The 72,089-nt window shown below is 38.9% G+C and overlaps 2 protein-coding genes across 2 annotated transcripts; one reads left to right on the top strand and one right to left on the bottom strand.

Annotated features, from left to right (window-relative positions):
• Window positions 1–1,644: 1,644 nt before the first annotated feature.
• Window positions 1,645–11,565, top strand: LOC140234210 (denticleless protein homolog B-like). Its single transcript, XM_072314275.1, has 9 exons — window positions 1,645–1,690; window positions 1,977–2,189; window positions 2,886–3,134; window positions 3,791–3,977; window positions 4,633–4,736; window positions 6,026–6,246; window positions 6,687–6,776; window positions 9,608–9,743; window positions 10,124–11,565. Exons 1-9 carry the CDS (start codon window positions 1,645–1,647, stop codon window positions 11,038–11,040), a joined length of 2,163 nt encoding a protein of 720 aa, XP_072170376.1. The 3' UTR covers window positions 11,041–11,565.
• Window positions 11,566–20,745: 9,180 nt separating this feature from the next.
• Window positions 20,746–69,360, bottom strand: LOC140226309 (WD repeat-containing protein 26-like). Its single transcript, XM_072306807.1, has 13 exons — window positions 68,880–69,360; window positions 56,222–56,321; window positions 35,025–35,081; window positions 31,286–31,422; window positions 30,848–30,945; window positions 29,312–29,471; window positions 27,843–27,981; window positions 26,533–26,673; window positions 25,537–25,656; window positions 24,417–24,562; window positions 23,193–23,401; window positions 22,252–22,419; window positions 20,746–21,417 (listed from the first exon to the last, which is right to left on the bottom strand). Exons 1-13 carry the CDS (start codon window positions 69,113–69,115, stop codon window positions 21,392–21,394), a joined length of 1,737 nt encoding a protein of 578 aa, XP_072162908.1. The 5' UTR covers window positions 69,116–69,360; the 3' UTR covers window positions 20,746–21,391.
• Between the last annotated feature and the right edge of the window lie 2,729 nt (window positions 69,361–72,089).

Genomic DNA, 72,089 nt, shown 5'->3' with positions numbered 1-72,089 from the left:
TAAAGGACAAGTCCACCTTGTTTATACTATGGATTGAGTGAATGCAACAATATTAGTAGAACACATCAGTGAAAGTTTGGGGAAAATCCGACAATCCATTCAGAAGTTATGAATTTTTAAAGCACCTGTGCAATCACTGCTGAATGAGGAGACTATGAACTGATGAAGTCACATGCGTACAACGGTATAAACTTTTACATAACGAAAATAAAAAGAGAATTTCACAAAACTTTGTTTTTTGAATAAAGTCCACATTTCTTCGACTCGTTACTGACATATGTTAAGGGAAATATTATTCACCTTGCCTTCTGAAAGAGAGAAGTCGAGTGTTCTTTTGTTATGCGAGAAAAGTGAAAATATGTTGAATTTTCTTTATACTTTCTTTATATCGTACTCATGTGACATCACAAGCTATAGTAGTCTTCTCATCCAGCTGTGACTGAGCAGAAACTTCAAAAAATCATAACTTTTGAACGGATTGTCCAATTTTCCTCAAACTCTCAGTGATGTGCTCTACTAAATATTGCTGCATTCACTCAACCCACATGTCTATGAAGGTGAACTTGTCCTTTAACAAGTTACTGTAACTTGTAAAAGTGGAAATTTTCGCGATGTTGAAATTTTCGTGCATTTCGCGCAACCAGAAACTAGCGCGAAAATAAAAGCACACAAATATTATTGCTTGCTATGCTATATGTGCCTGTGCGTGACGTCTTGATTCCGCGGAATTAAAAACACGCGAAACTCTTCTTACCCGGCCAAGCACGAAACATTAGTCGCGCGAAAATATCTACTTTTACAGTAGTCATGGGCTGGGACTAGCGTAGGGATTTTTGTGCAGAATGTAATTAAAAATGGTTGCATCCAGGCAGATTTCATCAGAGCATTTTACATGAACCCGCCCCCAAAAAGCCTGTGATAACATATGTGTAAGTAATGTTGTAATCAAAAAAAAAATATATGCCCATGACATCGTATGAGAATTTGCCATGTTTTATTGTTTATGGCCAACTGGAACAACTAACGTTACACGGCCAAGTCGCTGTATAAATAGCGACAGGGCTGTACCGGAGCAGCCCACAACACAAAGCAAGCTCAACAATTGCTTTATGATCGCTTTGAGTTTTGATACTTGACATTATTTTTTGTCACACTCATTAAATGTAATCTTCATTAACGACACTTTTTGACTAGACCGTCTATATGTTATCGATATTGACATACACATTTCACAACTTACCGAAAATGAAGATTATATGCAGCATGTGCAAACGGTACATCTGATAATCGGGAGATCACGCGATCTGAATGCACTTTTAAAGGTCATGCTGTCGACCGTGCTGCTACCAAAGAGCACACGCATGCAATAGATTGCTGCACTTTCAGCCACGCATGCGCGCGCATAATTTGCAGAGTGGTCAACGTGCCATTTTGAATTCTGCAACAATGAACCCCGACGGTCGGGAATTGCGCTAGAGAGTGCCATTTTTTGTTCCATGGACTCATTTAATTGCAAGGGCTCTCTATGGACTTATGTACCTTCTGTAATATAAGCATGTATTTTACATGAGTAACTTATAAATTTCTATAAGTAACATATGAATTTTTATAAGTTTTGTAGTTGTGTTGTGGTTCCCCGATATGATGGCGAAGCCCCGCCTGTCTGACGCCGTGCTTTGCACGGCATCTGGTCAGGCTAATGGCCAACTATGCAGTTTTCATGAGGTCAATCAATTGTGGTAGGTAAACACCTACCATGATTTAACTCTTCCGTTCCATTATGTTTCTTTTGGTTTCTTTTTTTTTTTTCATCTTGCTGCTTATGTTCTGCTGCTTAAATATGATATAAGTCCTTAAAATGAATTGGAACTATCTTTGAAGAGAGAGTGAATTTGCCAAAATTTTAGTCACCTGCTTTTCTTTTCTCCCCCCTCTCTAAATCTCTCTCTCTCTCTCTTTGTGGTCAAACTTAACAGGGTCATCTCTTGAAAATTGCCTTGAAAGGCTGGAATGTCGAAAGGAGAATGAGTACCTATTCTCAAGCCCAGAGTTTGTGGAAGGAATACCGCCATTTGCCTGTGAGTTTGCTGTACAGACTGAGATTGACCACCTCTTGGCAGCAGCAGATGAGGATGGACATGTGGTCATTTATGACACATACCGCACTGGACAGGACGCACAAGTTAAAAGTAAGGTTACCAGTCAGTATTACTGTTGATGTTACAAATTTACACTGCATGATGAGCCAGAGCTGTGCTGAAAAAGCCTCAACCATTACAGATAGCAACAGCAAGAATTAGTGCATAATCTTTCATCCACAGGCACCCTAGTTCTTCATAATGAACTTTAAAGGATTGTCAAATGAATCTAAAATAAGTTTTTGTTTTTGTGTGTTTGCTATTTTAATTGCTTTGTAAGTTGACAAATGATTTGCAGCTTTCAAATTTAGAAATGAAATAAAGAAGATGAATTTCAAGAAAACAGTTTTTAAGACTGTAAAATTTGTATCATGTATTTCATCCTAAATTCAACAATCATGTGGAATTGTGTCCAATAGTAAAAGGGAGTATACCTTGCACATCATTGCTTTGTAATGATTTTGATTTTGATTGAAATAAAATGGCTTACACATAAAGTTTTGGCAAATAGATGATTAATTTGCATACTTTTGGAGTAGATGACTTCAAATCTTGAATCTTGAGTCATAGTTTTATGCGCACTATTATGCATTGCTCCTAGAGCACAGTTTGTGCAAAGACACAAAATGTCACATTTGTTTGCAGTTTTCTGTGTGTACCACCGGTATATGTTGATTGAACAAAGCACATACATGTTACATACTCTGTCTGTTTATTCCTTCTTCATTTTATTTTATCTGATGTTAGTTTGGTCAGCCCACAACAATGCCATCTTTGACATTGCATGGTCACCCACTGACCCCCGTCTGGTGACTGCATCAGGTGACCAGATGGCTGCCCTGTGGGATGTGAAGACATCCACCAAAGTAGCCTCATTCCAGCAACACAAGTGCAGCCTCAAGTCGGTTAGCTTTCGTCCCTGGGATGGCCACATATTTGCAACAGGCGCTCGCGATGGCAACATCATGATTTGGGATGACAGACGCAACAAAGGAGGTACATACTCTATGCACAATGCATTTCATGATTTATTTAATTTGCAAATGAGAACCATGTTGACAGAATGAGAAAGGAGTTTGTATCACTTTCCAAGGATTAGCCTTTTCAAAATTTATCTAGTATGGGATGAACAATGCATTCATGTTATAGGAAGATCAGCTGACTTGCAAAATTTGCAACAATTGAAAATGCCACATAGTGTGTTATATTCACAGTATCGCTCGTTTCTGAGGACAATAGTATTTTTCATTTGTAGATGAATGTTGACTTTGTTATCCATGTGTTCATTATGACAGAGAGAATTTAATGATATCATTTCTAGCATGGAAGACAAGAAAGAAGATAGCTAGCACCCCTGCTGTAAGGGGCTTATTATTGTATCAGGCCTTGAATGAACTTGTCCTGTGTGCGTATCCACACTCCTGATTAGTGTTATTGATGTATTCTGCAATGAAGACTCAGTTTGAAGATATGAAATTGCACTCAGACTGCAGGTACCATTTATTTGTAAGTACTATGACATTAATCGACATGTCTACAAGACATTGAATGTTGGGATTGATATTGAGACATTGGGATGGTATACTTCAAATATCTGTGCAGGTGTAGTTCTTCACACTTCATTGCTATTGCATTTCTCTTGTTACAACCAGGTGCCAATCAGCACAAACCAGTGTTGGTCATCAAAAGTGCTCATGCAGACGAGAACAAGGTGAAGTCGCAGCCTCGGCGACGTGGGAAGCTAGCACCAAACCTCCCCACAATCGATTCCTCGCAGAGTGTTAGCGTCGTCCTGTTTCAAAAGGAGGACACCCTCCTGTCAGCAGGTGCAGCTGATGGGTAAGACAAATGAGAGGTTTTCTTCCCCATTTCATACCCTGATACTGACTGTGTTCAGATTCTAGTTCTGGTTGATGCGCAATGAAGGTCTTTGCAGTCTGTCAATTTCACGGCTCAAGTTTGATAATCAAGCAGTGAGCTGTGTAATCACAAGTGGCTGTTCATCTGCATCCAGTTTGTTTCTTATATTTCAAGTGTTTGTATCCTCTATGAGCATCTCTCCTTTATCTGTTTATTTGAGAGTGCTGCATTACTGATGGGTAAACTTTGATTTGGTAGAGGAGGTTATCATATTCACAATGTCCTGAACAGTTTCTCTAGCTTTTCATGCTCTCTCCATAATGTTTTATTGCATGAAGTTTGCTACAACTATGCCTTATTTCAAAATATGTTTTTATAGCCTATAATTCATCCCAATTAACATGAATGGGGATGGAATGATCAATTCATAGGAATTTTATAAATAAGATCTATGCTCAGTTTAGCCAAAGCCTGCTCCTAGTCATAGCTATGCTCGTAAGCTTTTCTGATATTGATAACGCTCAACACTGAGAATTTAAAAAGAAATACAAAAGGAAGCTGCTTTTTTTTTTTTTTGCAGATGAGTAATTTATGTTTTTCTCCTCTTTTTTATTAATCTTTCTTTAACTACAAGCATTGTGAAAGTGTGGGACCTGAGAAAGATGAAGTCGTCTGGTACATCCAACCTGACTCCATTGCATCAGTTCCCTTACAGTGGATCTAGGAAGAGAAAGAGGGGTAAGACTCACATGTTAAACTTCTATTTTCTGCCTGGGATGCAGTGGCAGGAAGATGCTATGATGTTATACATACAACAATTCACTCATTCTGTACTAGATGCGCTACTTTGCTACATTGTTTCGAGTATTTTGTTCGTACAGTTGTGCTCATCTGAGATTCCACCTGATATTATATGGGCCGTGACGCGAGAAAAGGGCCCTTAGCACCGCTGCGCACAAACGCCAGAAAACGGCGCGGAAGTTTGACAAAGCAATACGCGCAAAATAGATCAACTAGAAAACTGCGCGCACATGCATAGACGCATTAAAAAGTGACAGGATTTGGGCCAAACATGCTGTTTTGAATGTCGTAATTGGGGCATTTAGGAGTGGAATTTCAGAAAAAGGTTTGCATATTTAAATGCGTCAGAGTTCCTTCTACAATGTGGAGGTGAAAACTCATTTTCGGTATTTAATGCCCTAAGGGCCTTTTTCTCGCGTCACAGCCCATATGTATATCAGTGTTTTGTTGCATACCTGTGAACTGTACCTGTTTAGTAAGAATATTAGTATTTAGCTCATATGAACTGAATGGCTCAAGTGAGCTATTGCAATCACTCTCCATCTAGTGTCCAACATGCATCGTTCGTAAACTTTTTCTTTTTTTCAATTCCTTGAGAACTAGAATTTGCCAGTTTTCATATTTTGTTTAGATTTTTCGTCTTTAAAACTGGGGCCTGGATTTTGACAAAACTTGGCAGGACTCATCAGTGGCAGGAGGGGATTATAGTTTGTACAAATGGTGGTGATATCCCAAGGGGGTGGGGGTGGGGGGCCTCTGGTGCTAGGCCCAAGTACCCAAAATTAGGTGGGTGCTGCCCAGGGGGCCTGCAGCAATCCCCAAATCTCTAGATTGATTTATGCAAAAGCTTGCCTCAGGTAGAGTGCTGTGAAGGTGAAGTACAATGTTCGTGTGAGCGTAAGACCCACTGGTCTTGTGTGTTTTCAGAGAAAAAGCTCTATCAAATGTTATGTTTCTATCTTTATGGTCTTTGTTGATGGTGAAGTATTGGAGATTGTTGAATGATATTTTTGCAAATTTTATTCCTGTTTGTCAAGTTTCAGCGTGGGCAAGTATGGAGATGATAATAATAATTAGAATGAAAGAAATTGTCCATTAGATCTATAATGAATCTAAAATGTTGCTCCAAGTCTAGTATATGTTACATGCTTCTTTGAAACTTAACAGCCATCCATTTCATTTTCATTGATTCTTGATTTTACATTTTAATTTTTACTTGTTCACAGGTTTTTCATCATTGGCCCTCAGTTCATCACGAACTCGACTGTTTGCAAGCTGCACAGACAGTGTTATCTATGAATACGATCTTGGAGGAGCGCTATGCTCCAGCCCATTGAGTCAGTACAGCGGTCACATGAACTCCACCTTCTTTGTACGAGCAGCTCTGTCGCCGAATGACCTCTTCCTTTTGTCTGGGTCCAGTGACAACCACGCCTATATCTGGAAGGTATGCTCTATGGCTTGTAGACATTCTGAGGGCGCAGTTATTGCATGCTAGCCAGCCATCGGGCAAGCTTTGGCTTGACAGAATACTGTGGATTCCAGAGAGTAGATCTGTCTGTGTTTTGATGTATTTTCTTTTTGGTCAACCCTGTTAGATTAGGAGCTTGTGTTTCATCCTAATTTGGTTTTATGTTTTTGTCAATGAATGTCACATTAAACATGTTACACTGACAGCAAAGCTAAGGACTAAGGGGAGAAAAGTAAATCAATGTTCACATTACTTGATTACATACAAATATCTTTCTTTTTGGCCACCCAATAGTCTTCTGAGTGTTTGTATTTGAATGCTCAATTTCAATAGTGTTTAATTTGGTTGCATGTTTGTTTTCTGGTTTGCTGCAAAGTAATCCTCTCATATACCAGTATTTGTTTGCTTCTGTGTAGATCGGAGAGCCAGAATGTCCACCATTGACCCTGGTGGGTCATGAGGCTGAGGTTACAGCAGTGGCTTGGTGTCAGAGAGACTTCACAAAGGTGAGCACATGTTTATACGATTAAGCAGATCACCCTTTTTATGGCTTAACAAACTGAACTCCAGTAATCGCACAAATTTTGCATCTAAATAAAAAGATTGTAAATTTGTTGAATTTCTTATTTTAGGTTGTGCTTTTTAGCTCACCTGAGCCAAAGGCTCAAGTGAGCTATTGCGATCGCCCTTCGTCCGGCGTCCGTCATGCGTCGTGCGTCGTGCGTTGTCCGTCGTGCGTCGTGCGTCGTGCATAAACTTTTTACATTTTCATCTTCTTCTTGAAAACCCCAAGACCGATTTTCATCAAACTTGGCAGGTAGCATCCCTAGGGGGTTAGGAACTCAATTTGTTAAAATGGGCACCATTCCCCACCCAGGGGGCCCCCAGGGGGCCCAAACCCCCCAAAATCAAGGAATCTGTAAAAATCTTCTTCTCTAGAACCAGAAGTGATAGAGCTAAGTTAATACTATGAGTTCGTACATTGATGACTGTAGTTTCAAGTTTGTCCATGGCAGAATCAGGGGTGCCCCCCTTGGGACCCAGGGGAGGGGGGTGGGGAGGGGTTCTAATGGGGCCTAAATTGTACATTTTCATCTTCTTCTTAAGAACCCCATGACCCATTTTCACCAAACTTGGCAGGTAGCATCCCTAGGGGGTTAGAAACTCAATTTGTTTCAAATGGTCACCATGCCCCAAACCCAAACCCCCCAAAATTAAGGAATCTGTAAACATTTTCTTCTCTAGAACCAGAAGTAATAGAGCTAAATTAATACTATGAGTTAGTACATTGATGACTGTAGTTTCAAGTTTGTTCATGGCAGAATCAGGGGTGCCCCCCCCCCCCCCCCCCCCCCCCGGGACCCAGGGAGGGGGGGGGGGTTGGGGAGGGGTCCTAATGGGGCCTAAATAATAATAATTGTACATTTTCATCTTCTTCTTGAGAACCCCATGACCCATTTTCACCAAACTTGGCAGGTAACATCCCTAGGGGGTTAGGATCTCAATTTTCTTCAAATGGGCACCATGCCCCACCCAGGGGGCCCCCAGGGGGGCCCCAAACCCCCCAAAATTAAGGAATCTGTAAACATTTTCTTCTCTAGAACCAGAAGTAATAGAGCTAAATTAATACTATGAGTTAGTACATTGATGACTGTAGTTTCAAGTTTGTTCATGGCAGAATCAGGGGTGCCCCCCCCCCCCCCCCCCGGGACCCAGGGAGGGGGGGGGGGGGTTGGGGAGGGGTCCTAATGGGGCCTAAATAATAATAATTGTACATTTTCATCTTCTTCTTGAGAACCCCATGACCCATTTTCACCAAACTTGGCAGGTAACATCCCTAGGGGGTTAGGATCTCAATTTTCTTCAAATGGGCACCATGCCCCACCCAGGGGGCCCCCAGGGGGGCCCCAAACCCCCCAAAATTAAGGAATCTGTAAACATTTTCTTCTCTAGAACCAGAAGTAATAGAGCTAAATTAATACTATGAGTTAGTACATTGATGACTGTAGTTTCAAGTTTGTTCATGGCAGAATCAGGGGTGCCCCCCCCCCCCCCCCCCCCGGGACCCAGGGAGGGGGGGGGGGGGGGTTGGGGAGGGGTCCTAATAGGGCCTAAATAATAATAATTGTACATTTTCATCTTCTTCTTGAGAACCCCATGACCCATTTTCACCAAACTTGGCAGGTAACATTCCTAGGGGGTTAGGATCTCAATTTTCTTCAAATGGGCACCATGCCCCACCCAGGGGGGCCCCCAGGGGGGCCCAAACGCCCCAAAATGAAGGAATCTATAAAAATCTTCTCTAGAATCAGAAGTTATATAGCTAAGATAATACTATGAGTGAGTACATTAATGACTGTAGTTTCAAGGTTGCTCATAGCAGATCCAGGGGTGCCCCTCTTGGGGGTGGGGGGGGGGGGGGGGAGGTCCAAATGGGGTCTGAATTGTACATTTTCATCTTCTTCCTGAAAACCTCATGATTGAATTTCGTCAAACTTGGTAGGTAGCATCCCTAGGGGGTCAGGATTTCAATTTATCAAAATGGGCACCATGCCCCACCAGAGGGCCCCAGGGAGCCCCAATCCCCCCAAATTAAGGAATCTTTCAAAATTTGGGCCTTTATTATACATTTTCATCTTCTACTTGAGAATGCCTGGTCAAATTTTGGTAGAGCTGTGAATAATTTAGATTAGTGACTGCGTGAAAGGTGAACTTGCGATACTCAGGTGAGCGCTAGACCTGCGGGTCTCTTGTTTCTTCTTCAAGGCAGGTAGAGGTTATGATAAGTGTGGGGTTTTATTGTATTGTGTTTTGTTTTTTTGTTTTTGTTTTTGGATTGAATTGATATGAAAGACGCATTTATTAAATTAGTCTCAAATTGGCAACAAATCACCCCCACACTGGTTCCTGTAGTGAAGTATCTTTGCTGTTATTAAATTGATGTGAAAGGGACCATGTTTACCATCTAGCCCCAACTTTCTAGCTCTGATATTGAATCTTGCCCCTCAAAACCGATAACCAATGTGAATGATAGAGAATATGAATGAAGAAAGGGTGTGATTTTCATTGAAACTTTACCTCAGTGGTACGGGTATTTTCATGTAGTGCCTTCAAAGGTGTACTGTAAAATTTTCATGCAAGAAACTTTTCACACATGGCCACTTTCAGTGAACTTCCACCTGTTTATGATTTTATGGATGCGAGTACAGAAATATTCTCATGTTCTTATTTACTGGCCAGTTGGGTAGAGAGTGGAGAAAAAAAAAATCTCTATCCTTCAAAGAATTTGATGTTTGCAGGAATTAAATTGATAACCCTCAATCTGCAATACATGCAGGTCGTGACTTGCTCGGATGATAACACCCTTCGAATGTGGAAGCTGAGAGACCACAAATCACCCAGTGACGACCAGCTGAATGAGATTATTGGGAGAGCAAGGAGATGTGAGAGGGAGCCAGACATTGCAGGCCAGGGTAAGCTACTTCCTTCATCTCAGAATCATTGATAACTGGAAGTTTCTGTACTCTTTCTGTATTTTGTCTTGAATACATTCTAAAAATGCAACATTTTGTGATATAATTTTATAAATAAGTTCAGATAAGTAAAATGAATTTAATTTCATGACAAAGAAAATACAGATATTTCCAGTGACAGCTCTCGTTTGATGTTATTCCCACTTAGCTTTATTACATCTCCACAAGCGGAGTGTACATATTTAACCCATTGAGGACGAGTCCTGAGTATACTTGGGGAAGCGTCTATGAGAAATGCGTGCTGTAACAAAATCAGAGCGTCCTCAATGGGTTAAGATTAATTAATATTCCCTTTTCCTCATATCTCCAACACCATCCAGATGCAGTTGTGAAGAGTCAACCAGGCCAAACAGCTCAGTGTGATTCAAGCAGCAAGAACAGGTCCACCCCATCCAAGGAAATACCACAGTCTCCCATCCAGAGCCCATTGCCATGTAGCACCAAGAAGAGGAAGTTTAGCCTCAGAGATTGGGCCACCGCATCACCAGGACCATCTCGGCCCGCCTTGCCCCAGTTGTCCAAGTCTTCTCCAAAGAGGCAGAAACAAGAGAATGCAGAAGACAGCCCTGCGGTGGTCTCCATAGCAACGGGACAGGGCCATGCAAAGGAACTGGCCGCCAATAAAAGAAAAGTCAGTGAATATGTGAAGGGGGATTCCACAGACAATGCATCGCTCTCCTCCAAGAAACTAAAAGTTTTCAATGGTGGATGCACACCTAAATCAAAGACAACACCAGTTCAGATAAAATTGAGTGACAAGAAGGTGCACCAGATTTCAGAGACTGCACAAGATAGAAGTAAATCCAATCTCAAATCTAGCAGTGTAGTCTCCATGTCAAGTTCAAAAGTGAGTAAGAGTAACAATCACAATAGAGAGGCGGATCAGGAAAATGTTAATCACAGAAAGCCCAGTAAGGAATCGGGCAGGGAGAAGGTGACAACTCCTAACCCCCATCATCAACGATCTCCCCTGAAGGATGACATTCCAATGAATGGAGCAACGTCACATGCGCTGAACTCTGTCAAGAAGAACATTGCCTCTGCATTTTCCGATTCTCCAAAGTCGGTTCTTCAGTGTGAGAAGAGGAAGGGTGATGGAGAGAAGTGTCGAAGCCTTAAGGACAGCTTTGGGGAAAAGAAAGTTGGCAGACTCTTGCAAACAAAGAGGAGGAACAGCAGTGGGACCATTGATTCGTATTTTCAGCCCCTCCCAAAGAGGCACAAATCAGAGACATAATGAGTTCCCCTTTTCCTCTTCATCTCATTTTGTGTTTTGTTTTTCCCTCTCTTTTTGTCAGAGTCAACTGGCAGATGTTTGTTTCATAGAGGTTAAAGTGTCCTTCCACACCACACTAAAGTCAGCTTCAATAAATTAAGTAAAAAATCAAATGAGAATGGTAGAGGTTTCATCAGAGTGGAACATAGAATAAGAAAGTTACACTTGAGGGTCATAGCATGTTAGTTCAAATCAATGTTGGTCGAAGGATTTGCACTGTTGCTCTGCATGGTGAAGTAGTCGTTTTATACACCAAACAATACTAAATATTGTGAGAGCACTACCAGTCTTTGCTGCAGGCATAGGAGCACACACAAGCTTGTCAGCTGTAATGTAGCTATGTAGTGGCTGTAATGCAAACAAAGGATATGAATGGTGTTGTGTTACTGTGACCTCTCAGGTCAAAGAGGTCAGTAGAACTTTTCTCGAGTCAGTGGAGCTTTTCTTGCCTCAGTAATCAAACAATCAGAGACCATTACCAGAGTAATATATGTGACCCGCGACAACGGTTTCAGGCAAAAGTCGCAAGAGCAAGTTCCCTCCTAGGCGGGGTACAAAGATTTTGACCATTATTTTGGTCGATTTAGGTTTTTTGCAGAAATCGAATCTTTGATATGTTTTCTACATCTACACTAAATTTCATAGCATAAGACTAAGTTTTTCCTATCGAAAATGGAATTTTAAACACCCTATGTTGGATCGCACTCGTCAGTTTCGAGCTTCTTTCGAACGCCGCGCCAATATCCCCAGTGTTGCTACGGCGCAGGGTCTCGCATGCGATTGGCTGGTGCGTCGCATACATTTACATAATTCGGCTTTCGGAGACACCAGTTGCAGCGTTTAGGGAATGCTTTGTCCACGCGTGCACGATTACATGCTCCATTGTTCTTGCTATAGTGGTTTACATACAGTGTACGCTCGCTCTGTAGTGCGTGCTCCTTGTTTGGCTTTCTATCCAAACTATTCTACCGCATTGTTCAACAACGGAAGTGAAACAAAAATCATGTAGCATGACATAATCGTGTGAAAAGAAAACTGATTATTCTCAGATTTGTCAACTTCTACTTGTAGTAAAAATTATGACAGCAGACTGACTCAATGGAAGGTAGATGAGAGGAAAGGAGCCGCGGTCACATGTGACCAACTATATTCAAATACTACACGTCAAGATCGCACCAAAACTAACGGGACGTGTTTGTTTGTTTGTTTGTTTGTCTGTTTTAATTTAATTAGCACCACCGAACAAAGCAACATATGCATTTTTTGTAAAAGCAAAACAAACCACAAAACAACCACAATGAAAACACGATTTGTAAATGTGTGGATTCGCCACCGCTCTTGTTACATGCACACAGTCATGGCGTGTGGATGCTGTTGCGTAATGCGTGCACCATACACATGTACCTGTACATGTACACCATACGTGCAATTATCGTATTCGCCATCTTGAAAGACGTACTGGTAAACAAACCCGAGCGAAACGCATTGTTTTTCGGCTCCATACGCTGAGCTCCGAGGAAGGTGCCCGGGAAATTTGACTCTCAGTGAGCCAATCAGAAGGCGATGTGGTTGCTAGAGGCGGGGCTTAACATCGATTGGCACCATCGTACGGATGGTTGATTCTCCCCTCGCATCGCCGCTCGGACATTGTCTTTGAGAAAGAGGTGAATCTTCAAAGCCTGTTTTCTCACAATTTTGTCAGGCTAACAACTTAAAAAGTGCATTTTATTTCTCTTTCTATGCCCACTTATGGTGCCGGAGAATACAAGTATTTTATATCAATGCAAAGCTTAGGAAATGGGCAATGTGATTCAGTGAAAAAATGAATTTTCAAAATTCCGACTTTTGCCTGAAACCGTTGTCGCCGGTCACATATTTCAGAGATCTTCCAACCTTTCTTGTCAGTCTCTGCAGTGGTCCTTGTAAACTGTAAGATGCCAAGTAATGACCCTTCATAGATCGGGTATCTAAATCATTCTTCATGTCATTTAGTCCCTGGAGAGTCAAAAGTGATAGATCAGGGCACCGTTTCATGAAAGTTGTCAGCCCTGACAAGTCGTCAGTCAACTTCAGTAAAATCCATGGTTTTGATTGGCTGAGAAATTCTGGTCACTGACTGATACTATGGTAATTGTCCGAGATGATGCCTAGATCTTCTAGTCTGAAATAAACTACCACATTTCGTCTGCATGTCATGTACTAGTGGGGAACATTCTTGGCTTTGCAGTGAAACATGAATTGTGTCAAAAATACTGTACCTGTTTAAGTGCAGCAGTTTTCTATTTACATCAAGTCAGTATCATAAATGTCACAGAAAAAAAAAAAAAATGCCCACAGTAAATTACTGCATTTATATACCGTCTGTAGTTTGCGCAATGCCTTTTACCGGCATTCATCATCAATATGATTTTCATGTAAATTTATACCGAGCTTATAAATGCATTTTAAATATTTGCCAAATTACCTTAGAAACTTGCATGTACTGTGTCATGATTTACATGTTTTTATCCTGTCCATAGTGTAAAACTGAACAAGTATCCTTCAAATATAGTTTTGGAATGTCGTGAAACCAGAAATTTTGGCATGCATCAAACTTGCACGAATATCATGAGGAGCCAAAAATTACAAAAGTAAAATACTCAAATAAGTGTTAGTCTACACAGTGCATTTGAATGGCAGTGGCAATTGCAAAAGTCTCGTGCTGTGAATGTTTCTGGTTTCAAGGTAGTGCTGTGTATGAAGTACCTTGGTAGCATCTATTCTATGAAAGGGATGGAACTATTGTCGATCTGTGTTGAACATGAGAAGGAAAAAATTCTGTTGATGTCAAACTTTGACACCTTAAGCCGAGGTAGAGCTGAAATGCAGATAATTTTTAATCACCTTACTTCCATTCCATGCAAATTTGATACTGCATTTTTTCGTGACTTTCGTGGTCATATTTGTTCCCGTCATGTAATTCTTTCCATGGCTGTACTCATTTTGCCTTTTTTTATTACCAGTATTCTTTTAGATAAAGCATTACATGTGATTTGCTAGCTATATTTTCATGTGTTTTATTTCTTTGAATCTTTTCAAGAGGTGTAAAAGTTGACATCTGGGCCCCATTTCATAAAAAGTTGATATGGTAGCAACTCTTGTTGGAATGGCAATTGTCATGGTAATGACAAGAATCCAGCTTCCTGATTGGCTGTTGCTAGGGGAAGTTGCCACTCCAGCAAGAGTTGCTATCCAAACATCTTTTATGAAATGGGGTTATGTGTTGGGTATTATTTAGCCAAACTCAGGCCTTGAGTATTGCAGTGAATTTGTTCCATGTCATCTCTACACTTGCATGAAAGGGTAAGCATACCAATTACTGCTAGCTACCAACAGTATTGTGTGCACTCATGAATTTCCATCACTATTGAGAAAATCTTTCAAACCAACAAACACAGCCACACCACAACAAACGAACTGAGATATTCAGTCTTTATTTCTTTTTTTTATCTTTTAAATTCATAGTCTCAAATAGGACTGACAACTCACTGCTCAAGACAATATTCTATCTCTTACTGACATATATGGATACCCTAAACAAATCCTTTCTAAGACACATACAGAAGTGCTGCAATACCACTTCAACATACGCTTCGTCTAATTGTATTTTTGCCAAAAACTGCTGTAGCGTACCACGAATGGTCTCTGAGACACCCAGGGCACGCGTATCCGGTCAATCAACGTCTATCAAAAGATGTTCCAGTTTGTGCTTGGGACTGGTTTATCAGTTCATTTTGCTGTTCTTCACTTTGTTTGATTTTGAATTCTAGATAAGAGCATGTGGTAAGGAATGTTGCACAGAGATTTCAAAATCTGGTGGTAAAGGAAAAGTGTGTACAAGTCTGAACACTATCCATTAAAGTCGCCTACCTTTGATTTCTACACATTTTCTCTTGGTCACAGTGAAAGTTGGCATACACACTGCTAATACGCTCTGTTTCCAGTACATTGTATCAAGAAAAAATACCAGTACACCAAACCCTGTTTTAACAACACTTGTCTTGACTAAGATCACAGAAAATCATCTAATTGGTAGGTAATTATATGTAGCATACCAGGAGTTAAGAGAGGGGGAAAAATATATTAGCAAATGTCACAATATTTATGTAATTGCTGACTTTAAAAATGAAATGGGCGAAGTGCCAGGGGTAGGGGAAAGGTAAGCATCAAGTGTAAAATCAAAATGGTATTCGACTACAAAGGAGTGACCAAATATGTGCTTTGTGAGGTTTTACCATCAAGAATGTAAAAATATGGCACAGTAATAGAGTTTCTAGCACAAAGTCGAATGTGACATGCCCAGAGATAATCTCTTGGATTAACTCCCCCGGGGGAAAAAAAGAAGGAAGAACTACAAAGTTCTGGACTTGTTACTGCAACATAAAACAAAAATGACAATATAAGACATACAACCCACACTCTGGACTGCTATAATCCGTCAGCTCCTCGGCTTTGTCAAAGGTTTTGCTTAGTTATTTTTTTTTTCTTCATTAACTATTTATACTGTAAGATCACAATAAATAAAGTAATTGGAACTGCATACTTTCTCAATAGGGCCCTCTTTTCTTGTTGACATGGCACAGATGAGCACTTGGGAGGATATTGCAAAATATTACTACAAAATACTGCATGAGTCAAAAAGACATCTTTGGGAGGGCAGTAACTTCTAATGTCTCCAAGAAATGAAGGCCCGCTACCATAATGATCATTGTCGCTCAAAATATTGCCTCAACGGTGATAAGAGGGAGTAGGCAAAGTTGGGTATCACTTCTTATTCACTGAAACATATGAGAGTACACTTTTCACAGAAAAACTAACAAAATAAAACTAAAAAAAAATCATATTCAAGAGTACAAATACCACAATGTTGCTGCATATAAAGACACTGTATGTGGCATTGGTATACCCCAGGGCCCCATTTCATAAACGATGTTAGGATAGCAACTCTTGCTAGAATAGCAAATTCCAACAGCGACAGCCAATCAGGAAGTGGGATGTGTGTCATTACCATGGCACTTGCCATTGCAGCAAGGGTTGCTATCATGTCAATTTTATATGAAATACAGGACAGACCGCTGATTGCTATGACTCCCCTTGTACCACCAGTAACAATACTGCATTATACATCATTGGCATTTTAAAAAAATGGTCCCGAGAGAGGGTGACCATACAGGCTAGGATCTCACATGAAACTTGAGAGGGGAGAGGGGTGCAAACTTTTACAACTGTTAAAACCAATAGACCTTCATGAGATAACCATTACTTATACTTAACCCTATGACATGAGTATTTGATGCATGATTATCATGTGCATAGAATGGAAGGAGCAGACAAAAAAAGAGAGTTCATCAGTTGAGCACACAACACAAGGTGACCATGAAATGACAATGATATCAAACACTTCAACCTAAAAACAAAAACAATGAATAAAGGCGGTGCTGTAGAAACTACCATCAACCCCCGTTTTCACTGGCAACTACACAGTGTGTAATGCTTATGATTCTCTAAAGGGATTGTACAGTTTTGGTTGAGACCTAACTTCAGGTTTCTAACATTTTTGGGTGAGATAATGAGAAACCTCTCATGAAATATGAAAGAGCATGTACATGTAAGTCCAAGTGGAAATCAACATTTATTCCATAGAAATTGGTTTTGAAATGGCTGAGGTACCCAAAACAGAGCAATCCCAATAGAAGGTGGTACCAACTTGTACAACGATCGTTTGTTTTACTTTGTTTTGGGATATCTCAGCCATTCCGAAACCGATTTTTACCAAATAAACTTTGAATTCCTCTTAGAATGGTATGCTCTGTACTATTTCACAAGTGTTTTCTTGATATCTCGCAAAAAGCTAAAAACCCAATCCTCATCTCCACCAATACTATACCATCCATTTAAGTACCCTTCCCTAGAGGGCAATTTTAAGTGTTGGTGAAAAAGAGCCCCCAACAGCATTCTTTCCATACCTCCTAACCCTCCCCACCCATCCCCCAGCTCTTTTCAACTCTGATCCACTTCTCTTCCCTCTTTTTAGAATGGGGGAAGATTACCTCAAACAGCAGACTGTTCTTTATGAAAGTGGTAAAAATAAAAGGAACAGAGAAAACAAAAGTGGGGTAAAATCAGATATCTATTGAGAAATATCAACTGTTCTAAAATTAGAAAATCACTCAGAACAGACAGCCATTTGTTGGTAGGACACAATAAAATGGTCATTTTGTTCATGTGAATTTATACATATACACAATGTACTTGTCATCACTTGTGCGGACTGTCCACTCATTATAAAAAGAACAACAAATCTGAAAATCTTATTCTTGTCAGTCTCATGTTACATGAATAACATAATCTGTTTTGGGGAAATGAACAAATATGATGTACTCATACATGTGTATCACAAATTAAGATTTATCTCCTGCAATAAAATATGACATCATAAACAAAATAAATATATGTAGGAAGGAGTTACACACAGGAAGGGATTACTATTAAATCATGATGTACATGCACTGATACATTTACATCATAATCTAAAATTAATCTTTGTCTGACAGAACGATCTAACAAGACTCATAGCTGTGCATTCCCTGAATACAACATAAATACCAGACATGAATAAAATGTCATAAAAAGAAAAGAAAAACAGACTCAAATTGTTCTTCCCCTTTTGTTAATTTCTTTCTGCCTTGACATTAGTAAGCTTTGATGGACAAGAGAAATGGGAAGGATTACACACAGAGCCATCAGAGTCACACAACACAAATACACCTCAAGGTGGCTAATGGGACACCAAATGGGCACAGGTAAATGATGATACCTTTTGTAATAAGTGTACGGTATATGGTCAAATTTCAACTAATGTTTGTTATTCACAACCCTGTCCTGTTCACTGCTTGCATACAAATAGTTTCTTTCTCGGGAGTAGAGATTTCTTGAATCTGTTGACTACTTTGACTTGGTTGCTCAGGACGCAAGAATAGTGGGAAAAGAAGAGACACAAGATACAAAGACAGATGAGGTGACGACGGTAGGGACAGTGATAAGAGTGCAGCATCATAGTTACCGTAGCAACGGATGTTGGAGTTAAAAGCTCGAGGAGGAAAAAGCATTGAAGAGCAAGAACAAACCACATATTTTGTGAGCACATTACAAATCCCCAAAAGTACCAGGGAGGTGGGAGAGAGATGGTCTTCCACCTCCCTGAAAGGATAGCACTGCAGGTGGAATGTTTGGCATCTTGCGCTGTTCACTTACGACAAAGCCCGGCCTCTATCATCACTTGCAGAGAGAGATGTCTACTTTGTCAAGGAGGCAAGATGTTGAAACAGATGTGACATACATATTGGCATTTCACGTTTTCATCAGCGCTGTTCATTACTGCTATGTCATTCCCAAATAAGTAGCTATCAAGAAATCTGTAATAATTTTCATATCAGCGCACAGAACACAGGAGCTGTTACCAGCAAAAAATGTTCTCACTGTGTAATGTTCTACTGACCTGCTTGTAAACAGACACAAGTAATACCTACGATATTGCCGTACCTCAAAACTCTTCATAATCAGTGAACCACAATGTTTGCCATGCATCTCTTGGCCGTCAGTCAATATACTGCTGTTTCTGTCATATCATACTTGTGCAAAAGAACAATCTAAAAACTCCTACAGCTGTGCATTCCCTGAATATGACATAATTACATGACATGAATAAAGTGTCATAAAAAGGAAAATAAATTGCTCAATTTGTTCTTCCCCTCGTTAATTTCTTCCTGCCCTGAGAGTTGATATTTCAAATCAAAGTCCTGCTATTAAAGCTGGAAATGAAAATAATCTGAACGATGAATCTCACTCAGAAGACTCATGACATTTTTACCAAAATTTAAAGCAAATGAAAAATAATGCAAATACCATCCATATCAGTGGTACAATTGGGTGTCCTTAAATTCACAGTGTGCCGTCTGAAGGAAAGCATAAAATTTCCTAATGTTGGTTACTAAACAGAAGAAACACAATTGCCAATAGAAGGAAGAGATTCACTACAGCCAATAGTGCCGACTAAATCCATCAGTCATATACTTTTTGGTAGTATAAGTGGGGTTGGTGAAAAGCACTCACTTGTTTGAGTTCATTGTTTTGTTTTTCTTGAATACCCACTGGAATATCTCGAGATTCTTTCATTTTGCAAGATACTTTTCCTGTTCTGGAAATTACGACAGAACTACTCTTATTCAAAACAATATATGATGAACCTGAAACACTCAGAGGGTGGTCAATACAGGACAAGATTGCTGTAACTGACCACAGACTGACCACAGGCCAGTGCTTCAATAGCCCGAATTCACAAAGGTGGTATAATTGAAACCATGACAAAGACCATAGTTTTGTATGGGGCGCCAAGTGTCGTAATGGCCTATCCTTATGAAATCAGTAATTTCATCGATTTTGTCGATGAAATGTTCCTTTCATTATGAAATGTTAACATTATGTCGACGAAATGACTGATTTCGTAACGAAATAGGCCATGTGACACTTGGCGCCCCATAAAAACTACAGCCTTTGTCCATGGTTTAAACCATGGTTTCAATTGTACCACCTTCATGAATTCGGGCCAATGTGTCCTGATTCAGTTGAGATTCCACATCAGCATGCTAGCATGCAACATATTTATGAAATCAATGGATAGACCATCTCCAGTGGGCTCTCCATTTACTCTAGGAAAATACCACTTGTATGCCAGCCACATCTCGTCTACATCTTCCAGAGATCATTTCCTCCATAAATGAAGGGAGAGATGACACACACACACACACACACACACACACACACACACACACACAAGAGAATGTACCAACCCTAATTTCTCCTCTACAGACAGTTCAGATAAGCAACAAAGTATGTAACAAAGAATAAGACTAGAAAAAGGACTTAATATTAAAAAAAAAACTAAACAATAACTTCACATTCATCATTACTACATGTCTAAAATTTCAGTATATTTGCACTCTTTCATACTTTTCAAAATCCTAATAAAATTCCCATTTCCTTTGACAATACACATTACACATGCTCCATTCTCCTTCACTTCAAGACACTCGGGCAAATACTGAACTTTTCTGAGCCAACATTTTGTTCACCAAACATCTGAAATTGTGCTCTTTACAGCAATCTGACACTATGCTCAGTGTCAGAACAGATGCCTATACACAGTGGCAGCTAGCTGTGTTACACTTTGTGTGACTTACACATTGATGCCAGCTACTGATGTACATGCCTAATGTCTCACCAGATGCAGAACAAGTTTTCATGCAACAATTTACATCAAACACTGTTTTTTTGCCACATGTCTGACACCTCCTGCTCACAATTCTTGAATCTGGCCAGAATTTGTGTGTCAGAGGGCTTTGTGTTCTCCCCAACAATTCATAGTTCAAATTCTGTACATACACACCCATGAGCACACACGCATACAAACACACACACACATGCACACACGGACACACATACACAATATCTAGCCATGGATTACATTTGAATCTTCTCCCATAAAGAATGGGAAGAGAGAGATAGAGAGTTAGAGAGAGAGAAAGAGAGAGAGAGGGGGACGTGTTGGTACAGCGATGTAAAGCTTTGAGTGTTGAGATGTGAGTTGTACACTTGCAACTGCCTGTATGTTCAGCACACGTTTCACTCAGCACGTCAGATCATTTGTACAAACTTCTCTGATGCTCTATGACAAATGTAACACAGGTTTCCGAGATGAGTCAGTACATATGAAATCTGCCTCCAACTTTTTTTTTTTACCGGTCGCATAGAGACCGGGAAACGCAGCAGCCACATGGGAGATGAAAGCGAACAGTCACAACATGCCACAGGCCGTGATGCTCCCCAGCAGAAATAAGAGTAGAATTGAGTGCAGTCCTTGTCAGTTGCATGGCAAAGCGAAAGTTTCACATCATTTTGTGCATCACATACAGGTCTTCCTGTTTAGAAAGTGTACCTCCTCTCTCGTCATCATTCTGACAATGAACACAGTATCATCGCCCCTCCCGGCCTCTCGTTTCCCCTCTGTCATTCCCGCGGAGGTGCCACGCCCTATGTTTCCTGCGGAGGTGCCACGCCCTATGTCCAGATCATGCAGCCAACCTAGCAGCTGGGCACCGGGGCGTGGGTTCCCATACACATGTCCTTCCTCCTGCACACTGTGAGAGCATGTCACACATAATATTACAATCCTTGGGGTATCTAGTCTCTCTGGTCATCCGGTCATCTGTCTCCGTCAAACCTCCGTGCTACCGTCACTTTCTGCAAGAGATGCACATAGAAGAAGGAGATACCCATCACAGTTTTGAATACTCATCACATTGCAATTCTCCACAAGTAATCTGATCCACAATTAAAAATCCAAATTTGTCCTCTTACTAACCACCCCAACAGACTTCAAGTATGACATCTTGAGCTCCTAAAAGAATTATGTGTTTGACATGATAGTCTGAGAATACAATATACTGATGATGAAAACTTAATAGTTTGCCAAGGGGGGGGGGGGGGGTACGTGAACAGCGGTGGACTCATGCCAGTTTGATGCTGACAGCATAAAAGCTAGAAATATCTCTTTTCAATTCCCAGTGGCATTCAACCAAATACTGCACATATTCCTCCATATGAAAACCAAACAATGCCTTCCACAGTCAAAGAAACTAAAAGCATGACCTGCTAAATAATTTCACGGCTCATTTTTAGATGCTTGCCTACAATGCACCATTAAAACAAACAAAAAACACTACTTGCAAATGGTGCGTTACATCAAATGTCATTTCGAGGTAGAATTTCGTGAAATCAAGGAAACATGAAAAGAATGGCAACATCCCTCAGAGCATGAACTCCCTTTTTATATTCGTAACGCTGAAAATGTTGATAGGTTTAAGTCATTGTTGAAAACTCATCTGTTTACACAACCTTAATTTTGCTGTTGTTGTTGTTGCTGTCGTTATCATAATATGTACATAATGCTGTATTTTGTTTTTACGTTAGATATATTATTTTTCCCCGATTTGATGCGCTTAGAAACATCAGTATTAAGCGCTATATAAATGTTATTCATTATCATTATCATTATCACAATTCAGCATTCCTCACCCGAGGATTCGTCAGGTCCCCAAACCCTGATGGTGGTGTCGTCTGAAACGGAAACTAGCATGTTGGGAAGCACTGGATTCCACGCCACACAGTTGACTGTCCTGGTGTGGCCCTGCAATACTGAAATTGGCAACTCCTGCTTTGTGTGCCACACATATACATTGTTATCTGCAACAAAAAAAAAACAGGTAAGAAGTCATTTGACATTGCCGGAACACATACATACACACACGTCTGAGATAGTGACGGTGTGACAATATATCATGCATAGCAGTCACTAAGGAAATAGCTGATAAGGGATGTCTATACCTTTAAAACCTTATATCTATCTTGACAGCATTTCTCACATAGTCATAGCAGGACCTCTTTTTATGTCACAGAATTGATTGCATACCTTGTTATACTTGATACCTTTTCTGAATCCACAAATATTCAAGAAATTTCATATTGTTTTGTTTCTCACTTGATCAAAGTGAAATACATGTCTGTACCTTGAATTTCTGTTGCAATTTCTGTGAAGTTTTGATAATGTTTACTTTTCCTTTGTTTTGAATGAATTCAGTTTATCTACATGGTTGAAATAAGGCAGAAACTACATCCAATTGTGGCAGGAAGTATGACATATACATGACGGAGGGACTTCGCACTTAACGTTAAACCAGTCCATTTGAAATGTCAAGAGGCTTTGGATACAGTAGGTAAAAAGAATAACAACAGGACAAACCCTAGTGAATCTTATCCTCTGGTCCATCAACACAACATGCCATTAGTTTACATGTGCATTTAATAAAAATTAAAATTAATGAAATCAAACCAGCTTGAACACAAAATTCTTATCCATCACTCCGTCTAATGAACTTGCATCACGGAAAATACACACAAAGCACTAAAACAACCACTGCTAACGATGGACCTGCTTTTTTGAAGTAGTGGGCTCTCACCTTCACTACCACTTGCAACAAACTTCTCATCCACCCCACCAAAGCAGGAGTGTATCGTGTAGAAGCCGTGCGTGACCCCCTGGAACTTGCGTATGAGCAGCTTGTCCTTGATGTCCCAGAGGTGGACGCCCTGGTAGGCCACGCTGAGCAGGGCCTGGCGCTCATCTGAGCTGATTGTGAAGGACATGATGGAGTGGTCTTCCTGCAGACTGGAAAGGACAACAAACAGAGAGCATGTTAGAAAGATATTATTCAGAGGAGTGAAGGTTCAGGTGTAAGTTTCTTCAGTTTGTCTCCCTCTACAAATGAAATTTGTTAACCCATTGAGGACGGTTTGATATTGCTACAACATGCATTTCCCATAAACACCTGCTCGAGTATACTCGGGACTCGTCCTCAACAGGTTAAGATCGCAAGTGCTGATCTGTAAATTAACAAACATGTCGGGAAAAAGGAACCAGTGGGACTCGAACTTGTCATCTACTGCTCTCCGGGCAACGACACTACCACCAGGCTGTCCGTGGTTGCTGGCAGTGACACGATGAACATGGAACAAATACCCAAGCTCCCAAATTCCGACATTGTTATGTTAAGTAGTCTAAGGCAGACAAGGCACATTAAATGAAAGAAAGATATTATTCAGAGGGGTGAAGGTTCAGGTGTAAGTTTCTTCAATTTGTCTCCCTCTAGAGTATGTTTCAAAGAGCAACAGGAGATGATAGCATTTAAATTGTGGAAAAAAAAGACACTCTTGATGATCTGCCACTGCAAACGATTATTCCCCCCCCCAAAAAAAAAAAAGAAAAAAAAAAAGAAAAGAAAGAATAGAAGCTTGCCACACCATCCCCAGGTAAAGCCTCACAGTTAATGAGACATAGAATCATAATCACAGATGTAGCATGATAGTTTTTCGTTTAACTCTCGACTTTGTTCCTCTTTTTCTACAACCAGCACCACCACATGATCACACCACTCAACAGGCTGACAAAGTAAAAATTCTGAAATATTTGTAAATACAGAATGTAATATAACTGGGCCCTATTTCGCTTTCCCTTGAAATAAATATTATTAATATACCAACTTCAGAAAAAAAAAACAACATATTTCATGTTCATTTCAGCCTCGGATCAAAACTTTGTGACACATACACAGGATGATTAAAAAAATATGGTCCCAAGCAAAACCTTACAAATGGCTGATGGTTAACACCACAGATGAACTTACACATGCTGGTCTGTGAGGTCATCAAAGTTGTATGCCCTGATACGATGATGAGTATCAGCTGCTAACACTGTCTTGCCATCTTTCTTCATACACAGACATTGGACTCGGACTCCCTCCCAAGTATCCAGTACATTACCATCTAAATCCTGGGAAGGGAGAATGAATTGCCAGCAAATAGTCATATTTAAATGAAAAAAAAGGCAGATCCATTGAATTTCTCATATCTATTCAGTGAGAAAAAAAGCATGCAGAAAGAGAAGAATAATAATTAATAGGAACGACAAAGTAAACACTTGGCTATCAGGTAATCTACTCATTATTTTTAACATCCTATGAATTGGTGAAGCAATTAACTTCCATTCTGATCAGGGATCACGTAAGGTGTGAAAGATACAAAGCATGCATCATCACATGCTTGTCATAAATTCCACGGATGTGATCCTTGAGTGCATTTTTTCTTTTCACAGCATGAATCCTTATTGTGGATGATTAACAGCAGTCAACCCCGCAGAGAAACTTCTCAACTGGCAAACTGTTAAAAATGGGATACAAAGAATGTATCTACACAATGGCAGCAATTCTCAAGATCAGTAGGCATACATTAACTACGCATTAACTGCAAGTACACATTAACAAAGTATTCTGTCTCTGTTGGAAACAGATTAATATGAAGACTGCACATTGATCATTCAATGAGTGACCAATCACACCTTGCAAATATGAAAACACATACTGCATAGGTTGTTACATTTCACAGTATCTTTTATTTTGGCATATTTGGCGAGTCAACCGATATTTGCTACATCAACAACTGTCAAAAATATTGCCTCCCCATGACCAAAATGTGTTTGATATTGTGTCCATGGTGAGGATGCTTCTTTTCCATTCATCAGTTTGGTTCTTGTCTCCACAAATTCAACCACAGGCAAAGTTGTCCCCTATGCAAAACGTTACACTCACAAAACACATGGTGTATTTCAATATGAAATCGAGTCAACAAGTGTCGAGTACATGACAGAACTCAGACAACATACTTCTATGGCCCATCATAATTCCCACTTGTTCATGTGTGAGCCACTATGAAAATGGAGGGAAAATTGGATAGTAAAAATCTACTCACGCATTGATAGAACTGCCCTCTTGTCCCACCCGTCACAAATCTCCTGCAGTCAGCATTCCATGAGGCACTTGTCAAACAGTCATCAGCTGACTGACTCATCTTGGGTTTCACCTCACCCGTCTGTCAACAAACGAAACAGGCAATCATTATTTCATGGTGAGCTGCTACATATAAAAATCATACAGTAAAAAATCTTCACTGTGATCGCAGTGTTCTAGAAAGCCCGGCCTTATTGTCCATATTACCCCAGCATAACCAGGTACCCATCTTTACACATTGGCTAAGGACAGACAAAGTAGATAAAACTTTTATCCACGGAATTTTTGCACAGTAAGTGTGCTGGGCAGGACAATTAAACTTCCGAGATGAGTCAGTACACATGCAATCTGCCTCCACTTTCTTTTCTTTTTTTTTTCTTTTTTTTTTGGGGGGGGGGGGTAGTTCTGCTGCAATTACATGCACTGACTCTTGAATGGCGATTACAATAATATTTTTACATTTCCTTCTCTAAACTTTGATTCATTAACTTTGCCCCTTGTAATTTCACTGCTTTGATCTACAACAACACTCTCATGAGTACCGTGAATAACGGTGTATTAATGGCACCCCTTGTTTTGGCCGTCAGGGGAAAAAAACAAATATCTGCCTGGGCATATCTCTTCATATTTCTGTTTCTGAACATTAGATCCGATCTTCCTCATGACGTGATAAAGTAATCTTTCTGCAGGGTTGAACGAACGTCTCATACATAAAATGATTTATCCTTGTTTTTCTTTGATGCCAACTGAATAAAAGGAATAAAGAATCATAATGTTTGAAATCATACCAGTAGCTATTGGGTGTCGGTATTGGCTGTATTGGTGTATAAACCACACCCTGAATTTAAACCTGTTTAGTCAGGAAAAAAAGTGCGGTTAAAACACCATTATTTACGTTATGCATTTCCGATATTTCTCTGTAGATTGGTCATTTTACGTCTTCTGTTCATTTCCTCACCTCCACATTCCAGACCCAGAGTTCAGAGGAGTCCTCCGGACCACACACTATGAGGTATTTACTATCAGGACTCCACGCTAGGAATGACACGCCAAATGCGTGACCTTCCAACGTCTTCTTACGCTTCAGCTCCAGCGTTTCCTGCATCAAAAAAAAAAAAAAAAAAAAAAAAATGCATGCCCTTCAGGAAGATGTTTTCAATTGTTTGTAAGCTTCATTTATTGCCCTTATAGTGATGATAACTTTAAATGATAAAAGCTCCCATACAGACCACAGTTTATAAAAGTTACATGGATTTCACTGCCAAGTGCCATGTGAAGCTGATCCAAGAGCAATAGATGCAGGTTTGACATTAATGCCTTAAAAGTCTTGGGTGGTGACATCTAACTCCAAAGAAATGTCAATGAACAAGACAGTTCCTAATACTGTGATGGCACGGCTATCATTTTACTGCAAAGATATGGCAAAAATCTTGATTGATCCACCTCAAAATGATTGGCACTGACTTTGTACAGTCTATGTAGATTTAACTTTTTAGTCACCAATAAAAGAACATTTCATGAAAACATAAGAGAAAAATAAAGAATAGTTAGGGAACCCACATATTGTGATTACACACTACACTCTGTAATGGCTTCCCAACCCCATCCCTCACACACATACATACTTTAACCTTCTTTCCGGATACCCATTTTTACAGCCAAAGAGAGGAGAGCAACTCGGACCCACTGTCTTGCTCACAGATACAGGGGTTGAACTTTGATCCCTACAAGTGAAGCCAGTGTGCAGTCCAGTTTATGAGACTACCAACCATCACATACACTGACATAATTTACTGTGTGCCATGAGTTCGAATTCTTTATCGGTTACGAGAAATACTCTGACATTTCCAACACACACACTGGCATATTTGACTGTGTGTTACAAGTTGGAATTTTTAATCCATTACCAAAATTAAACTGAAATTAACTGGCAATACAGGTTGTGTGTGTGCACATTGTTTCCAAATCAAACCTCCTTCTAACCTTGCAATATATCTTTCTGACTTTATTTCTTTCATTCAATACATCCTTTCTCTCACACACACAAATGCTTTTGGTGCTTTAAGTGATGCTTTCCTGGAATACCTAATGATAAGTCTTTGATATTTTGAAAGGAATTCATTGATTAAAAGGTAATAAATGTAAAAAGCTTATCAAGCATTTGCCATTCATTTACATTTGTGACCCTTTATATAAGACACCATGACATACAAATGCAGTTCATGAGAAAAAAAAAAGCATTGTCAAAACTGTTCATGAATATCTTGCCTTAATGACATCCCATATTATAACTGTCATGTCTTTGGACCCTGTGGCCAGCTTCGTCCCATCTGGAGAAAACTTGCAATACCACACCTCATCGCAGTGGTCATGGAGAATTTGATGTGTCTTTGATGGAAACTGATTCCTGGTGGCACAATGAAAGAGAAACAAATGGTATGATTTCACACCAAACACAGGATACAAACATACACAGTATACACTTAATTACTTTAAACATACACACTCAATTACTTCAGACATATACCCAGTTACTTAAAAACATAGCTGATAGCTTGGTGTATCAACCAATAGAAATTCATCAATATCAGTTAAAAGTCCATTTTGTGGATAGCAATATTTGATGTAAATCACAATGTTAACACATCATGATGATAAATTACATCTGAAAATGACAAACAATGCAGAGACTCTAACCCCAATTCAAGCACCTTCTGATCTGGAGATTCTCCCACCTCAACCCCTAGCAAATGGGAGACTCCAATTTGATGTGCGCAAAGCGCCAAGTCCCTTGGGTCATTAGGGTTCTAGATGCTCTCTCGTGCTATCTCAGGCTTATTTTTCAGCATGCGATGGCACTAAGTAAGTAATAATTCCATGATTCAAATATATATATTTTGGCTTCATAAAACTTCATTTCATATATCATATGTAGATGCTATTCATGCATGCATATGAAATTGACTGGCATGATCTACAAAACCATACAAGCGGGAGACAAAGCACAGGGCCCGGTTGGGAGAAATTTAATCTCAAGCGGGAGAATGCAAGATTTCGTGAAAATGGGCTTTTGGCAGGAGATCTCCCATTGAAAGTGGGAGAGTTGGGGTCTCTGACAATGAAAAAACTCCACAATTTTACATAATCATACTAGTACCTGAAATGCATAAATGCTATACAGTTCTACAAGCATACAGGAAAAGAGGAACTGCAAGGCATGAAAAAAGCCCCTTGTTTTTCTTTGACAAGTTTTGTTATTCACACGTGGGACAGAGAGCAGGGGTTAAAAATGTCCAATTGTACTGGATAGAAACATAAAAGGGGGGAGAGCATGGAGTGTCATTGTTTGTACGATGGGAAAGAAATTCATTTCTTTGGAAATTAGTCTTATCAAAATAAAAGGATAAGGTGCACTCTCAGTAAACAAAGCAGGTGCATCAATGTGCACAGTGTTTACCACCCTAGTGTCTAAGTGAGGACGTCAACATCCCAGTTGGGGAAAGACCCCTTTCTTCCCCAGTCTCTTTGTGACACTCACAAAAGGTGTCATCCTTGTGTAGCTAAAAGCTCCATCAAAACATGCTGGACATTAATGACTCCAAAAATAAAGACCAAGTGATTCTAAGTGCAGCCACTCCCCATCCCCCCTCCCCCAAAACATATGATTTGTATGCTGGTAGCTAACCCTCAATAAAAACCCACTGTTGAAACACAGTGTATCTTTAACTCCAACTTACCTACTGCACACATGGTCAAATAAGAGTGACATATTCTGGAGGGAGTCGTCTCCGTGCCTGGTATTGTGGAACGGACATCTTGTCTTCTGGAGGTCAACGGCCTGACCCAGCAGTGTGTAGAGACGGCGCGGTGGGAGCATCACAGATGCTGGCAAGAAAGCTGTTTAACAGGTGGAATAAACATACACAGATACACAAACACATTAGTCCACATGAACAAAACAAAAACAGAACCAAAGAAGAAAAACATATTTACAATATTCACCCACTCACCCAAACTTGAAATGACATTCAAGTTCTGGGGAAGGACTTTTTACATAAAACACAGAAATTTATGTCGCAAATAGTATATACAACCAACACATACTGAAGCCATGTGGACCCAGGGGGTGTTTCATAAAGCTGTCCTCAAAGTTACAAACGACTTAAGATCGACTGGTGATCAGTTCTTGTGCTGAATTATTGAAATTCTGATAAGTATAGCACATCAGAACTGATCACGAGTCGTTCTTAAGTTGTTCGTAACTTTAAGATAGTATATACAACCAACACATACTGAAGCCATGTGGACCCAGGGGGTGTTTCATAAAGCTGTCCTCAAAGTTACAAACGACTTAAGATCGACTGGTGATCAGTTCTTGTGCTGAATTATTGAAATTCTGATAAGTATAGCACATCAGAACTGATCACGAGTCGTTCTTAAGTTGTTCGTAACTTTAAGAACAGCTTTATGAACACCCCCCCCCCCCCCCCCCCCGATCAAAGTGACATTAATGCTGTGCTCAAGGACATCCTTTGCTTCCTGGTCTATCACTTCATGGCTTCAGGTCTGAAATTTCCTGTATTCACATGAAACCTTAGCCTTCGGTCATAGAAGACCACTGAATGCTGGAAATGTTTGCATGATGTTGGACAAAGGCACTAAATAAGATGCCAGAAAACACTGCATGATTCTAATCTAATCTTATCTAATCTAGCCATCTGTGAGAGTTTTACCCAATTCTCCACTGTTTCAGTGACTGAAGTCATCAGGCACTAAATGTTTGCAAAATAGTGTGTCAAAATATGCAATACAGACATGGAAGCCATGTACAGTCTGCACATTTCACATGCATCACTATGGAGTTTCTGGTCTTCTTAAAAGGCAACAGCTAAGAAGGAATCAAAATCCCTAATTTTGCACATGGGCAACTGAGATTGCATAAAATATGGTCGCAATTTATTGGAAGCTAAAATCAGTAAAGAGGTCTTTGAAGAAATCTACATGTCTTGTTTAGGTCCATATGGCTCTCATTTGATATGCTCTGATTTGGGCTGCAAACAAGCCCTGGAAAACAAAACAAAACACATGTGTTTATATTGTATAGGAAATATGCATAACATAAATGATTATACATATTCTACCACAAAATAAGAGAGTGAGGGGAGATTATTGCTTCTCCCTATTTCTATGAATTCACACAAGGACATTCACACACACAATATCTCTCTGAACTCACACTTAAACACACACACACAATATTTCTCTGAACTCACACTGAAGGTGCTCCATCAGTTTACTCCTGGATTCGTGACCTTTGCCAGCCCAGCCGGCTTTCTCACGCAGCTCATCCTTGTTGGAACACATCAGGAAGCTGTGAAAGGAATGGGAAATGGATCAGTAACAGTGACAGTACAAACAATCAAAAAGGATTCACCTCACCTATTGTTTCAAAGCAGGATTTTCTTCACCCCAGTAGGTGACTAACTAATCAATTGGCTATCCAACTGACTAAGTGACCAACTAACTGAATTACTCTCTGGCTGACTGGTTGATTGACTGAGCAACTAAGTGATGGTTTGAAGAACTACATAATTAAAGGATTGGCTGACTGACTTGACTTTAATTTGTATAAGATATGATACAAGCATGTATAAATTGTCAACAATCACAACTGTTTACTTGCATCATCTCCTGTCCTTGGGATGACCTACCTGCTGAGAAGATGAACCCTTTCTGTATTGTACTTGAGTGGAGTCAGCTCCTTGCGCAGGCAATCTAAGGCCTCCATGATGCTTCCATCCTCAAGGAGCTCTAGGAATTTCTGCTCAAGGATCAGGAATCTCATTTTCTGCAAAAATGTAAGAAATATCATATCTTATTGTACTGTATCATATCGTATCGTATCATATCGTACCGAACATATCATATCATATCATATCATATCATATCATATCATATCATATCATATCATATCATATCATATCATATCATATCATATCATATCATATCATACCATATCATATCATATCATATATCATATATCATATCATATCATGATTATCATATATATCATATCATATATCATATCATATCATATCATACCATATCACATCATCGTATCACATCACATATCATGCAATATAATATAAGGTACAGATGGTTTCACGCTATTGCATTAATGTGTAATCTCAGATTGTTGTGTGTTTCATAGTGTCCCTTTTTGTACATTTTCATTTTGTCATTGTTTTGTTTTGTCCCCTGTAAGTGCACTTAGTCCTTGTTACTGTACACTGCGCCTGTTGCCAACTATTCTGTAATGTTTTGTTTGAATGATAACAAACATTACTTCCAATGACTCAATCTTATTTTGTCTATGGGGTTCAGCTTCAAAAGGTCAATGGCCTGTTGCTGTTCCATTCCACACTCTCACTCTCATCCTGAATCACACACTTTAATTTTTATGTATATTATCATGTTAATGATTGTTTTATTCTGTACGTAATGCTATATTGAAATCACATTGATTTCATTCTATTTTTATGAGAAGTAGAAAATAAACTCGAAACTTGAAACTTGAACTTGTAACAAGGGAAAGAATTAAATCATTGTTGACAGAGCTGCCAACGTTCACACATTAAACGCTGTGAGATTCCAAAGAGCCATCAGGAAGAGGCCTGTGTGTTGCATGCATCTCAGTAGGCGATGATAATTTCCAAATCAGGGATGCTGTTACATCCTTTTGTCAGGATGAAAAAAAAAATGATTCCCCCCCCCCCCCCACTCCTTTTTTTCAGGGAGCATCTTCCAGGATAAGGGAGACTTGGCATCTTTGCATTTAGTCTGCATGAATTTCAATTAATTGACCTTTACGCCATTATTGCTGGACACCAGCAGGAATGATAGCATCTGCATTGAAACCACCTAGCAAAACAACGTAATCCACATGTAACAGCATGAAAGCAACCGATGCCACTGACCTCCTTGTTTAAACCACACATAGGTGGGATGATAGCATTAGAACTGATTACTTGTCACCACTTAATTAGGATCCACCCTTGAACTGTACTACTTTTCCCATTCCAAAACAACTTAACAGAGCAGGGTGCCACAAACCAATTTGCATGAGTATATTGTACACACTCATGAGGCTGCTGGGCTTGAGAGGATAACCTATAAATCACTCTGTTCAGCATCCAAAATCTAAGGAACTCATCTTTTGAACACAATTGGACGCCTGATTGATTGCCAAGATGGGCAGGTAGAATATGCATTTTTAGTTATGCCCTGCTGTGATGTCCCAGCTTAATGATTTATTTTAGTATCCACAGGCTGATTTCATTACAAAGAAAATGACCCCCCCCAAAAAAAAAAAAACAAAACAAAACAAAACAAAACAAAACAAAACAAAACAAAACAAAACAAAACAAAACAATCTTTATGCATAGTATCCCCTCTACAGAACAGGGAGTGGGTTGACATTGCAAAAAGATCTATGTAGTGAATGAAGCTCTGTTGTGCATTAAAGAGGTTTAACAAGCAATTATAGACCACATCAAGAAAACTCTGCAATCTCATTGGTCAAGAGCTCTGTGTTTACTTATACTGGCCACATGTTTGATATCAAGTAATTATTATGATCACCGATGATAGCCACTGTAAACATGCAACTGCGCACTTGTAGCAAGAGATGGCTAACCATGCTTCCAGTAAATTTGTTGTGAATCAGTAATTATTGGAAGCATGATTGCCAAAAAAAAAATGGATTCTTGGCCAAACTTTGTCAATCATTTTATAAAACAGATGATGCACTTCTTTTCATGTATCAGCAGGAACAGAGTGCATTTGGTTTCTATAGAAATTAGTCCACACCTATGAGATGTATGCTTACCTGATGCACACAATTCCTATTGACACACTCAGATGTGTGCATCATCTGTATATAGAAAGAGAAGTTCCTGAAGTTCTCATCCCTATCCATCCACTAGCATGCAATTCAAACTCCTGTATCATCCTTCACAAGCTATTTCCCTCACACCCACGCTACATTGATCAAAAATTACTTTTCATTACACAAACACACACACAAACATAAATACATGCACACACAAAAACACACTCATTTCATTGCATGCCATAAACTTCTCTGACACATGACTAACATCATGCCCACTGTCATTTGGGTGCAAGATGATTTTCTATAAAATTAACAAAGCTCTGCAAAAGCCATCAGCAAACTGGGCTCCATCAGACTATCCGATCTAGCTGATTACATATTTCAGACTTGATCCCGCTAGGAATATCTCGGAGAGGCAAAAGAATCACTTTGCGCTGGCCTTTATACTAGCAGATAGAGCCCCCTCTGTAAGACTCAGAGCCCTTTCTGCTTGGCCAACGAGTTTGTTTGTGAATGTGTGTATGAACATACTGATGCCAATAGAGTCATTTTGTCTGTTTAAAGGCATAATTTACCATTTGCAGATGAAACAAAAAGCCAGCATTAGTGCTTTAAAATAGTTCTAAAATGTGAGTTAGGGATAGAAACAACCACTGTAAAAATTTGAATCTGTGTAATCAATGTTAGGTGTTGTTGAGTACATAAGATGTGAACAATGGTTATCATTAAAAGTGTTTCCAGACTAAGCCGTCTACACTTACGGCTTATTGAGAAAAACACTGATATCTCCTGATATTTTAGGCTTTGTAGCGAAATTTTATATGGTAGGATGTTTTGTGATGCAACAGACCTACACATATGCATCAAATGTGACATCTTGAACATTTCTAAAATTGCTGCTCCCAAAGGTAAACCGGACCTTTAACAGCAAACTTAAAATGCACTACTTTCATGACTTCATGAAGTATATCAAAATGTATAGCAATACAGGGATTTGTCGAATGCACAATGCTGACTAGATGTGCAGTACTACATATGTGAAGTTGAAAATAAAAGAAATAATGCCTCCGGTGACGCTTCGTGGTGGAGGCATAAAAAGTTACACACATATTTGATTGCACGCAAAGTTAAACTGCTAGGGCAGCAAGTCTACTTGTACAGAGTACTGGTGCAGCATTGTATCAAGGAGGTACTATCAAGCTTGCCTGGTACTGCCTTGATTGTACTGAAATTCAGAGCATATCATGCATTGTAAAGACAAAAACTTTGACGTGTATACTAGTATTCTCCTTTCACGAACCTCAGCTCCTCGCAAATATCACGAAAGCTTCATGCACAAGAAAATTTCTTGTGACTGTGACAGTATACACCCATTCCAACATCTGAATATGTAACATAACCCTAAACGTATTAGGAATCAAGCATCAGAAACAGGACTAGAAATGGAATCTTTTGTATGTCTGAAAGCCCTCTCAGTGGTAGTGGGTAATTTGTAGATGGTATCCTCGCTGCCTGCTATCGCCATTGAGATCCAATCTCATCAGCCCGATAATTACCTTGGCTCCTTGAGGACATTCCATCAGCGATTTCAGCTCTTCCACATCTTCATCAGCCTGCAAACAGACAAGGGGAAAAAATGAAAGGAAAATTCAACACAAAACATTCAATATCTGATTTTAAATAATTTCCAGCATTGCAAAGAATGAATTCTATGATTGATAAATATCATATTCATCCATAATGAATTTTACTATATTCTGGTATCCTCTATATATGGAAATTTTCAAGGTGACGGAAATGTCACCATTCGATTCTGACCTGATGCAAATAAAGCAGACCATCTCACCGACCACAATATCAGTAAAAGTGTTAATATGCATCAAAAAAATCACTCCATGACTCTGCAGTGTGACAAAGTAAAAATCGTCCTCATCAATACTACCATCATTACCTTCAATCATACATCAACATTAAGACAATATCTGCCACTGATGATGTCAATATCATGGTTTCTATTTCACAGGCTTCATGGATGTGTCCTATAGTATAGCCCTAGCCAATTCTGTGAGCAGAGTAAACTCATCACACATGTCATGACGCTGGTATCATTATCTGTACGTATCATCAGTTGAAAAACAGAACAGGCAGTACTATACAGAGTTTGTACTTTTTGAACACCCTTTACCTTTTTACTACAGAGACAATTATCATTTGCCTTGTTTGTGTACATCCGAGTTTGATTTTTAATTGGAGATTCATCTACAACACATTTACACAAATCTGAAGAGGGCTGGCAAGAAATTCAAAACAAAAACAACATTTAAGTCAGCTGAAATAATTCCCCCTCCCCAAATATGTATTAATGAATCATATGTTTTCATTTCATAACAAAGCAGATAATTTTCACTCTGAACTTCTACACAGTAACAGTGCATGGCACACAAACACCACACACACACACACACACACACACACACACGCACACAATAATGCACAGGGCAAGAGGCGAAGAAGAAAATGATACTATTCGCCTTTAATCATTTAATCATCTGGCAGAGATGCAAATAAAAATTACTGACACAGAAGTAAGATGAAAAAAAAAACTCATCTAAAATAATTTTTCATTTCCTAATTGAGGCTATTACTATAGCCTTGGTGATTTAGGATGATCTGCACTGCAAGGAGCTGTAATAAATCCATGCAGACAAATAGGCACCCGGCGCTCCCAAGCTACATGTAGCTGACTGCATGATATCATTTTAATTTTGCCACTGTGCCAGGCTGGCTTGAGCCTAGCTTGAGCACTGCTTGAGCCTGCCTCACAAGACCAAAAATAAATGTGAGCAAAAATTTGAATAACAGCAGGCTTTCCAGTGTGCACTGTATCCTCCAATATTGCACACACATTTATTTGTCTTCATGCAGTGCTGTGGTCAACTTTTACAGAAAAGCCACAGTGCATACATCAATGTAACATCACATGAAAAACATGCAGATAAACTGCATTTAAATTAATTTGGACCCCCCCCCCCCCCATCCCCACCCGTGAAGAAAAAATGTAAAGAAGTCATCATCACACATGCATTCAATAATGAATGTTCAGTTACACACGCCCTGGCAACTGAACACGTAAACATACTCTTTGACAATAGGTCACCAAGAAAACAGGAAAATGAAGTAGCCTTAACAGAAATGCTAGAAATAGGACAGAGATTGAATTGCAGAATTTCACTTTTTGATACCATTTCTCTCATACCAACTGGAATACAGAACATTTCAACGTTTGTAACATCTACAGACAAGTATTTAGACCTAACAGATGTATGAAGGCGTTTCAGTTCATTCAGTCTACAAGCAGTGGATACATTGATAAGATTCCCTCTCTCTACTCAAAGCGTGTACACTCTGCCACATGTCCTGTGTTTCTATATTTTGTACATAAATTTCCTTTACCATTAACTTCCCTTTTTTCCCCCTCTTCTTCTGTCATCATCCATTTCCACATCTCCATTCTTCCAGATTCCAGAAAGCACACTGACAATGTCACCCAATCCTGCTATCATGGTACAACTCTAGCCACTACGAGCAATGACAAAGGATTTAAAAGCATGCGACACATAACGAGACATTAGCTGAGATCAATCTAATTGTTTGCACGCGGCTCTATACTAATGAAAGTGCTACATATGCATCACTTTTGCTGCATGGCGGCACACAATTAGCTAATAGCTGTAAATGCTACCTGCAGGTCTAGTAATACTTTTCAAGTCCCTCCTCCCCCACTTCTCCCCCCCCCCCCCCCATAATTATACATTGTATTATTGTCCAGGAAGCAAACACAAAGTCAAAATATGTGTAGCTCTCAGAACATTGAAATGTTGCACATTCCATCATGCAAACATATCTGATGTTGGCATTTAATCCAGATATCCTCTTTTCACCAATGCACATTTTCACCCTTTTCAGCAAAGATGTAAGAGGCTTACATGCAACCTTCTATAAATAAAGTCACCTTTCCTCATACCATGGCATAGCCTGGCAAGCCACTCTCATAATCAATTCATACAGACTTAGAGAAGGTCTTATTTGAATGTCAAGGAATATTCATGCGATTAAAGGAAACTTCATACAATTACACATTGACCTTGATAACAACAGCATACAAACAATTACAATGAAAACAAACATACAAGTTTGGATTAATCTTTCAAAAACAGGGAATGGGCCAGTAGCCGTGATGATACATGTATCTAGTCATGGCCGCATACCATACAATATCTCATAATATGCATAATTAGGTCAGTGCCTCACAAAGCTACCACTGGTTCATTTGTACTCACACATTCAAAGTGATTTTTTTTTTTTCATCTAATTTAGCACTGCCCCATTAACCCCACTGTAAAATCATCATCATTAGATCATTACAAACCCAGGGTAGTTTCATGTGAAGGTTAATTTCTTCCATTTGATCTAAATGCAAGTAATTCAAAGAAATGTTCATTCACTTACACTGTGCGTTAGCCAAATCAACTTTAATGAAACTGTTAATATTCTGTTCATCAATGTTAGTGTATTTTCAAAGTCAACCAGAGTAAAATTTTCCTTTAACAACATTCAAACGTTGCCTTGCCAAGCCAGCACAGTCCTCATAGGAAGGAAGGTTCTTATCCAAGGACGTCCAAATCAAATGTATATGTGGGACTGAGGGTAACTTAGGTGTGAAGAAAAAGGTATAGCCAATGGTTTAGAGCTCGAGCTCTCTCTATCTGCACACATTCACACAGACAGGTGAGCAGCGATGAGCTCAGAGCTGTGATAATTAAAGGAGGTCTTCAATCATTCCACATTTTGCTGTCAAAATTTGTTGTTTGTGGTTGTTGTTTTTTTCCTAGAACATTTCCAGATTTTCAATTTAGACTTGGACATGATATCTTGGAGTTGATGAAGACTCAAAAGGAGGAATGATTAGATACTATTGACTCAAAAGAGAGGTTTTGATAACCTGTCACATCTAATTACGGCATTGCGGGCAAGATTTGACCATGAGTTTTAACTCTTTATGTGCCATGGTGTAAACCCTCTGTGTGCCACATTATTCTGAGAGTGCACCATAATCATGCTTTGGGAAAGCACTAAGACTCTGTTTTTCAAATCTATATGTAACTTTTACAGATTTTTGTTACCCTGGACATGTTATGACCAAAGTTGTAGAGAAAATGCCAAGCTCTGCTTTGATATAAATTGTATGACAAATCTATAATTGTTTTTCTTTCAAATTACCAGCAGCTATATCATAGTATAAGAGGCATGACTTTTGCACACAAAACAGTGACAGAAACTTAGAATGTACAGTTGAACCTCTGTTATCCGGCCTCCCTTTATCCGGATCTCTCTATTATCCGGACGCAATCTCGCCGTAATTTTTTTTTTTTTTTTTTAATAATTACGGGAAGAAAGGGGGATTCCCAACTCTTTGAGAACTCCTACCCAAACACACATGAATTACATATTACTTCCAATATGATTAACATATATTGCATCAAATTTTCTTCCAAATTGCTTACCTTCAGACATTTCAACATCCCGAAACATCCCCAAATGTAACAATGAAAAGGTTGCAGTATACACATTACTACATGTGGCACTACAATGGGCTACATCAGTACATGTGTATGTATATGTACATGTATAAAGCATTGAGTCTCCCGTATCCGGCCAAATCCATTATCCGGATGAGCCCCGGTCCCGACTTGTCCAGATACGAGAGGTTCAACTGTACTTAAGATTCCAGTAAGGATCATCCCTTGATACTCAATAACCACATAAAATGCAAGCCTAATGTGACAGGAATGGAACTGCGAGAAACGCTTTCCTTGTACTGCGGCATTGGCGATTTATCGATCATTTTTGGCGGTTTGTGCATTTGAGCAGAATATACGAAGTTGGCACGCCATCAACTGAGTCAAGCATGGGAACGTGTATGGCATGCCATTTTACCAATAAACACTGTTTATCGGTGATAAACAATGTTTTTCGATCGATAAACTAAGTTTTTCGCCCGATAAACATAGTTTTTCCAGAAAAACTCTGTTTATCACTCAATACCAGTAAACATAGTTTTTCAGAAAAACAATGTTTATCAGCTGATAAACTATGTTTATCGAGTGATAAACAGAGTTTTTCTGGAAAAACTATGTTTATCGGGCGAAAAACTTAGTTTATCGATCAAAAAACATTGTTTATCGCCGATAAACATAGTTTTTCGGAATTATTGGGCAAATGACGTGCCAAAAACGTGGCGCATACGGGCCCAAATGGAGGCACCCGAGAATCTACAATGAATTAACTTGAAACCACAGTCACCAATGTACTTACCTATAGCACTAAAACTTAGCTAGATACTTATGGTTCTAGAGAAGAAGATTTTTAAAGATTCTTTATTTAGGGGGAGGGTCCTCAATGGGGTATGATGTCCATTTGAACAAATTAAGATCCTATGGAATGCTACGTGCAAAGTTTGGTAAAAATCCATCTAGGGGTTTTCAAGAAGAAGCTGAAAATGAAAAAGTTAACACACGATGCATGACACCGTAACTCCTTAAAGTGACAAATGCCAGACGATGAATGATTGCAGTCATGCCTATAGCTCACTTGAGCCTTTGGCTTGGGTGAGCTAACCAAATGAAACTGGCAGTAATGGAAACAGTGCGAGAAATTGAAACAAATATTGCTTCACGTTTCACTGTGAAACCTACTTGTGTATCCTTGAAATTCCATATTGATATTATCAAGCAGGTTGCCCTAGCATCAAACTGCTGGAGACAGAGAAACAAAGGATGCATCCAAATGGCAATCTGTTTGAGTACTATGGAATACAAACTGCAAGCAAAATATAGCAGTCTATATGGCTGACATTACCCTAGATACATCTTTTACCATGCCAAGTCCTCACGGCTGACTTTAAACATGGTTCTGACACTGCAGCATTGGAACGAAGAATATATCGATCAAAACATGAAATACTGAATGGAAAGGCCATGCTGTTTACCATTTCATCGCAATGCTTTTTTTCTTTTTTTTTTCATTATCACATCCGCTGTATGTAACTTGTATCATGCAGTTTATCAGTGTATTGTTTTGCTATGCGTCTTCATTGGGTGTATAACAAACCGCAGGTATACTATTGTACACTATTTCCCTGGAAAATTTCCCTGGAAATAATCCAACCACAGGAAAACACACAGTAATTGTTTTGCTGTTATTGCAAGCCTATACAAAAAAGGCTGAAATGAATTAATTTTCATCATGCACGCACACACACACACACACACACACACACACATTCTCTCTCTTTCCTTTATCCTCCAACAGCATACACCCATTAGCCTGCTCTTTTTAATGCATATTACTGTGGTTGCAGAGCACACCACATGTCTGTAAAGACTTGACTAAGGATGTTATATTGCCACTGACATTTAAAGGTCACCACCTAATAGCCCACATTTCCAAACAAAAATTGCTCTACACTCATCCTTTCTACACCCTTCCTCCTTTCTCTCTCTCTTGCTATTTTTTTCTTTTTAAATTTGGATGCAGTCAAACCCCCTGTTCAGACACAAGCCAATTTATACCAAAACTCGATAAAGAAACAACGTATAAAGAATCATCGTATAGCCGACAGATCGTTCAGCCGCTAATCTCAACCGTTCTGGAAAATGTTGTATACAATAGATGTGCAGTTTCCCACTGCGCAGGCTGTTATGGTCATGAGTGACAGCTATGGGGTCACCAGTTCATGTGCGCTCCAATTAAGCCCCGCCCAGTTATACCGTTCTATGGTTGCCATGCGTTCAGACGCACAATGGACACGATGCAATGATAATTCGTTATCGAGTTCTAGTTCGAAACGATGCTCTGACTCTCGTTTCATTATACGTCGTTTCGTTAGTCAGTGTTCAGGTGTACAAATTCATCGTACAGCTATACTGTTTTGGTATAGCTATACCATTCTAGCATAATTTTTTCGTGTGTCTGAACACCCTGTTATTGTCAATTTGGCACGCAGAATTTGTCTAGGGTGTAAGTACATACATGCGTAGTGTAATATTTCGATGCTCTATGCAGCTTCACTGTGAATTAGCATTTGAATATCTTCAAGCATGACATCAAACTTGGCAACATCTTCACCACATGGAGCTATCTTGTGAAAGTTCTATTGTGTTTATGTGACTACATGTAGATAATGGAGATTACACACATTTTCATCCTCAATGGTAGGGTCATCAATGCTTTTCCTTTTTTTCCCACGACTACAAACACACAAGTACACTATTCCTAACAAAGACCTGTGTGAAGATAAACCTCCATAATAATGTATCACCAAGAAGTTACCAGACACCTCCTTGGTATCACCTTGTAGCCATGGTACTATTAGCAACACTACAAAGCCCTTTATGACAACTAAATACAGCATGACACAAGTGTAAACAACACACATACGGACAATGGAAATATGAATTAGAATGTCATTTGAGAGCTGCCTGACTTCCTGCTCATCACTTCCCTATTGACGCCCTGGCCTTCCAAAGTGTTTTGATCCCTCATACAAGTTGAAACAAAAGAAAATAAAATAAAACAAAATATAGTTGATAACAATTAGGGAAACAACAAATGATTTTGTCAGCTGTTGTAGGTAAACCAGCTCCATATAAAACATTGCTGCTGCTGCCTCCTTGTAATATCAAATAAGTACTGGTATGCAAGCATTCTCTGCATATTCTAAAGTGAATCCGTACCCTGTTGATTACATGCACATAGCTTTGTGACTTGGAAGAACATCTAAGACGAACTCCAAATGTGCTCTTCACTGTTTCTCATTTCCATCTAAATTTACAGAAATTGATCTTACACCAGGCACAGAGTCCCTTCAGATTCTGCGCTTTCATATATGCTGTACATGTGTATGTGTGATTAAAAATGTCCTGCCATGTACAGTATAATGAAGCTGATAGTGTGCGTAGCATATAATGGGCAATGTATAAATTACTGATCGCGCATCAAACAGTGATTGTGCACCCGAATCAGCACTTCGCTAATCGGGCCAGTGTATATACCGTAGGTACAGTTAGCCAAACCATCATGCATATAACGTGTAATACACTAAAATCCCACACAAAAATATTCAATCTGTGCAATCAGTGCAGTTCAGTAGTGCCTGTTGACTCATCTAAATTCAAGAATTTAGATGCATACACTTTTTAGTGGAATTGGGAATATTTCTAATTTCATTATTTCTACTAGTATAAAGCTTCACACTCTAATATTTTGGGGAAAAAACCCAATAGAACAATGGTCCTCACAGTAACATTGTTTTTTTTTTATTATTATTCAATTTTCAACATGCTGATTCAATTAAAGCCTCCATGGTTCTAGTCAGCATCTCATGTTTAACACAGGAGAATCAGCATAAATTGTTTTTTATTTTGCAGTCAAACAAAAAATTGACTCTACTGACAAAACAAAACAAAGCAAACATAAGTTACGTTCAGACGGGAGCCCTTAACCTCGAAGTTAGGAAACTTTGAGGTTAGAGCTTGTAGTTAGGGACCGTGAAGACGCACTCGTAGTTAGCAAACCTCGAGGTTTGCTCGATGTTTCAAGCCACGAGATTAGCGCTCTAACCACAAGCCGCGGGGGGTCCCCACTCGTAGTTAAGCACCGTGTGGACACAAAAAACAACGAACTCGAAGTTAAGAATGACCTCGCCGTAAACTCCAGCCCCCACAATTTCCCTCTGCTTCCGGGTCAACCTCCCAAACGTACACCACAAATACACTACACATGAAAAACCTATAATGAAGCACGACACAACAACATCATCTTTTCTTCCCATGCGCTTGATCTCTGAAACTGAACACGTTGAACTCGCTACTGTATTCTATATTCTTCTCAGACGCTAAAAAAATGTTTTTGACGAATATCTTCATACAGGCATAAAGTCATCAGTGCAGTGCTATCTCTGCATACCATGACAGAGAAAAAGAGTACCTGTAAGCGAGTCCGACAGGGTTGGACTAAAGAATAAATAGACGCCTTGTTAGCAGTGTGGGCTGAAACTTCCGGTTTTGTGGTTTTAACATCGAGTGGGACCCACTCGTATCGTAGTTACGGGGGGGCAGAAGCTTAACCTCGAGGTTAAGATTCGTCGTGTGGACACACGTCGTAGTTAGGGGGCAAGAGCTAAACCTCGAGGTTAGGGCCTGCCGTCTGAACGTAACTATAGACAGCATGTACATTCAATGCATCCATCATCTTAAGTGGCAATTTAAAATGAATGAATTTATAAATAAATAAAATCTAATAGATAAAGAGGAAAGTGATATGTCATCCTTTGACGATCTCCAGTGTACAGAGCACCAAGAAACATAAAGCAAAATAGCTAATGGAAAATAAGTGATTTTTGTCAGCACTTGAAATATTTCCTACGCTTGTGCACTTTGCGAACAATGGTCACTGTCACTGTACACGTAGAAACAATACAACTGACGGCATAAACTTCCTTGAAGTACCACCTCTAGGGTCTTTGCACTTCTGGTGCTTCAAATCTATGTTTACCCTTTAGACACTATTCAGAATAATATTTTGAATTTTCCCTTTCTACCACAATGGTCACCATGAGGGTCCAAAAGAATTCACAATGTAGGCCTATAGGGCTTCCATAATGACTTTCAAGATTTTGTAGCATATTCCATACCAGGATGTTAAACTGAGATTTCAACAGCTTTTAGGGCTTCTTTGTTATGATTGCATACAACGTATAGTTACACAACTGTTTTCCGAAACCATTTTGCTCAGAACAACTAACGGACAACCGGGGTCTCAACATAAGTTTTATTTACCACATCATCACTGAAGCCTTCATGAATAGTATACAAGAGATCATCCTCTTGATATTAAACCTCTTTCCTCCTATAAAACATAAACTTAGATTATTGATTAACAAGGGTGATGCTGAAGTGGCAGATAAACAAACAAAACAGAAACAGGAATATTCCTCACATCTTCAACCTTCAAACATACACATAGACAGTGAATCAGCTACTTCCTTTTCCACAGGAAATATAAAGATGCATGTGGGAAATCCTACCCTATTAATATTCCTTTGTTTGCCGGTGAGTGCTGGCCATTTCCTATGATACCAACCCTTATTAAAGATTTCTATGTATACCAGTTTTCTGTACCTCATCACCATTATATGCTTCCTTCACACACATGATTTCATCGAATTTCAGCAGCCCACTGTTGCTAGCCTGGACAAGGGATTTGACAAAGAAAGCCCATGTATCCACATTTGTTTGTTTGTTTGTTTGTTTGTTTGTTTGTTTGTCTGTTTGTTGGGTGAGGAAGATGGACTCCTACTTTTTCAGTAGAAGATAACTCAAGCAAGTAAAATTTGTTGAAGGCAATGCAAACGTTCACCTTGGACCACAGTCTGTGTGTACTTGGGGTGAGCCTTTGACAGGGTGTCAAAAAAAAAAAAAGTTTTCACTAAATATCTCTCAAAAGGGAACAGAATAAAATAAAATTCAAAAGCATCAAGGATCACTATATGCCAAGTTTGCGAAGGAAAATGGTGCCAGGATGGGCAAATGTCAAGGGAATATAATTTGCAAAACCTTGTCTCCTCATATCCACTAATGTTGAAAGAGGAAATACAGCATGCAGTGCCAACAGAAAGCTCCTCTACACAAGCAAATTGAGAAGCAAAGATAGAAACTTTCTTTTGCTGGTATGCAAATGCAGGGTCAACGACCTTCGTCAGCAGGTCCATGCTCTCACTGACAGAAAGCACTGGGTACAGTTGAAGGCCAACTACAAGTCTGTCATGACCAATGCCAACTACACAGCCCACACTATTCACAGTATGACGGTATTAAGAGGGTTAATGAAAGGACCAGAGTACGACTGATATACCTTGTGGGACTGGAAGCCATGATGCTTATCAACTGACAAAGTGGCTCTGTCTGGTAAGTTCACTTCCTCCCCAGGAATTACCCAAACAAGTTTATAGCATCCAAATTGGATCTTGAGCTGGGACAGCAATTATATGCCAGTCATGCACTCTAGCTTCTCCCCAGACCACAACTGAGGGATATAAAATTGAAACTAGAGATTGTAATTTGTCATCACTGACAAATTAAGGTGATCCGATTTTTTTTTTATCAATGATTCGAGTCCTGATCGCAATAGGCATGACCATACAAGTTTCATCTGTGTTTAGAGACATTGGCCGTGTGATGTTTGCATTCTCATTTAGCAAAGGGAGTCATATCTGCCATGTTAGGTACCAAATTCTGTATACACTATAACGAAGAAAAAGCAACAAGTACATATGACCTTTGACCCACCTTTGCACTCCCAAGATTGCATCTGATGAAATAGTGGTTATTTTGTGAAATGATTCTCGCGACATCGTCTATACGTGTGAAAAATATGGGAAAGGTAGGACAGGTATTCACTAAGATACGCGATGAAACATTTATGACCTTTGACCCTAATTTACATACCCAAGATGTTGTCCGATCTAGTAGTTGTTATTTTATGAAATAATGTACGAGATATGAACTAAACATGTGCAAAATATGGGGGTGATAGGGCGTGTTTTTCTTGAGTTATTGCAAAGAAAGTTGCAGAAAGAAAGAAATATCTCAATACATAGAAGATAAGCTTTAATTTCAACCAAGTTTTTATCGTAATCCCGACATCGTATGAAAAGACGAAGTAAACAAAACGATAGCGCAAAGTCTCAGCAACAACATATTAAAATCTGGGAGAAATTCACGGAAGGGTAAGTGCGCTAGTGCTCGATAACAATCATGTCAATTTTCACATTAAAAAAAAATTCCCTCCCATAGAGATAACACGTCATAACGAAGATACAAAAAGAAGTACATATGACTTTGACCTCAATTTGTACAGACAAGATGGCATCTGAGTAAAAAGTAGTTATTTTGTGAAATGATCCTTGTAACATGGTCTTTGCGTGTGCAAAATATGGGAAAGATAGGACATGTATTCACTAAGATACAGGGTGAAACACTTATGACCTTTGACCCTAATTTACATACCCAAGATGGTGTCCGATCAAGTAGTTGTTATTTTATGAAATAATTCACGTCACATGAACTAAACATGTGCAAAATATGGAAGTGATAGAGGCCGTTTTTCTTGAGTTATTGCAAAGAAAGTTGCAGAAAGAAAGAAATACTTCAATACATCGAAGATAAGCTTTAATTTCAACCAAGTGTTTTGACGTGATGCAGACATCGTATGAAAAAACGAAGGGCACACTTACGATAGCGCAAAGTCTCAGCTACAACATACTAAAATCTGGGAGAAATTCACCGAAGCATAAGTGAGCTAGTGCTCGATAAAGATAGTCATGTCAATTTTCATTTCCATAAAAACTGCACTCCCATAGAGTTAACACGTAAACTGATCAAATTTGACAAGATTACATTCAATCCATTTTTACGAGGTGATGCCGTCATCTAATCAAAATACCGTTATTACGTTAATGAAAGAGGATTTAATAAGCTACAACATACTGAAATCTTGGTGAAAATTGACAAAGGATTAGTGAGATACGCTCGAATGAACTTGAAATTTGATGACGTCATTTTGAAGATTTACTTTTTTTTACTTTATTAAGAAATTTGATATCTTTTAATCATTTTGTCAGCATTGCCAACCCATGAAATGACATGTACAACTCATCAGCTTTCAAAATATGTACAGAAAATGGGGGTTCACCGTCCATCCTGACGAGTAAAATCGGATTTAAAATTGGCAGTTTTTTGGCATAGTTGCACTGTATATCGCCATTGACGCGCGCGCGGAATTTCAACTTTGACGGGCCCGTATGACGTCATATTGAGTCGGATCGACTTGAAACTTGGTAGAAATATTCCTTGACATTTCAGTCATCTGATGAGTGTAAAAAAACGGGAAATTTCTATTGCATATGAGCTGTGCGTGCGTATATGTGCGCGCGCGTACGCGTCCGTCCAATTTTTTCAATTTTTCAAAAAATGCTCCAAATGATCTGAAACGTGTGCAAAAAAAAATTGAGCTCGATTGGAGCATGTCAACATTTTAACGTGCGCGTACGCGCACGGTTTAAGTGTAAACTGAAATTTGAGAAAATGTGTAGAGTGCGCTTGATTTGAACTATGTGTGACGTAAATTTCATAGAAAAATTCCATTCCATTAATGAGATATTAATGAAAATGTGCTTTCATATAATGACGTCATAGTGACGTCACGGTCCATTGATCACAATGATTTTACAAAATCTGTCGTCTTTGTGACATGATACATATATGGTATAATTTTGAAATTGATAGGCAGAGGACTTTCTGAGTTAATCTCTGCACAACTTTTGTCCAGAAATAAAGAATCAGTACAGATACAGAAGGTGATCCGAAGGATACTCGGATCACCTAATAAAGACCTGCAGTCAGGAAAAAAAGGAAGAAGGAGAGAGGAGGGTGGGGGTAGACTTCACCTTGACAGAGGCCAAAATATATGGGGGAGGGGGAGGGGGAGGGATAACCCTTGCTGTAAGCCAAACATGAAAGTATGATGAGACAATGGAAGTTGATTGCTCATGTTCTTGTTACCTGGGGAAAAGACACATTCAGGAAGAACTTGTCATAATATGCAAACATGTAACCTTGTGGCAATGAAATGCAAACAAATCAAACTTTTTTGTGCTGCAGCACATTGGGTGATGTATCAAATATTACAGCAATAGGCCTACATATTGGTACTTAATTCACAGAGAAAGTTATTTCAAATGAAAGCAGCAGGACACGGAATAGAGCACACATCATTTGGCCAAGTCTGACAAAGCTAAAAATCACTTTTAGTAACAATATCCGCATGGTGATGTACAAGATACATTGTCTTCTATACAATACAAAGTACGTACATAAGAAATATTGTTTTATGTCAGATTATGACAGTAATTGCATGATATTCATTTGAAGATACAGGAATATCAATATTTTATATCACTTTCTCCAAGGATCACTACATGAGTCTGCTCTCGAAATGTCTGGGACTTCCACCCCTCATGTCATTGATTTCACACAAACATAGGATACATCATCATTTGTGTGTGGGTGTGTGTGTGTATGTGTGCATCTCCTTTATTTTGATTCAAGGTACAATTGTACATATTGTCATCTGAGAACCAGAAGGGGGCTATTGCATTCTAAGATTTGAGCGTATATTATAAAAACGTTCAACAATCAATTTTCATGGATTAAGAAGTTCACTTTATGAAAAGTGGGGAGATTTATACGCACTGTTCTAAATAAAGGGTAAAATAGCACTCTTGTGGTTTGAAGTTTTCAGCATTTTACTGAAAATGGAAATCATGTAAAATTGACACCACATTGCAAAGGAGATCAAGCTCTACAACATAATACCAATACATGTAACTCAATACCCACTCCCCTCATAAAAAAACCAAAACCAAAACAAAACTGCAATAAAGCTCTCCTGATTTTCAGAGGACAATACGTAACTTGTGAATTGTAATGATGAATACAACTGGCATCATAGCCATGTGATCAATCTTGGCCTATATTGGACAAGGTGTTGCATGATATTCTGATAATAATGTTAGAAGACCATTTTTTTTTCTTTCTTTCATGTCTGATTTCACTGTGGTTTCACTCACTGTTTGCTCCATCATGAATACTTCCCATCATAATGGAAATTTCTCTCTTTTTGTCTTGTCATAATTTGAATGAGAAAGAATTGAAATCCTTACATTGAACAAATCTTAAATAATAATGTTTCATGTTATTATTGTTATCATCATTATCATCACATCAAACTGAATTTGAGCAAAATAAGCTGAGTAATATCAATTACACACTGTTTATAAGCCAACCATAACAATAAAAAGAAATGACTTAACAAATAACCTAAGAAATGAATAAGATGTATTTTGCTTTTGAAACAGACCATACAAACAGATTCTTCCCATGACCCTAGAGCACGCATTCAAATATGATTTCAGCTCCCTGCTCTTCTTAGCATACGAGTCGCTCGACTAGTACCGTATCTGTTACATAGCTGCAGAAAGCATGATTTTACACAATCCTTCCCCCTTCAACGCCCGCTGGGCTTGGAATATGACCAGGCCTGACATCATCCCGTGGCTAACAAGGCATGACTCAAACGCAATTTGACTGTCTGCCGCTGTACGGTAGGTGTGCTTTGTGCATTGCCCGTTTGACCTACACTGTATCCCCACTATTCTATTACATGCACACACACATTCCTGCATCAGTGAAGGGAGAAAACATCAACTCTAATCCAATCGCAATAGTCCTCACGCTAGTCTTCATCGCTGCTCCTTAAACGATGGCCTAATGACCAGATTCAGCCACACAGACAATTCAGTCTGGCAAGCACGGGCACGTACGACTACTGTACAGGTGTATAACAAAAACACATAGGCCTGTTGCATCGCCTTGAAATTGACCTATTTTCCTGTATAATGTATTCTTGGTAAGATCAAAGGTCTTGGAGTATCGGCATATATTTTGCATTGTATCTCTAATCAGAGTAGGAAACAAACAACATTTAGAAATGATGTTTCTCTGTCCTAATCCATGTAAATACATCTAGATTTCAAAAGAACCCGTGGAAAGTGGTATGGCATATTTGTCACTCTTGGAAAACACACACACACACATGCAGCCAAACACAAAATGACAGAGATGCATTCCCAGGGACCTCCTAGATAATGTTGAAGGAGACCTCCTCAGAGTATTACCCTGCAAGCTCATTTTCTATGGTTCTTCAGAGCTGGGTAAAAACCTTATATTCATTTACTGGCACCTAAAACGCTGAATCTCTCCCTGACTGAGCTGATCATCACATGAAAGGAAGTACCAACACTAGGTGACCTCTTACCACCTCCCCTCCCCCCCCCCCAAAAAAAAACAAACAAACAAAAACAAACAAACGATATAACAAATGGGGAAAAAAGACCTAGTGTGCTCCTTCACATAAACTTTTGAAGAATCTGTTCTCTCAAACAAATTTGAGACAGTGTTTTTGATAATGTACAACCCTGGAATAGCAGTGCATTGTAACAATCGAAAATACTGTGCCCCTACACAAACCTGTGACAGGGTGTTTTTTTCCACACAATCCCTGGCTTGACAGTACAGTGTGATCATACGGATATTCAGTGGGCAAGTCATACGCTGCGTGCACAAAGCCATTCATCCAGTATGGTTTGTTGTTGCAACACTGCACACACAAAGCAGCACACAGCTGATTGCTTTCAGCTACTGATGACTGACCTCCTTTCCCATACACAGTGTACACAGCACTATCACTACAGTGTCAGAGCCTCCCTGGTCAGGGGGAGAACTGGACAGCACTACCCAACATTATGCCAATTGTACTTATGGTACGGTAGCCACATCAGTACTTGAGCTTGCAAACTAATTGAATAGAATACAGGATGTATAGTACTTAGCAGGGCATTCAGAACTATGTGCGAGATCAACAGTAAATCATCATCTTGTGAAAGTTGAGTTACAATTAGAAACATCAAGATATTCATAGTGAATCAAAACAGAGCACTCTGGATAGCTAAATTTATGATAGTGTTGTACCTGTCCTTCATTCAGGCATGCAAATTTTTATTTTTTTACAGAGATCTATGCTACTTCCTCATGCATTTACCACTGATCTTCAGTCCCTTCCCTTCTGCTGAGCAACTGCTACATTCTTACATGTTCTGAAGTGTTTCACAGTGATCTCAAAGAGTCTTGGTGATTGGATACAGCAAATCTGTTGTCAGAATCATGCTTGCCATTTCAGTTTCATGAAACATTCAGTGCGTACGTCAGTCACACATAGAAAAATATCGACAGGCCAGACTAAATCATAAGTTGAGAACCTGATAGGCGTTTGAACTTTATACATAGTTGTAGCACTCCTGCACTCAAATAACAGTATCTTATCCAAAGTTTTCTTGGTGAAGTTCAGAAGATAATGATACCCCTTGCCTTGAATGACTGTAGAAAGGCAGTCTACTGCCCATATCACAGGGTGAAATTGCATTTGGTCTGTAATACATACGGGATACTGTATACACCATTATTAAAATACTTTATTTTGCTGAGTGGTTTTTGCTTATCATTACGAATTTCATGAGTCAGGTGCTATTCGTGAATTTAAGAACATGCAGAAATATTAGATTTCATCCCAACTTGAATGCAATGCACACTCATACATGTGCTGGTGCACAGCAAACAGTACATGAAAAGGTGTGTTATTATACAAATGATGCACAGGATAGAGTGCGTTAGTGGAGATATAGCGCACTTGAGGTATTTACAATTGTGAAACATGCACGAGGCGAAGCCGAGTGCATGTTGCACTACATTGTAAATACCCGAGAGTGAGCTGCATCTCCACTAACGCCACGAAATAATCCTGTGCATCATTTGTTTTATAGAATGGGTCGAAAACTAAGAGCATTTTTCACGTACCTTTGTGGGTCAATACCAGTCAGCTACATAAAAAGTCAAGATGTCCGAAGATGTTCGTCCCAAACATATTACGCACGTCGCACTCGGAAATCCCGCACATGTAAGTACTGTACGTATAATATACATTGTACACCACACATGTTATGCACACAAGAAAGGCCGGCCGGCAGCCCGAACTAGAAGTTGTTTACAGGATTGACAGCGCGTATAGTAGCGCACACTGCTAGTGTAAACATTGTGACGTCAGGCCGTGAATGTTAGTGAGAAATTAATGCCGGCACACATGACTCATTTGAGCGCTTCCAATGGGCTACATTTTTGAACCCATTTTATAAAATAATGTACTCACAATCACAAATTCAGCCACTTGTGAAATGGTCTGGACTTCCCAATAAACAAAAACAAGACTAATATCCTATATAAGGGCATTTCATATACTGTAAACACAATATTATCGCGGCATGAAATTTTCGCAAACTAGAGGCGACGGCCTTTTACGCGGGATGAAATTTTCGTGAGTTGCCCCTAACATTCAATGCGTACAGTGTAGACAAGAACTTTCATGTGCATTTTAATTTCACAAATCTACGGCTCTCGCGAAATTTACAAACTCAAAATGCATGCGAACATTCCTTGTTTTACAGTCAGGATACAGTATGTACGCATGTATCATATGGTCATGCACAAATCTCTCATATCTGGGTGACGTTCATAATATTACCCTTCTAAAAAGAAGCTTCCTGAGCTGAACTCTATTCACTTTTACACTATAGATGTAATTGTGCTATAAATTATAATGAGCATAATTGTCTGCACAAACTGAGCTGCCCATTGCTTGAAATGCTGGTATGAAAATAGTGTTAAACGGATGGTACAGTATTGGTGGAGATGAGAATTGGGCTTTTAAGCGAGATACCAAGAAAACACTTATGAAATAGTACAGAGCATACCATTTTAAGAGGAATTCAAAGTTTGTATTTGATGGAAATCTGATTTGGAATGACTGAAACATCCAAAAACAAAGTAAAACAAAGCTATCGTAATAAAAGGTGGGTCCCACACTTTGTTAGAATCGCTCTGTTTTGGATATCTCAGCCATTTCAAAACCAATTTTCATCAAATAAACGTTAAATTCCTCATGGAATTACACGCTCTTTCATACTTCATAAGAGGTTTCTCATTATCTCACCAAAAAAAAATTGTTAGAAACTTGAAATTAGGTCTCAACCAAAACTATACGATCCCTGTAACGAATGCAGCCACAGACAATGGTTTGCTGAACTAAGTTTGAAATGTCGCCCCCCCCCCCCCTTTAATGATACATGTAGTTGATATACGCATTTATAAATTCACAGCTACAATTAATGTTTGTTCATTTTTTTTAATCTACAGTATGTCAAGGCAATTTTGTCTTGCTTCTAGCTATTACAAGTTGGCTAATGTCTTGTGATATCTACTCATGCTGCAAATGACAGTGGACACCGAATTAAAAATTTAGCATAATATTTTGGTTTCCTCAAACTATAATCACGTTGTCTCAACACATGAATTAGTATACTAGATGGTTATTTCATAAACATAAAAAAAAAAATCCAACCTGAAGAATTCCACAGAGTGAGCTACTGTACAACCAATACTAACAGAAGGAATGTTTTCCCATAAGGAGCAAGTCACCAGTCAAGCTGGGGATATATTATACATACATGCAGCATTTGACAATGTACATTCGAGAACAGATTATCATATGCGACACTTCCTGAGCGCAGACACGTGTCTGAGCTGAATTCGGAATCTTGCCCCCTCCATCAGAAATGCCGAGCACACGCACACCGTCATGTCCTAATGTTGTTGGCATTACGTGAAAAGACAGTAATGACATGCATTCAAGGCAAGAAGACGGGTACATGGAATGACATCAGCAGCAGCAGATGGTTTTCAACCCAGTCACTGACAGACGTGTGCTGCATGCAGCCGAAATACATTGTATTTATAAAAATGGAATAAAAACCTAGAAATGTCGCTCTGGCAGCTGATATGCCTCTGCTATATATCGCATTATTCTCCAAATACATGTACTGTTGGTCTATTGTACACGTATCTTGCCAATGTGAGATGGCAGTTTTACATGACTGGCAAATAAAATCACTATCTGGTACTATATGCACAAATTTTCATTCCAATACTTTCAGCCATTTTCAAAATACTGAAAAAATAGTGAAATAACAGTATATTCACTTGACCTTTAATCCCATGGCCTACACTATAGGTGTTTCTCTATGGAATCATTGTGTGGTAATAATGCATGATTATCAAGTTTAATCAAGTGTAATGTGAGTCATTTCCAAGGCATGGAGAAAACAGTGTAATTTCAGTTTTACACAGTATAATTTCAGCATTTCAACCAGACATTAGACCCATGACCTTTGACCACAAACTTCTGAAGAGAATCAATGTCAGGCAATATGTAACATCTTTCCTGAAGATACCTTGAGCCATTTTACAGATATGGAGGGAAAAGGTGAAATTTTAGCATTTTCGATTTACATTTGACCTTTGACCTTCATGGCTTCAACTATGACAGAGAATCTTTATCTGATATACATGTATACAGCAAGTTTTATGAAAGTAACTTTAAGTATTGCGGAGATATATACGGAAATTACTGACATTTTATGATTTGACCATGACCTAAGACCTTTGACCTTGAGTATGTGTGTGTGTGTGTGCGTGTGTGTGTTCGTGTGTGTGAGCCTACAAGCTGATGGGCACAACTTCATCCACTCATAATCGTATACATACGGATACAGCTGTACATGTATAATATGCCAGGTTTCATCTGGATACCTCACATGGTTAAGTTACAGTATATTCTCCACAAAATCCATTACAGACAGATGGACACACAGACAACCTGACAACATTATGCCTCTGGCAAAACTTTGTTTGGGAGGCATAAAAAATAAACCCAGCAATCCATCGAATGCTCTTGGACGATTTCAGAACCTTTACTGAATCATGAGTCCACATACATGATGTGGTTCCAGCCTCAGATCCACTTCCACACAAATGCACATTCTTGTTAATCTTGACATACAATTCATGCAACAATTTGACAAATGAAGAATGCTAAACTCTGAAATATCATATCAGGCAGGACTGCAAGAAATATTTAATCTCATTGCTGTACCTTTATGATGCTTTGGCTGCATTTAGGTGGATGAATTCTATGCTTTAAACCTTGATTTGGAGATCACGGTTTGAATCAAAATGAAAACAAAAACAAAACAATGAATAGTGAGTTGTGAGGCGGTGAGTTGGCTCAGTCGGTAGCGCGTCTGCCTCACGATCACACGGCCTGGGTTCGAACCCGAGTCTGGACTGAGCAATGTTGTGTGTAAGCATACCGTCCCCTCTAGCAAGAGGCAAAACACTCTGTCCCTCAGATAGGACATAAAATGGAGGTCCCATGTATGAGAGAGTAACAACTCATGCACGTAAAAGAACCCGCTTCATTCATTCATCGCAAAGAGCAGGGTGTTTAACCCGGTGAAGTGGTCCCACCTCATATCCAACTGGACCCCATGGAAGACCAGCTTAACATAGCTGAATATGGGCTATCCAGTCATCTTCACAGATGAAAAATGAACAAACAAACAATATAAAGAATGGAAAAGGATATATCAATATTCTCTTCGAAGACAATGGCTCTACACTTTATTCCAACTTGGAAAATACAGGCCACTGTGACAGAGCGTTCCTGTTGTGTGCATTAATGAATAGACCTAAAATAAGGTATGAATAACAAATATTTACCATCATCTAGCTTGTTTACCTCACAATGTACAGTATCTCACACCACTGATATGCACTGATGTTTCACTATGCTACACAGTGGCATTACAAAATTAATTTTTGGTTGCATCTGTAAAACTATCATATCACAAGCACCATCCGCCATAAAAAAGTCCCCCACCCCCCACAGACAACCTCTGTGTCCTTGCCGGATTTAATCTTCCATGGGCGAGGGGATGGATGGAAAGCGCGAGAGAAATAAGACATCAATCAGAAATCGAGAACAAGACAAACACATATCTATGCTAGAGGAAACAGTATAAGAATAGAATATGATCCACAAAATGTGAGGGAGGCATCTGAATACTCACCTTGCTAAATTCACCTGTCATGACATGTGACCTGAACTTGGCTGCAGAATCGTGCTCCAGTCGACAGCCGGACTCTCGCATGAGCAGCTCAACGGTCTTCCTGCAAGTCATATTGTCAAAGGAAAAGAATAAATCATAACGAAAATACAGCTCCAACCTTTTTCTTTTTTTGTAAAGAGGAAAATTCACCGTCACAAGAATGTTGTCTTTTATGGTCTTCCTGTAAGTCATATTGTCAAAGAAAAAGAATAAATTATAGTGAATATGCGGCTACAAAAATGAAGAAAATTTATCTTCATATTTAAAGAATGTCATCTTTGACCAAAACAAAAAACAAAAACAAAAAAACAGTATACAAGAGCAGATCTGTTTATACTAGACAAAAGAACAGACATGTACATGTAGTATAAAGTTATGATGTTTAGAGTATTAAATATTTTGTCCATCACAGCATCTTTTGGAGAGGTCAATAGCATCCCATTGTACAATGTAGTCAAGTGACTATATCTTCATGATTCTTCCTCTTCATATTCCTCACCCTGCATACAAGAATAGTCAACAACAAAGACATATTTTGATTCAATTTGCCCTGTCTTTGAACACGTATAAAAGATTTTATTACAGTTGAACCTCTCGTATCCGGACAAGTCGGGACCGGGGCTCATCCGGATAAGGGATTTGGCCGGATACGGGAGACTCAATGCTTTATACATGTACATATACACATGTACTGATGTAGCCCATTGTAGTACCACATGTAGTAATGTGTATACTGCAACCTTTTCATTGTTACATTTGGGGATGTTTCGGGATGTTGAAATGTCTGAAGGTAAGCAATTTGGAAGGAAATTTGATGCAATGTATGTTAATCATATTGGAAGTAATATGTAATTCATGTGTGTTTGGGTAGGAGTTCTCAAGGAGTTGGGAATCCCCCTTTCTTCCCGTAATTATTTTAAAAAAATCACGGCGAGATTGCGTCCGGATAATAGAGAGATACGGATAAAGGGAGGCCGGATAATAGAGGTTCAACTGTATCTAGATAATATACAAGTATCTCCATCAGTGTCACAGAAAATATGCTTACTCTCTTGAGAGGACATAAACTTAGTGACCTTCACATGTAGAAGAGGAAACCACACAGATAACAATCCAGCTCGGAAACATACTGTATACTGAGATACCCCCAAAACACAATGTTCACTGTTTTGTTAACTCACTGACATTTAACAATCACCTCTCTTACTAGGAATATCTTGATACACTAGAATTCTAATGTGCAGTTCTATACCATATTCAAGGCAACTTCTATGCATCTAGAGATCTAACATCAGACAAAACACAGTGATAAGAGTTTTAAACAAATTGAACATAAAATAAACATGGAAGTTTGAAACGTCACATTTTCTTCAGGAAAAAGTGATATGAGACCATGTGTACCTGAAAAGAGATCAATGTGAATCAGAAGGACACTAAAAAACAAAAGAGGGCTGTTTCAAACATTTCATAGTACCGGTACACATGTTACCAGTTTGGAAGCAGAAGAACATTTCCTCATCTGACTGTCTAAAATTGTATTATACTCACTACCTTCTGATTCTCATCTGAAAATACAATACCCACTGAGTGTGTTTACAAGATTTGCTGCTAACTAGCTTTATACTCATACTGATGCAAATCTTGTGAATGTTTTGGCAAACTGCTTTAAACCTTTGGCAATCATTTTTCTCTTCTTATTTATTTAGATGCTGTCTAATCCACTCCATCCACTGAGTGCCTAGAGAAATATCAGTTTCAAGCACCCTGCAGAATTAGGTTGATGAATCAGAATGTTTTTGCTTTGTGTAAAATCTTAGAGCAGTTAACATGCAACCTCTGAGCACTATGCACCACTGCTGTCTCATACTATGTAGCTGAAAATGGCACTGATAGGGTTAAATGTGACAACAAGGTTTCTTGGACTCTGGACAACTTTGTCTGCGGGTTTGGTTTTGAGATAACAACTAGCCCAATTTTCTTGCAATGGTGGGGACAAAAGGTATTTGTGGATTTGTGAGTAATCAGTTCATTCTCCGTCTGTCCCAGCTCCCTTTGTGCCTTGGCTAGGTCAAACAGTCCCAGGAATTGGCTCAGCATGTCAGAATCTTTGGTGAGGAACTGGTCAGCATAACGTCACATCCCATTGAGTAGGCATACTAGTGTGCATTGTGTGCACAAAGGATTTGCCTGTGATGGTATCACATGACTAGTCAATATGTGACTTTATCACGGATTTACAATTGTTTGGCTTTATGGCTATTCTCTTAAAAATAAAGCCCAATGACACTCACAAATTGAAACCAGGCGGCATTCTAAGATACAGTTGTATTATCTGTGCAATATTCATTCTACACTCTACAATTCTTAATATTCAGTAAAGAAGGAAATATTATCAAATTCATAATTTGATTGGGTTCTTTGATATTTCTATAATTAAAAAAAGAAAACTGCATACATACATCTTAAATGATAGAATTTTATAAGAGGTGATTAAATATTTCATTATGTGCCATAGATTGTATGCATTGTAACTTGGAATATCTCATCTGGCCTTTTATATTCACCCCGTGACATTCAGAAGGCTTCAACCTCATAAAACCAAATATCTAATCAGGCCATATCTATTCTTAGACTGTTCATAAACACATTTTACAGATTTTTATCAAGATATTGTGCATCATTCTCAAGTTAACCTGGTAACATGTTTTGCTGAATAGCCAATCCTAGGATGAAATACCTGTCAGGCACCATTGTATATCTATGTCAGGAGGTACACAATAAAACATTTCTGTTTTTTTAAAGAGAAGAACAAAAGAAAGAGACCACTTTGCAATATGCTTCCACACCAGTGCCATATTCTCTTTTCCATGCTATATATTCACAGTTCAATATTCAAGACATGTTGATGCTGATTTTGGAGACTGTATTTGCCCAACAGTAGGTAGCAAGAAGCATTTTATCAAATACTGCCCATTGTAAAAAAAAAAAAAAAAAAAAAAAGCGTACTTGAAGAACAATTATTCCAAATAAAACAATGTCAGAAAACATAGGGCCTACCACTTTACCAGGTATTGAGTGTTTAATCCATTCTGATTTCACACTTTACGTGTATTTGTATGTGTATTTCTTCATGTTCCCATTATTCATTATTTTTTCAAGGAAAGGATAGAGGCTGTGAATGTGTTTGCTGAACTATTTACTGTAAAAGCGACACTTTTCGTGGTGTTAAAATTTTCGTGCATTTCGCGCAACCAGAAACTAGCGCGAAAATAAAAGCATGCGAATATTTTTGTTTGCCATACAAGTGTGTATGTTCCTGTGCGTGATGTCTTGATTCCCCCGAGTAAAAACATGCGAAACTCTTCTTACCCGTCCTAGTGCGAAAAATTCGTCGCGCGAAAATATCCACTTTTACAGTATTGTTTTTTCACCCCTGGTACCCAAGTTTCTCCATATTGCTCAGGTATTAGCTAAACTTTGCACCACATGATAGGTCCATAATTATCTAGCCTTCCACTCATATCAGGAAATTGCACAAAACCTACATCCGAAACTGGGCATTCAATGACAACCAAATATTTGCCATCCTATTAAGTACTCCTTATATAACTGCACACAGTTACCACTGGCACAGCAATCCAGGGCAGTATACCATACGGCTTGAGAAAGAAGGGATCGCAATCATTCCTGGGAGATTATTTCATAAACGATGAATTGTTGCTTTAAGGAAAACTGTAACTTCAGCACAAAACATTTTCATTGTCTGCATTAGCTTCTCATGTCATATGGCAGAAAAAAACAACAATATACACCATGAGTTCCTGGTATGATTTCTGAAGTCAATTAATCAATTGATTAATTGGGGATCTCGTTACAAGCTTTTGCAGATTGTATGCATTTGAACTTTAAAATGATAGATTGTCTAGAAAACACTTGTCTGGACTGCCACTATGTAAGTTTGATAACATTGCTCATTCTTTGTATAGATTTATTCATTTTTTATTTATTCATTTTTTTTTTCTTTTTTTCTTTTTTTTAAACAAGGGCTCCAACTACACGCACATTTTACTTTTCAGGAGACCTGGCCCTGAATGTTATAACTGCTTCTCTGTTACGACTTGTATCATTTTATATTTTGCCAAGTAAATGAATGAATGAATGAATGAATGAATGAATGACATTTTCAGTGTCCCTCACTCAATGCATTCCCTAAAATTACCTCATACCTGCTACTCCAGTATATCTGCTGACTCTTTACACATGTACATGCAGTAAATCCTGGCTGAACACAGAACCATGTTCTGCATCAATGGGCATTAGCTGAACTATTACAATATTGCTTTAATATTGTCTTTTGAATGAGAACACAAGTCAAAATACACAGATAAATTGCAGCAGCAGCTTTGATTGATAACCATACAGTACTTCTGTTCAAGAATCAAATCAGGATGTTGTCTCAATACTGCACTCTAAAACACTCCTTGATTTCTACTGACAATTCTGGGATAAAAGTTCTTACAGCACAATGAAAAGTTTTGAGTTCATGTACATCGGACGTTTCATGAGATGCTGTAGAAACTAGGGGTAAGGTATTTTTGTGGGGGTGAAAATACACTTGAAAGTCACTAGAAGGTATCTCAAATGCATACATATAGGCCTACTTATATTCTCTCAATGCTTATTAGAAATATACAGCATGACTGCTTCAACCACACTGTGATACGACCGCAGCATGGAGACCATAAAACTCTGACCTGGATACAGTGAGTCCTTACCCTCTGTGCAAAGCGTATGGTATGACAACAGGATGGGAAACATTCTCTTTTGATACAGTTAGATTTCAGTATGACCAGTTGCTAAACAAGATCTATCCTTCTAACCTTACATACCCATATTTTATTTCCTTTTCTCGATCCAGGTGACTTCTAAAACCTAATGATATCAGCTGCCTAGAGATGAATTTTATCCTTTCCCAGAGGCACAGGGCTGACATCACCAGCAGTAGGCCTGTCTTCATCAGCCCGAAGTTTCAAAATAGCGCGCTATCTTGCGGTTACCAAACTAGCCCGCTGTCAAAATAGCGCGCTATCTGTGTAGTGAAGACACAAATAACACGCTATTTGATCGGGAAAATTTTCCCCAAAATCTTGGTCTAGTTCGTGAACTAGCGCGCTATTTTGGGTGCGTCTCCATCAGCCCAAAATTTTCTCGATCCCTCCACGATTCCGGTTAGCCAGCTGGCTGTGGGGAATTATTGGAAAGCGCGGTACAAGTTTAAATAGTGACTGTGTACGTACACACATGTGCGTGCTAGGCCGTTGTTGACATCTTTTTCGAACTCTGTACCGTGCATGCTGGCTGATTCATCATTGTTTGTACTTCTTCGTCTGGTCAGTTCTACCTAAGCTGAAGATCATTGCAGACTGTGTGTATTTTTTGAAGCGTTTAAACTCTGCAAATTGTTAATTTCATAAGATGTGTCACTGAACAGAAGAAAGAGTAGCGTTATTGATATCCCTTTGGAGAGAATATATATGCTGTACTGCTCACCTCCCTGGTTGTAGTATCATACATACGGTGATATATAGAAGATTTTGCGCGGGAAATCTACTTTCGAACTGTGAGCGAAGCAGAGTAATGATGCAAAGTGCGCATGCATCAAATTTCGGGCTAATTTCCCCAAGCGGGCTGTCTTGAGCTGATGAAGATGCACATTCACAGTATCGGGCTATTTTCCAAGACCACAAAATATCCCGCTAGTTTAAACTTCGGGCTGATGAAGACACGCCTAAAGATTTCTCAGGATTGTTAACGCAGCCTGCTGGTCTCAGAGGAAGGAAAATGTTACAATGTATCTTGGCCGATGTTTAACCTAGATGTATAGTGCACCCACTTCACTTGCTACCAAAACAACACAAAGAAAACACCACAAACGAATGGAGTTTGTGGGTCACTTTCCAGGCCACAGATGTTCCTGTCCAGGTTAGACTAATTGGTTGAATAATCTACCCCCTCATAACAACTACTGTGAAAGTACCTTTAATATCATTTGAGGTAAAGTGGCCAATGGGAATGATAGAATCAGTCTTCATGGAACCATCATCATTTGGGAATTCATTGACATCATACACAAACAGGTGGCATACAGTAATACATGATGCAAAGTTACCATGGGTGGGGCATTGACCTGTTCCCAAATTGAATTCTGGTTTGAATCTTTAGTGCATTTATTTTTTCTTCTTAAATTGGGGTGGGGGGGGGGGGGGAGGGGGAGGAAGAGACTGGCCTCCCCGCCTGAAATGAACTCTGCCCAGGTGGACTGAGTCATACCAGCTTGGCTGCCAAGTTTGATCATGAGGACACATTCAAAAACCTGGCATTTCATCACTCAGGCGTCACATCTCTGCTCACTAGAGGTCTCCCAGTGAGTGCAAGATAAGGCTGGCCAAGGCTGTGCAGAGAATGAAACTAAACTCTTGGAAATGAAAACTGTCTGCAGTAGATTTGAAGCCAAGCTTGCTGCATTTCTACTACTATTGTATGTGCATACACGTTTCAATATATGCGGAAACTTATAGGTTATATCAGCCATATGTATTATGAGCTGCAGGTTTGCACACATAAGTCATGCAGACCATGTTTGAGTATTTGATCTTCGTTGATTCCCGTACGGCTTGTATGTATTTGTTTTACATCACAGTGTCATTGTGTAAAGATTATTTAACATGTAATGCTTAAATATTTGCTACCAATTTGGGGGGGGGGGGGGGGGGAGAAGGGAAACAAACTTGTTTACTAAAGGCAATGTTGGACCTTCCTATGATTGAAAGTATATAATGTAGTTTCTGTTTTTACAAAGTCATACAGTCACATTTTCGCATAGCTGTGCCATAAAAAACAGGGTCTGCCAACATAAAATCTTCTGGATTTTGTACAACATTGCACTGAACAAAGGAGCAGAATTCATGATTTCTTTTGTTTTCATGAAGAATCACGGTATCCAGACCAGTAGTCAGTAGTCAGTAGTCACACTGCCTCGGGCTGGCTTTTCAATTCCACACAAAGGAGATTACACTGAAAAAAAAAAATGGTACATGAAGACCTCGGGAAGAAAGACAGAAGAAAAAATGTTTATCATCATGGATTATTGTTGGTATGTACACTGTGTATCACTGGCTGGTGAGTAACATACACAGGGCAATGGCTCTTCTCCTACGTAATGGGGATGCTATGTTTACAAGCACTCTAATACTGTCTATAAAACCATAGTGCATTGTCATCCTGGAGCTGTGGAGTGTGAACACAGGGCAGTACTCTGTCACACCTTTTCATCAGAGATGTTCTTCTCTTTGATTTGCCATAAAAGTACAAACATAATTTGCAAGATTACACAACATTTTTTGGCAGCAGTGTAGTCATAGTTTGATGATCAACTTATCAACTGCCTAGATGTACACATGTTCCACTTCATGCATTTCATTTAAGTCTGCAACATTGTGTACAAGTCACTACAGAGCTCACCTGTATTTTGCTTTTTTCCCAAACAAAAGCATGCTGTTGTTGGGTTTTTTTTACCATTCAAATGTAAGACAATGTATCACTACATGTAGACCTGATATGCACTAGATACTGTCATGCTCTTGAAAAAATATATTGCACTTAACATTACCATGTGCACATAAATTTGAGCTGCTCATTGTAAATTGAATTAAATGTTTATCAAAAATAAAAGACCTATTCATATGCAAAAACAACATATAGTCTCAAATCAATGCAAAAAAAAAAAAAAATCACACATTTTGATTTTCATCAAAACCTGCTCTCCACACACCATGCAAACTTTACCATCAGTATGTGTACTCCTGAACACTTTTAATACATTTACTACATGAAACAGTTACTGTGTGTATCATAGAGATCTATGGAATATAATGCATTCTCAAGAAATACTGAGTCTACATGTTAGCTGCTTGTGGCATCTGAGTAATGCAGTGAAGCCATACTGTACAAGTACATTGTACAAGGGAAATATACTGACATCCCAGACAAGATAAAAGCTAACCGCTAATTAACATCACATTGTAGAATGGGGTCAAACCCCATGTCAGCGATATCAAATTTGGGGTGACTGGCAGGGAATAAATGAAGGCTTCCCATTGACTTATCCAGGAAAATCCCCTTCGCAGGAAGTAGAAAGAAATCCTCCATGGGATGTGTGATTGAGTGGGTAATTCACTTTACTTCACACAGCATTTTTCAAGTGTGACCATGCGCTTGGCATTGCAAATTTATGATGTGACACCTAGGATCTACAGTGCACAATAAATTCACAACAAGGAGAGGTTTAATACTTGACTAATGTGAGTTAGTTGTATGTACATGTTCCTGCATTTCAGCAATATGCATCATGGCATAAAATTGCATGATACAGAATATTAAGCACCATGGAAACTTTTGTAGAATTTGCACTCCACTGAATTAGTATGAAAATAACAAATACACAAATTTTAAGGGAAGGCCTCAAGTATGCAACAACAACAAAATACCCTCATTCACAAAAATAAAGGACAACCAAAGCTCATCATAACTGCCAAAGTTGTGCAAATTTAATTGCATAAAAGTGTCTTGGATAATTTACAGTACGATGGGGTATTTACTAGCATGCAGAACGCATAAGACACATGGTACAAAAGTGGCCATGTATTTGGTGTTGAGGCCCACATATTGGTGGAGGGAAACCACCATCAAGCAAAGACTGCCAAGTCAGAGTTAGTTGTATATTTTGTAATGATACATGTACAAGGTAATTTCATGATTGATTCACAGTTTAAAGTATGGAAACTTAATTAAAGGCATTATTTGCCATTTGCAGATGAAACAAAAACCCAGCTTTAGTGCTTAAAAATAGTTATAAAATGAGAGTTACAATTGTAGGGATAGAAACAACCATTGTATAGGTTGTAAAAAAGTTTCTCAGTATAATCAATGCTACAATTTGTAAGTATTGTTATACAAAATGTGAACAATAGTTATAATAAAACTGTCTCTAGACTAAACCGTCTACAGTCATGGTTTAGTGCAAAAAACAAATATTATATCTCCTTATATTTTAGGCTTTATTGCAATTTTTTTATATGGTAGGATGTTCTGTGAAACAACTGATATACACGTACATGTACATGCATCACATGTGATAACTTGAACTTGAACTTTAAATCACTGCTCCCAAAGGTAAACAGTACCTGTGATTCAAGGAACCAGTTTTATGCCCCTTGCTAACATTTGAAGATGAAAAAAAAAAAAAAAAAACAGCTTTATAGTGTTTCAAAACAGTTCTAAAATTTGAGTTAGGGATAAGAATAACCAACATGAAAATGTCAATTAGTATATCAGTATGTACATTGTATAATCAATGTTAGGTACTGGTAAATGCACAAAATGTGAACAGGAGTTTTATTTAAACAGTTTCAGGAATGAACCATCATCACGGGAGTTTATTGAGAAAATTAGTGATATCTCCTTATATTTGTAGCTTTCTTGCAAAATTTTTGTAACTGTAGGGTGTTTTGTGATACAACTGATCTACAGGTATGCATCAAATGTGATAATTTGAACATCTTTTTTTTTTTATATATAATCACTGTTCCCAATGTAAACTAGTGGCTTTGGTTCTAGAGTTGCTCCTGCATCAGCAATGGTCTGAATAATAATAATTATGATGATAATGTAAGATAATAGTCATAATGATTATGATTATCATTCTTAATATTTTCATTATTATCAAAATTAAAATTATCACTGTTGTTTTTGTCTTTGAAATGATTACAGTATATATGCGACCCGCTACAACAAAAGGATCCTAAAGTCGCTGACGGGTGAGCCGAGAAATCGAGTTTGAAGTCAGATCACCAAAATCTGTCAAAACGTTCAGATTTCTGTTTTTAACATAATCTTGTAGTCTAATGTATCTTCTATCATGTGCCGAAATTTCAAAGCTAAATGATCAAAGGAAAGGCCTGAAAATAGCATTTTTCTGGGCCATGCTTGGCTCGCCCGTCAGCGACTTTAGGATCCTTTTGTTGTAGCGGGTCACATATTCACTACTCATAACAGATTATCCCACATACTCATCATTGTTAGTACATTCAGAGTACAATAAACACAAGTTCTTGTAGTGGGATCATTCATGACCAGAACTCCACATGACACTCAACAGAGGCTATAGATGGAGTTTAATTTTCAAGTTTGTTTTTGTTTTGTTTTGTTTTTTGGATGGTTTCTCTTGAGTAATTTGACCAACAATTCAATTTGTATGGATTTCCCCTGAAATGTTTGTAGCTAAACATACGCTCTCACCACACAATGCATGTACTTTACATGACCACAGAGAGAAAGAGGAAGGGGGGGGGTAGTGAAAAATAAATAAAAGCAGAAACAAGTGAGTGATGATTCATGATACACCTTCAGTTTTAAAACTGATCTGCAACTCAATACAAGAACATATAACTCACACATTGCATGACATGTACACATACCCATGTTTATGGCCTTTTACTTGCATGTTTTGCAATGCTTCACAAATCTATGTTCAAAAACATTTGACAAAAAAATTCCATGTGTGTCCCCTTGCCATTTCTAAGCACTCGAACACAATTATTATATTTCCCCCTCTCTCTCCATGCCCTATGAAAACATCTAAAAAAAAAAAGAATAATAATCATGATCTGATACAGACTGCCAGTCCACTCTTGTCCAAGCATTAAAAGAGAGGAGGTACAGTGTATATTCTGATCCTTTAAGTCCTTGAGGACGAGTCCCATTTAAAAACTCGTGCAAATAACCTGGGCAAATAATGCACAGGTTTTAGTCTGTGATGTCAGTGGAAATGCAGCCCACTCTCATGTATTCACAATGTCGTGCATGTTACACCATTGTAAATATGATACCTTCAAGTGCACTGCATGTCCACTCACACACTCTCACCTATTCCTACCCCAAATTCAGGATGGACAGCTGGCGGCGGTGGTGGCAGAATACTGCATATCATGCGTGGATATGCCCGTGCCCTGTACACATAACAAGGTTAGCTTTCCGCACTTTGATATGCTCATGTTCAGCTATAGTACATGTACATGTGTACTGCCAGTGGTAGTAGAGTTTGATATGCAGATGGAACCCTGCAATTAATTCCAATCAATTGTAACTTCAGGCGTGATTTTAAATCCATCTTAGAGTTACCAGAAGAAAAAAAAAAAAAAAAAAAAAAAAAACAGATGAAAATGGATTGAAAACCACTATTAGAAAATAATGTTGTTCAGAATACTGAAAGCAGGAAAATTGAGGGAGACTGTGCATGATGTACATTGGGTGTCAATGTATCACCACAGAAACAGTCAAATGTGTGTGGCTGTATCCAGCCAGTATTAAGACTTACATGCTTGGTGCTGGATATGGCTGTATACACTGCCTGAATAAAATTAATTGGCAATAGTGGTGTGCACAGTAACGACACTGGTAGATATCACAATCTGACCTCCCTGCTGGAGTCGTATATATTTAAATATCTGTCTTTATTCATATTTAAATAGACTACATCGAGTCTAGTCTGTCACGTCTTGTCATGACTGATGTAAAATTTTAACATTCTATTTAGCTAACCTATACTCACACCTAGCATAATGTAAATGATGCTGATTATTTCAGTATAATTGACTGTTTAGTGTCGAGTGTTGGTGTTGCTCAAACTTGACCAACAAAGAAACTGAGTCACGTAGAGACAGTAAAGTGGGAACTTGTGACATGCATTCACTGTATAGTGAGGTGCCCGCACCTCGTCAGGGGCCCGAATACCGTCACCCCGCTTAAAATTGTTTTAAGCGCACTAAACAAAAATTTATGTCTGGGACTGTGTTCAGTACGCTTGAAACTTGGCAGGGCTACCACAACCAAGCAAATTGTGGTGAAAACCGAACAGTTTTCGCGAAAATCTGAAATTTTAATCGGAATACGTGTTATAAGTATCACCACTGTCCCCGCACGCATCTTTCACGTGTATGTCTATGGGAGCATCACGGTCACCCGCACACGTCTTTTACGTGCTTTGCCTATGGGAGCGCGGGTGACGAGTTGCGGGCCCCTTCCTTAGCACACAACTTTTTCGCATCGTTCGCGTTTAATGACGATAGCTGCAAATTTTCGATATCGATCAGTGAACTTGTGATTCCATTGAAATTTTCAGCATTTTTCCTGTATGTGAATTGGATTTCAAAGAATTTCAATGGCGAAATGTGATTCATGATATGCGCAAACATTAACTAAATTTATGACGAGATGCGGGTCACCCAAGTATAGATCTACAGCTGTACTACTAGGTTATGTTTGTGTGTGTGTGGGGGGGGGGGGCTTTCACAGATTTGGCAAACTCAAACAGTCACAATGGTGTTTAGGGCCTAGAGATGGAAAAAAATGAGTGGCATGTCATACGGCTATGCTTGCAGTGTTTAGGCAGGTTAGGACTAATTTTACAACACTTCACTTGTCTTGACTTGTTCCTCTCAATTTCACCCTCACCACCTCAGATGCACATAACAACGCCTTAGGCTGCATGAGCTGCACTTACGTATAGCCAAGACCCATCAGATGTTGTCCTATCAGTCGAACTATGTCCCTGTCGCATGGAGAGAGCTCATTTGCGCTCGTTTTCCTTGTACCTTCCTCGGCAAAAGCCGAGGATCCGTTGGTAGTGATTCCAGCGGCCCCGCCAGGGCCTGCCCCGTTCGCGTTACTACTGTGTGGGCTGGTGTCTCCATTGTGTGCCGCCGTACTCGTCGAGGAATCAACATCGTTGGTTTGCATTGCACTGGCAGCGGCTACGCGTTGTTTCTTTGCCGGTGGCGGAGACAACCCACCGCTATCCGAGTCCGATGATGAGGCCAGAATTGCGACGAGTATGGCGCTTTAAACGAGCCAGCACAGGAAAGCAGGAAATCAGGACAATTTTCGTCTTCCTGGATTGTTGGGCTATAGACGGTTTCCGTCAGATAATCGGTGCGAAAATCTCACGTAAGCCCCGTACTTCTCCGCTAGGTGCAGTCATGTATTTTTTCGGTTCCTACAGTACAGCTGTGTATGTTGTGGATGACGTCATCCTTTATCTGTGCTTTATGCTATACACATCGTATAGCGTAACATTCGTGTACTCGCAAGGGGGCGATCGACAGAGAAATTATTTTAGAAGAAGAAAAGGTGTCTATCGGGAAGAACCAACTTTGCGCGATACACCGTTAGGCCTCAGTATAGACAAATTCATCATGCTGACGTGGTGGAAGACAATGTTTTCTCATCAATCAAGTATTTGACAATTTTCAGTGAATACGATTGAAGAAACCATGAACCCTTCCATGAAGAAACGAAGCAGGGAAACAGGAACAGAACTCCGAAACAACAATTCTGCAGATTGGCATGCATCCGATGAGACAGGAAGCCAGACGAGTGTCTCCCTCATAGATAAATTAGCAACGCTTGGATGAACAGTTTATCAAATTATATTCCTGTATGTGTGAATCCAACTTGTCTCCTTGATGTCAGGAATCACCAAGGAGACAATAGCAGTAACTAACCAAAAGAAAATTTCATGATGATGGTGATGATGATGATGATGATGATGACCCTTGGAGCAGCATGTGTATAGCGCCATGTTTTATATGTTTTAGAAACATTCAAAGGCGCAGACTCCTCCAAGAGAGGTAGCAATTGAACGCCTTGAGAAAAAATTTAAGTCTTGATCAATCCAGTGGAAAAGACAGAGATTTGCTATTACATCCGATCCCCGAGTGCCCACTCCCCCCCCCCCCCCCCCCCCCACCTCCGGAAAGGAAAAAAAAATATCTATATAATAATAGGCCTATTATCACCATTATCTCTCTATGGAAAGCAAATAGACTTTAAAAGAAAAAAAGAATGGAGAGGCATTTAAAAAAAGAAAGGAGAGGCAAAATAAGTATGATAATCTACGTGCTTCCCCCAAATTCATCTGGTATTGAAGGATTGCCCTATGTGGTAAAGATTTTCGTTTGAAACATATAAATAGCGACTCATCGGCACACGTTTGCTGCAAAGTTGAGTTACATAATGACTACATCGTATCTCACTGACGTCTTGATGAAATGTCGCAGTGGCCAATGATTATGATGAGATTAAAAGAAATGAGTAGAACAACATACAAGGACCACAAATAATCAGAATGCACAAATTACATTCAAGTGAACTATTAAGCATTGTATTTTGCTGATGATACAGGGACTTTCTTGAGATACTTTTGTATTTAAAGTTCTCACTGATATCTTGTTGCACCTACGCCCTCATGATAAACTGTACCAACTTGAGCGGTGCCTTTATAGTATATAGCAGGCCTTAATAGAAACACATAGGCTTAAATAGTATAGGTATTATATTTTTCTATAATGACAGCGAGATAAAATTACGTCTAAATGGATAAATGAATCCGTTGCTTGTTTTATTGACTGACTGATTGGCTGGTTGCTTGCTTGCTTGTTTGGTTGACTGAGAGCCATGTTCAATAGAACATCTTGCCATACAAGTGTCCTTTGGTTTAATCATGATCAATCAATCAACTGATAAGATTTGTTCATAGTTCATTAATTTATTCCTTCATTCCCTTTCTGAACATATTCATTCACAATATAAGGATATTCTATAAGACGGGTGTAAGATCGTCGTGTGTAAGTAAATTCGCATACTGGGCCTTAATGTCAGTTGGTGGGTCAATACCTGGTTATATACAACGTCTTTGATAGCACATGGTGTCAGACTTTAAAAGAATTTTAATGCGCTTTACAAAACAATTCATAACATTACACAAAATATACCAATGAAAATTGTAGTATACTCTATAAACTTAAAATACAACAATCATTTAAGTGTGAGTATATTATACACATATAGCAGGTCAAAGTTGTCAATATATATGGCACGATTTTATAAATAAATTCCAATTTAGTAAACAATCATATGCAAACGAGTTTTAAGTTTCTGTTTAGGATTGATTGCACTTTCTGCCGATTGATTCACGGGCAATTTGGTGGATGAGTATAATATCGCTATTAGTGCGTAAGTGAGCAATAGAGCAACTTGATTCCTGAATGTATGAAATAAATTATAAGAATTTAAGACAAATAAATGCTGTATAAGAAGCTTAATTTCAAAGATTAAAAAGAGGTGTTTAGATCGATCACGCGTCTTTCCATTAAGCAATAATAGAACAATTATTTTATTTAATCCTTACACTCCCTATACCATCCATCCGTTTTTAAGAGCGTGATGACATCAAAAGTCGGTACTGATACAAGCGAACGCATCCTCTTTTGTCACGCAGTCATCACCTTCTGTTCTCACATTTCTGTCACATTGTCAACGATTCCGTCAACGGTTGCTCGTTTAAAATAATTTTCACTTTAAAAGTGCAATATTCCACACCATGTTCAAGTTATTTGTGATATTGGTAGATTAAAACCAAAACAAAGAGAACTGTAGCGATGTCATCAAAGTCTGACCTATAGGCTTAAAATAATAGGAATTTATGGAGTTGAAAAATTTTACACGTTTTCACGACTCAGTGATATTAATAAAATAATTTCTGATGGAAAGGAGATGACATGATCACTGCATCTCCTCACATTGTTTCGAAATGTAATCCATGCTATATCATAATCTTATATTCGCAACTTCTTTAGTAAACTTACTTTTTTATGTGAAAACAATAAGAATAAGTTGTATCATCGGCATCATATAGCAATATTTTATTTAACAC

This window comes from Diadema setosum, chromosome 1 (assembly GCF_964275005.1).
Source record: "Diadema setosum chromosome 1, eeDiaSeto1, whole genome shotgun sequence".
Classification (NCBI taxonomy): domain Eukaryota; kingdom Metazoa; phylum Echinodermata; class Echinoidea; order Diadematoida; family Diadematidae; genus Diadema; species Diadema setosum.
Note: the sequence above shows the minus strand (reverse complement) of the source record. Positions and strands in the feature narration are given on the sequence as shown.

Coding starts and splice junctions, on each gene's coding strand:
- LOC140234210 (XM_072314275.1), top strand. CDS start 1,645: ATGGCGAAGCCCCGCCTGTCTGACGCCGTGCTTTGCACGGCATCTG. Junction 1,691..1,976: donor CGTGCTTTGCACGGCATCTG/GTCAGGCTAATG, acceptor CAAACTTAACAG/GGTCATCTCTTGAAAATTGC. Junction 2,190..2,885: donor ACAGGACGCACAAGTTAAAA/GTAAGGTTACCA, acceptor ATCTGATGTTAG/TTTGGTCAGCCCACAACAAT.
- LOC140226309 (XM_072306807.1), bottom strand. CDS start 69,115: ATGCAAACCAACGATGTTGATTCCTCGACGAGTACGGCGGCACACAAT. Junction 24,563..25,536: donor GAGGGCAGTTCTATCAATGC/GTGAGTAGATTT, acceptor CTCCCTTCCCAG/GATTTAGATGGTAATGTACT. Junction 23,402..24,416: donor GACCTCACAGACCAGCATGT/GTAAGTTCATCT, acceptor TGTCCTTTCCAG/TCTGCAGGAAGACCACTCCA.